Source organism: Heterocephalus glaber, unplaced genomic scaffold (assembly GCF_053883595.1).
Source record: "Heterocephalus glaber isolate CG9 unplaced genomic scaffold, H.glaber_assembly_v1.0 deba00001504, whole genome shotgun sequence".
NCBI lineage: Eukaryota > Metazoa > Chordata > Mammalia > Rodentia > Bathyergidae > Heterocephalus > Heterocephalus glaber.
The window spans coordinates 73,591,364-73,652,311 of record NW_028258324.1 but is presented as its reverse complement, the minus strand read 5'-3'; the positions used below and the strand labels follow the sequence as shown (position 1 = coordinate 73,652,311).

Here is a 60,948-nt window from a genome sequence, read left to right as displayed (position 1 = left end):
CATGAAGTCCGGGCTGACCGTGAACGTGAGGTGATCCTCCTGCCTCAGCCTGCCCAGTGCTGGGATTACAGGTGTGCGGCACCACACCGGGCTTTGTTCTTAGCTGTCGAGGCCTGAAGGACAAGCATTGTCTCAGGAGAGCTTGAAGAGACCCAGAACCCCAAGCCCTGCTCAGCGGGTGGGGAAAAAGGGAAAACTCAGCCAGACGGGTGGGCGGCTCTGGTGGGCCCACCTGGGCCTCTGGTGACCACAGCCTTTGTGACCCACAGACTCTTGTGGACACGTTGTACCTTGGGGTTAACCCTCACAATGTGACAAAAGACCCAAACGTCAGCATCACCCTGGACACGGGGTCTTTTTATGGCGGGTAAAGCACCCTGTTTATACAACACGGTGGCCCTCATCTGAAGCCTGCCAGAAGCAGATTCAAGTCTGAAAAAATTTAAATACCAAACAACACTATGTATATTTACCTTTTCCAGTACCAGAGCGTCCCGTCCAGATCCCCATGCTCACCACTGACGTACATCCCCGGCCCTTTAAAAAACTGTTTTTGAGACAGTGTCTCACTCAGTCACGCCGCTGGGGTTGAACTCTTCTGCCTCAGCCTCCGAGGTAGTTCGCATGGCAAGCATGTGCTTGCATGTCCAGCTCGCTTAGTATTTTTAAACGGAGACATTTCACCACGATGCAGTCGGGGCCAAACTCTACACGCAGTGACGGCTGGAGCGCTCTCTCCTCGGCTCAGCGGAGTGGTGGGACAGGACAGCGTCCACACACGGAAGCTGCCGGGGCCGGCGAGGAGTCAGGTGGTGGCATGTTGGACCAAAGAGCTCTGCCCCATCTGATCACGGCAGCGGCTGCGGGATGCTGGACAGAGGCTGAGGTGTGGAGGACTGACGCGGGATCAGCCTACCCAGAACGAACGGGCCACGCTGCCAGTCAGAACTAGCAGGAGTGGGGACCACAGACGCTCAAGTGGAACCCCCAAGAAAGTGTTTTGGTGTTTGTTGTTTTTGAAGGTCTGGAGGACCGAAGGGCCCACCTGGACCCTGAGCTACACTACCTAGCACTTGAATTCTTTTTTAGACAGGGTCTTAAATTGCTTGTTAAATTGTTCAGCCTGGGTGTGAACTTGAGATCCTCCTTCCTCAGCCTCCCAAGTGCTGGGATTGAGGGCGTGGGCATCACGCTGGGTTATGACAGAGTTTGGGGTGGCTGGCTAGGTGGCCACCTGTGCAGTCCTCCTTGCATCCGACACCACGTTCCTGGGCCCCTGTCCGCGTGCCCAGTGCCCAGTGGGTGCATCTGCGCTCCGGGTCCCGCCCTTCACCTCCATCCTGGTGGCTGGGAGTGACGCGCGTGGGGCCTTCTACCAGGTGAGGTCACACTGGGGCCACGAGGCCTCGACAGGAAGCCAACAGAACAGGCTGCGGCCACTGAGCCACCGCTGGCGAGTTTCTCACGTGATTCGGGCACGGGCACTTTCACCTGGCACAGAACCGCTGCTGCCCAGGCCATGTGGTTGGCCAGAGCACGGCAGGGTCACAGCCTCAGGAGCGGCCCAGGACGCTGGGGACAAAGGCCTGCTCCCTCCCACCACCACACACGCAGCTCTGTTGTGTATTTATTTTAAAAAAGCATAGGAAACAAATAAAATGCTACTTAAGTCTCTACATAAATAAATAATTTCCAGTGGCATTGCAGCATGGCCCTGCCTGTGTCCGAGGCCCTTCCTGGGCAGCTTCCCCTCCGGACCAGGGGAGGTGGACAGGATCCACGCATGGCCCCTGAAGACCCGAGTTACCCACAGAGAGGAGCTGGGACTGCTCTGGTGCTCAGGGTGCCAGTGCTTGGCCCAGAGTGCAGAGTCACCAGTTAGAAGAGCCACCAGGTCCCTGCAAGAGCTGGCGATGTGTCTCAGCCAGGGAGACAGCAGGAAGCCACATGGCAACCGCCACTGGGCTCCTCCGCCCAGGGTGCCACCGCGGGTCACGGGGCCTCGGTACCTGGACAGGAGCCGCCCTTCAGCAGGGCAGGGGCCAGGACCCACGTCGGGGGTCATCACAAACAGATCCTCTCCCTCTGGAGGCCTTGGAGGATACGCGGCTGGGCTGTCACACTCCTCCCTTTCCCCCCACAGGGACACGCGAGGCGGTGCTTTTCCAGGTGGACCCTGAACATGCGGGCGGGGGGGGGGGCAGGAGGAGGAGGAGGGGAGGGCGTCTCCACTGCAGTGCTGCTGAGCTGCATGTGGCCCTCCCTCCTCCAGACAGCAGCCACACCAGTGCAAGCTGGGCTGGAAGAGAACCGTCTGCAGGGCACACATACATCCATCTCAGGAAGAGCCCGTCTTTCCTTATCTTCCCAGGAAAAGCAGTTGGCAGGACACTGATCCAAAGCACTGACATGCGGCCTCATGGCGGGCGGCGACGGCAGCAGCAGGACTGGGTGATCTGCCCTGGCTGGTTGCCCTGGAGGGTGCGTGAGCCCAGCCTGGCCAGCAATTCTCACTGGGATTTTTCTATATTATTTTGTGGATTCTGAATGGTGGTAACTTAAAAAAAAAAGATTCCAGGGTAACCAGACACCCCACAGGCTGGACGGTTCTCAGTGGCTCTGAGGGTGTCTGTGGCGGAAAGAGGGGGTAGGCAGAGGGCGCCCCAAGGATGACTGCGCCATGTCCCGTCCTGGGGTGCGGGGCCCTGCATGGAGGAAGGGGCTTTCCCGGTGTGCTGGAGTTCAGCGCCAAGATGGGAGACAGGACTGGAGGGGAGGAGGGAGGAGGTGTCAGTGACAGAGTGACAGCCACCCCAGGGAGAGACTCAGTAGCCCCTGGGCCAGGGCTGGCGCCAAGCTGGGGAGAAGCCAAGGGAGCAGCAGACTGATCCCCAGAACGGTGAGAAAGTAATCCCTGTTGATTTCAAGCCACCGAACAGCGTGTAGTAGCAGCCAGCCCCGGGGCGAGCCCAGCCTACGCTGGAACATTTCCAGAGGACGCAGGTGTCCTCTGAGTTTCCATGCAGGGTCCAAGTTTAGCTCAGCTGGGGAAGCCTGCATGGCAATTCCGGAAATGTCTCTCATTTCTGGGAGCAAAGGGCAGGGGACCAGGATAAAATCTGTGGTGGGGCCCCGCACGTGTACATGCTCCTCCAGCTGGACAGGTGGTGAATTAGGCCCACCTCACAGGGGCCTGTGACCAGTGGAAGTCAAAGCCCAGCCATCTGAGCCATGAGTGAGTGGCTGCTCCGTTGGGTCGAAGAGCTTCGTAGTTGGGCAGTCCACCTCTTCAGGATGCAGGACCACCCAATAAATAATAATAAACAGGCACACTGTCATTGCCGTCCCGATGGGAGCGAGGACCTCACTGGGGCTCCTGGACCGCCAGTGTCTCCAGAAGTGGGTCTGTGTGTCTCTCCAAAGCCAGGGATCCCGGTGCTGCACCCCTCGTCCCTCTCCTGTCATGGAGATGGTGACCTGGATCGGGTCAGAATCAACTTGTGAGGGGTAGGCTCCGGGGTGGAGTCCAGGAGCCCACTGTCCCCTGTTCCCTCTTCTGGAGGACCCTGGGAGGGAGCCCCAGGGTGCCTCTTGCCGAGTGCACAAAGCCTCTTGGCAGGGGTCCTGCTACTCTGCCGGCAGCCCCGGCTCCTGTGGGTCCAGCAGGGGCACGTGTGTGGCCCGGTTGCTCCCAGCCGCCTGGCTGGGGTGGGAGAAGGTGTAGGGCTCGGTCTCAGGCTCCAGCGAGGTGCGAGGGGGCGGCTTCTCCTCGGCCAGCTTGGCAGTGGGCACCCTGGAGCAGGTGGGCGGTGGGCTGGGCGGGCGGTCGCCCATGGCACCCTGGAAGGGCCGGTAGGCATCCACCTCCGGCTGCAGGAAGGACCCACCGGAGCCCTGCAGCAGGTGCCCGTACACCATGGTGTCTTCGATGACCGCATACACGTGGGAGTCGTTGTCCTTTCGTCCTTTCTGGAACTTCTTGGGCTGCAGTGGCATCTGGGTGTTGATATTGCCATTGTAGATGCCCACGGCGGGGCCCTTGTTCACCTTCTTCTTCCTGCCGTGGAAAGGGAGCGAGAGCCGGGTCAGAGACAGCGCCATCCTGGACGCGGGCTCTGTGGGTGCCGACCTCCCCCCAAGTCCCTGGAGTTGCAAGAGAACTGGAACTGTCCCCAGGGAACATTGGGGGTGACCAGCTTTCATCACCAGTTTTCAAGATGGGAAGTGAGGGGCAGGTGTAAAGAGAGGTGTAGACTTTGAACGCCATCCGTGCCCCAGTTGTCCTTTATTTTTTGGGCTGGGGAGTGAACCCAGGGCCTTGTGCATGCTAAGCACACGCTCTACATGCAGCTATGCCCCAATCCCTCAAATTATCTTTCTTTCTTTCTTTTTTTTTTTTGAGACAAGGTCTCACTCGTAATTCAGGCTGGCCTTGAACTCACGGTGTACCCCAGGCTGGCCTCGAACTCAAGGCGATTTTCCCACTTAGCCTCCCGAGTGCTGGGAAGGCAGGTGTGCGCCATTATACCTGGCTCCTCAAATCATTTTTTTTTTTTTGGTACTGGGAATCGAACTCGGGTCCTTGCGCTTGTGAGGCAGGTGGCGGAACCACTGAGCTAAATCCCCGGACCTTCAAATCATCTTTGATAGATCACACAGCATCTGATGGTGGGACCCCCGATGAGCGATCCCTTCCCCTCTTTCTTACTAGGAGTGGTGGCATCCCAGCACACAGCTCTCAGTGCTGTCCTTTCTGTCCTTTGGCTACTGCCCCCACCCCCCATGGGTCAGAGCTCTGACCACCTGGTGGATGCCATGGCACGGGAGGCTGGGGAGGGAAGGGTGTGGCCGACTTGCTCGCACTGGGACAGCGTAGCCTGTTCCAGCTGAGGGATGCAGGCTCCAAGGCAGCCACCGCCACAGAGCACAGAGCTACAGCAGCGACCAAATTCTGGCGGCGGTACCACTCAGGGCTGGTGGCGATGCCCTCTGGTACCTGGAGGGTGTCAGGTATCCTCCAGCCTCGCCTTGGCTCCCTCTCTGAGCCTGGGACCCCCCCCAAGCCTTTAGTTCACATCTGGCGATGTTATTCAACATCTTTAGGGGGACACGGAACGAAGACGTAAAGTCAATAATGAACAAAACAGCCGGGCTACGCGAGCCCAGGCGGTGCCATATTGGCCGGAGCGCTTCCACCTACTTCTTCACACAGCAAATGATGAGGCCGAGGGCGAAGAGCAGTGAGACTCCGCCTCCCACCACAGCAGTGATGACGGTCACATCTGTGGGCAGAGACACAGGAGAGAGATGAGGAGACAGGGCCCAGCTGGAGTCGTCTCCACGCATGCGGCTCATCCTGAGTTGGCCTCCTTTCTCCTAAGCCTGCCAGGGCCAACAGGAGGCAGTGGGGACTGCTCTGGGCCTGATTTTTAAGAGCACCGTCAGCCTGGCTCTCTCCACAAGAGGAAGCCGGCTGCTGTGTGACACGCTGATGTTGAGGCCACCATGCTGTGAGGAAGCCCGAGGCAGTCTGTGGAGACACTGGGGGAAACCAGCCTGGCCCAGAGTTGAGGAGCAAGGTGCCAGGCAAGGGTGCCACCCAAATACAGTGGCTGTCAAGAAAAAGGAAATTATTACAGTGAAAAACACATTGGCGCGAATCTTCCCTCCCAGGACTCTTCCTCATGTCAAACACTCATCCCATCATCCTCGACACTTTTTGCAGTGGCTCTGGAGTCCTCTTTCCTGAGTGTCTGTACCAGGTGTGATTGAAAATACGCTGACTGCTGGCGGGCGCCGTCCAACAGAAAGGCAGCTTGTAAAAACACAAGGCTGTGCCCTCGTCCACCTTATTTACCGTATCTGGCACTGTGCAACTCCTGGCTCTTCCTCAAAGTCAAAATGACCTCGAACAGTCAACATTTTGAATACACTCAGGACATTGAGCAGCCAGGACAGCGCAGCTAAAGACTCTCAGGAAAGAGGACTCCAGAGCTGCTGCAGAAAGTGGTGAGGGAGATGTGATGAATGTGTTGGAAGCAAGGAGGAGGATTTTGAGGAGAATTCATAGCAATGTGTCTTTAGATGGTCACTATATCTTATTTGTTTTGTTTTGTTTTAATGGTAGCAGAGTTTTATTAAAGATAGGAAAAGAAGTGCAGCCTACAGCACGAGGGCGGGCACCGTGCAAGGGAGAGCACCATGGCCTGGTTAAGTCTTTGGAGACAGGGTCTCAATATGTAGTTCATGCTTGCCTCAAACTCAAGGCAATCCTCCTGCCTCAGCCTCCCGAGCACTGGGATTACAGGTGTGCAGCGGCATCCTTCTCTGTGTCTCACACCGTGTGGCTCCAGCTGAACCATCCCAGCCATCCTACAACCTTCAAGGCATCGGGGGGCCAGGCCCCAGGTCCCTGAGCACAGAGGACTAACCCGCCACGCCCTCCCTGGCCAAACTGTCATCTGGATGTGGCGCTGACGGAGGAGCAGACTGGGAGACCTACCGGCTCCGCTACTCTCAGCCTACACCATGCCCGTCACCTGCACGAGGCGGGGAGGGGGAGCAGAAGCAGAGGACAGAGCAGGAGCCAGACACAGAGGGAGGGGCTGAGTCACTGAGGTCCTTCCCCTGTAGCTGCAGGAAGGAAAAGAAAACAGATCTGGAGGGGCCCTGCACCACAGGGACCGGGAGTTCTTCCTGTTCCTGGAGAAGACGAGAGGCGGGCGTCAGAGACGACAGGAGCAGGCACAGGGGACAGGGAGGAGGAAAAGCCAGGCGGCCGGAGGGAGGGCATGGGAGCCGTGCTCGGCCCGGTTCCTGCCAGGCACCTGTGCTCACAGCCTGTGTCCAGGCCAGCGCTCGGCCACGGTGACCTCCACACAGGCAGGGGCAGAGACGCGGCTCCCGGTCCCGCCTACCCCACGTGACAGTCTGTGGGGCAGACACGGTCCCCACGCAAGACCCGGCTGCAGGTTTCCCTGCCTTTCACTGGGTCCTGTTCCAACTCAGTGGGTTGAAAGCAAACTCCTCCCCTTCCTGGCCTGAGGCTGCCACTGAGCACATTCGTGGGTTCCACGGCTTCCCCGGGACCCAACAAAGACACCAACGCCCCGTTTCCCTGCCACACTCTCCAGTCTCCCAGCCTTAATCACCGCTATAGAATCCCAGGGTGCTTCTGGGACATGGTTATCACCATCTCCTCTACGGGAACCGAGATTTGTCTGCGTCTGAGAGAGACTGACAGTAAGGAATGGCGGGAGACCGACTGAAAAAGTCTAGGTGCGCCGAGAGAGTGGCAGAAAGAAAGGCGTGCACATTCCGAAACCCACATCCAGCACCTTGCACATCTGCTCATCTCACAGATCTCTGCTCCTCTGTCAGGAGAACGGGCCTAGGGAGAGGACAGGAGGAGGGGAGCTGAGCAACCCCAGCTGTCTCAGATGAACTAGCCAGGGCCTGTGTGTGAGAGCCCCTAGCAGATCAGCAAAGTCCTCCAGACAACCTGCAGCGGCACTGTGGAGGGACTCACAGACTCCACTTAGACCAGAACTGCCTGGCCAATGTGTGTGCAGAGTAAGTGGCTGTTTTAACCCATTAACTCCTAGGGTGCTTTGTTACATGGCATTACTCAGGTAATAGCTGACTGATACATGGAGAGCCAGGACCCAATCTGTCTTCGGACGTGACTCCAGTCTTCTTCCTTGCCCCTCAGTGCCAATTTTCTGTCTACCACAACCTCTGAAAGACCCCAAAGGCCTTACCCAAGGTCCTTGGGGTCAGAGTCACCCAGAAGAGCAGGTCCAGCTGCTTGCCACTGGTGGGGCTGCAGTTGGAGATGTTGACCCAGAAGCTGTGGCGGTGGAAGCTGGGCTTGGGGAGCGTGTCGTCCTCCAGGCTGAAGATCTCCTCCATCTGTGTGCGCTGCTCCTGGATGATCATGAACGCGCGCCCGGACTGGCAGACCACTCCAGTGCGCTCCTTGGAGAAGGTCAAGCAGGCCTCCTGGCCGCTGGGCACGGTGATGTTCCAGGACACGGAGGAGAGGGCCGGCAGGCCGCGGTCCCAGTTCGGGGTCCTCAGGTAGAGCTTGCTCTTCGTGTCTGGGGTCACCGTGAAGATGGCTTCCTCTGCGGGAAAGGGAAGGGGATCCAGACAGGTACTGTTTCACTCATCACAAGGCAGAGAGAAAAAACAAAAACCAAAAAACAAAAAAGAGGCAGAGAAAAGGGAGAAGCAGAGAAGGTGCTGCAGAACCTTCTAGAACAGTGTGTGTGTCCACTGGAACCTTCTAGAACAGCGTGTCCACCAGAACCCACTTCAGTGACAGGAATGCTCTAGATCTGCACTGCCCCGGAGCGGATGCCAGCCACGGGGAATGTGCCCCGTGTGATGGAGTCAGGGCCTGAAGGGTCCCCCAGAGGCCACAGTAAAGACACGGCCCCCAGCCTGGGCAGCAGTAAAGCCTTAACAGATGGGCCCAGTAGGAGGACGTGAGGTCACTGGGGCCGTGGCCTCGGGAGATGTGGGGCATCTGCCTCTTCCTGTCTCTGCTTCCTGAAAGCCAGGAGGTAGCAGCTTCTTCAGTCATGGCCACTGGCATGGCTCTGGCCACTTCAGGCCGCAACACAGCAGGGTGAACCTACTGTGGGCTGGAACCTTTGAAACTGAGTCAAAGAAACCTTTCCTTCTCGTGAGTTCCTTCCCCCAGGTGTTTTGTCACAGCGACGGGAAGCTGACCAACACCCCGAGGACGGCATTTTTTGTGTTTAATTACATAATTGGTCACGTGGGGCTGTTATGTCCTGGTGGGTATAGGATGGGCCTCAGTCAGACAGGGACTCTGGTCTTTTGATAAAAACAAAATAAATGAGGGCCAGGGATTTAGCTCAGTGGTTTCGCCGCCTGCTGTGCAAGCACAAGGACCTGAGTTCGATCCCTGGTACCAAAAAAATAAAAAAATAAAAAAAAGAAATGAGAAGCAGGCCCATTTTCCACGTGAGTGTTGCCTCAGCCCCTTTCGGAAATGTCTACACAGCGCTGTACCTGTCCCGTGTGGGACTGCTGGACCCCGACTTCCGTTTCACAGAACCACAGAACTCAGGGAAGAACTGAGGAACTGCGAAGCGGAAAGTTTCTGACGTGCCCATGACCCACTCCCACCTGTGGGAGAGAGATGACCCGGGCCCCATGCTGGGGACACTGTGTCTGATCCTCAGCAACCCCGATCCCGGGCAGCCTGGACTGACCTCATCTGGGGACAAAAAGTGGCCTCTGGCCACTCAGGCCGGCCCGGTCCATTTCCACACTGCCTTGAGGTAACGAGTGTTCTCTGCGCAGCTTGTCACAGTGAGCGGGACTCAGGCAGCCACACGGCAGGGGCCACGGGGAGCCGCTTGGACCCTGTGGCCGCCTCACAGTGAGCGTCCCCTCCCGCCATTCCTGCTCTGTGCTTGCTGGGTTCTGAGTGTAAAGGCAGAGCCATAAAACTGTCCGCGTGAGGGCTTTTGTCACTTCTACAATCCAGGACTAGGGATATTTAGTTACTTCTCATTTACGGCCCCCTGCTTCCATAAAAGACTAGAATCTGATGATTGGTTCTGCTGTCCACCAAACCCCACACCCCCCAGTCAGAAACCCTTTCTGTATTTCTTTTTCCTTTTTTTGAGATAGGATCTTGCTATGTAGTCCAGGCTGGCCTTGAACCCCCAGAGATCTTCCTGCCTCAGCCTCTTGAGTGCAGGGATTATAGACGTGAGCCGCCACACTCGGCTACATATTCCTAACCTCCGGGATGGGAAGTCAGCATCAGGATGAGCCTTGCAAAGTCGAGGAAATGGGAACATGAAAGCCCAAACAGGAAATGGAGGTGGAGAAGGGCAGAGCACCGGCTCCTACCTTTGAAGTAGGGCACGAAGGACACGGTGAGGCCCTGGCCCGGGACCTCGCTGTGGAAGCCGGGCGCGTAGGTGCGGAGTGTCACAGAACTGTTCTGCCGCAACAGCACCTGCTTGATGGAGCCGCCGGTGCAGAAGGAGCCGAAGTACAGGTCTGGGGCAGCGCTGGCCACCACGTAGCTGAAGCTGGCGTTGCAGGGCCGCTCGTGCGTGTGCTGCTGCAGCTTCCGCGCCGGCGTCAGCACCAGGCTGAGCCTGTCCCTGGGCACCAGCAGCTTCCAGGAGAAGTCGCGCAGCTGCACGGGCAGCTGCAGCACGTCGTCGGGCACCTGCAGCGGGAAGGCCTTCCTTTGGCAGTAGCGGTGGTCGCTGCAGCCTGCAAGACAGGATCGTGGCAGCTGCGTAGGAGCCCCGCCTGGCTCCCGCACGCAGGCACCCAAAGGGCGCTGGGCCCCCGCCCCGTGTGCCGCAGGGGGGTTCATGCTGCACTGCGGAGGCCCAGGATCCCTGCAGGCCAGCAGACCCGGATGTGGGCTGGGGGCGCTCTGTCCTCTGGGGTGGCACCCCCAGGGCTCCGTCACCCTCGCTCCCAGCACTCCGGTGAGCACTTTATGAGTTTTTTTGCAGCACTGGGGATCGAACCCAGGGCTTTGCATGGAGCGACATCCCCAGCCCTCTTTATATTTTATTTTGAGACAGGCTCTCACTAAGTTACGGCGTCACCCAGGCTGGGCTCCAACCTTCGATCCTCCAGCCTCAGCCTCCCAGAGCGCTGGGATGAGGGTGTGCACTGCCACATGGGGATGGAGGGTAGGAGGGACGCCGGGCTGGGCGCGTACTTAGGGTCTTCTCAGCAATGGCCCACAGGCGCGTGAGGTCGTCGCAGAGGAAGGAGACCTTGTATTTGGAGCCAGGCGCCAGTGTGACCTTGGGGCTGCAGGTCCGGGACTCCAGACACACGAAGCAGCCGGCCTTGAACCTGGGGCTCGGCTTGGGCCGCGGCTCGATGCTCAGCGACAGGGTTCGCTCCTGGCTCAAGTCGACCACGTAGGTTTTATCTGAAACCAGAGAGGTGGTGTGACTCAAAGTCTGAGGAGAGCTGTCCCAGCAGGGACCCACACAGGGGTTCTGGGAACGAGGGTCGGCGGAGGGCTCCACCCTGTGAAGGAAGAGGACGCCGCTGTCAGCGTGGAGGAGACAAGAGGAGAAAAGCAAAAGCCCCTTAACACGCCTGTCTGACAGCGCCCTAAATAGCACACTCGGGGACAAGGGACAGGCGGGGGACACCTTTATGGCGATGGTCGGGCCGTTCTCGGAAAAGAAGACAGAAGCCTGAAAATACCCACAATACAGAGAGTTCTTAGTGTCACTTCCAATCGGAGAGAAGCAAATTAAAACCAAGTGTTCTGTCTGCCCTGTCAGAGGGGGGAACGTGAGACTTTGGAGTGGCCAGCAGTGCCCTCTCACACAGCCAGGGGCAATGGGGACAGCCTGTTACAGCCCTCTGAGACCCCTGCACCCGGGAAACCTGGCAGTGTGATGTGAACTAGAGACCACTCAATACTGGGATCATTCAATAAACCACAGGGCACTGGTGAATGGAATATCATGCAGCAGATAAAAAGAACGAAGGAGTTCTAAATGCACTGATCTGAAACCTCCTGCATATATCACCGAGCAAATGGCAAGAGTCCAGAGAGGTATGCACACTTCCACTTCTCAGTCTCCACCTTCCCAACAGTTATGCCACAGTTTAGCAAAGTCCCCATGCTGTGTGTGCACAGCCACAACTGAACACCGTTCATTCAGTCAGGCGGTGTGCAGACTGCAGCTACTTTCCTTACTGCAAGGGCCTTCCTGTTCCCAAAGGTCATCATTGCCATTTTAATAATTTCCTGTTTTCTCTTCTTTCTTCCTGGTTTTCTTTTCCTTTTTTTTGGCAGGGTTACTGGGTAGTGACACGTATCTGATACAGGGCCTTCACATGCAGCTGTACCCCCAGCCTGCCTGCCTGCCTGTCTTTTTGAGACAGGGTCTCACTATGTAGTCCAGGCTGGCCTGGAACTCTTGGTGATCCTCCTGCTTCAGCCTCCTGGGTGCTGGGATCACAGGTGTGCACTCCCATGCCTGGTTATTTTTTGTTTTGAGACGGTCTCACTAAATTGCCAGGGCTGCCGTGAACTTGTGACCCTCCTGCCTCAGCCTTCTAAGTAGCTGTGCACCATGTCTGGCCCCTAATCATTTTTGTGGCACTTAAAGGGGGACATTTTTTTCCTTTAAAATGAAAACAGGGCCCAGGGGAGAAGTCGAGGCCACAGTACAGAGAAGCTCTGGCAGGCCAAACCCTAGACTCACAGCACAGGGCCACACGGCAACAGCAACTGAGAACCAAAACCACAAGCAGTGATTGGCTAAGGGCTCTGCAAGGCTATAAAAGCGGACAAAGAAGCATGACCGGCCAGTGTCTCTCGGAGCAGAGAAGGGCACCGCCATGTAATACGCTGCAAACAGATGCCTACCCACCCGAGTGACTCCCATCACCCAGAGAGAACCCCGGTTTGGGAGACAGAACTGCTGTGCCTGGTGTTGTCGGAGAAAGTGAATTTCTCTTCCTTTTCTTATTGTTTTGAGACAGGGTCTCAGTATGTAGCCCAGGCTGGCCCTCCTGCCTCAGCCTCTTGAGTGCTGGGATTATAGGCATGCGTCGCCGTGCCTGGGATATTTTCTAGAAGCTAGAGGAGGATGCACACATAGGAGGCTCCCTGAAGGGATAACACAGATAAGAGGAACACCAGAAACTGACAGAATCATGGTCAGCAGGGCCACCATACCTTTTAGAAATTATACAAAGGGAAGCTGGGCGTGGTAGCGCATGCCTTTAGTCCCAGTACTCAAGAGGCTGAGGTAGAAAGATCACTGTGAGTTCGAGCCCAGCCTGAACTAGTGAGATCCTGTCTCAAAAAACAACAAAGTAAAAACCAAAACAAGAAAGAAAAAAAAAACCCCAAAAAGCCAAAGTGGCATCCAAATGCAAGATCACGTCTGCTTCTCTCTGCATGGAGAGGAAGCTGCAGGTCGGCACCCACAGACCACTCACACCGCCCCACAACCACTTCCGGAGACTCGAGGGCCCTCGGCCAGCCCCCAGGGCCACGCGGCACCTCACTCACTGCTCTCGGTCTGGGGGTGCTGCACCAGCACCTGGAAGCGCAGCCGCAGGGCGCCTGGGCTCTGGGGATCCTGGTCGCAGCCCTGCAGGGACAGGTTGAAGTTCCCGGCCATGTTGCCCGGCTGCGGGTCGTCCAGCCGGAACACCTCGGGGTTGGTGGCCGAGCCGGGGATGTGGTACTCCACACGCTCCTCCTTGCGCTCACAGTTGGACGTGCTGAAGTCCAGGAAGGACACGCTGGCCCGCAGGTGTGCGGGCACCATGAACTGCCACGTCATGAGCTCATCCTCGGGGAAGCCAGCCGGGTAGTTGGCCGACAGCAGGGTCGCCGAGCCCTCATCCTCAAACACAGACTCCACGATGCACAGGCCTGTGGACAGAGCAGGGAGGGAAGGGGCTGTCAGACCACGTGCTGGGGTCAGGCCACTCGCACTCAGAGAGACTGGGGTGAGGGGACCTCCAGGGCGAGTGAGTAAACGCTTTGGCCCACAGGGACAAAAGCTATGTGTATTTTTTGAGACAGGGTCTCTCATGTAGCCCAGGCTGGCCTTCACCTTGTGGCAATCCTCCTGCCTCAGCCTCTGAGTGCTAGGATTACAGATAAGCAGCACCACACCCAGCACTGTTAATTCTGTTTCTAAAATGATTTGCTTCATTGTGGTTTATATAATTTTATTCTTTATAATGGCTCTGTTTTATCATCAGCTTACAAAGTCCCAGAACACTTAACTACCAACTCCCCAGATCTGGTGGGGCATGCTTGTCGTCCAGCACTCCGGAGGCTGAGGCAGGAGGGTCACCAGGAGTTCCAGGCCATCCTGGGCTGCGTATCAAGACCCCGTCTCAACAAACAAAACCAAAACAAAACAACCGAGGCCCTGAGCCAGTGGGCCTGAGCCCAGGGGCGCTGCCCTTGCAGGGAGGGGCGCTCACGTTTTATGGCCGTGTGGTTGGTGATGCCGAAGCCGGACTCGTTTCTGGCCTGGAACCAGGGGAGGTGCAGGGCCACCTTCAGCCCCTCCTGCAGCTTGATGCGCGACACCGTGCCCTTGCCACAGAAGGTGCCAATCTTGACCACGGCGGCATCCACGCGGCTGCTGATGGTGTAGGTGACGCCGTCTGGACAGCTGTCCCCCGGGCCGACCTGCCTGAGGCGGGGCCCGGAGAAGCGCAGCTCCAGGCCGGTGCTCTTGCGGGTGCGCACGTCCCACACGAAGGTCCTGTTGAGGGCGGGCAGCGCGGCGGCGGGCGGCTGCAGCGGGACCTCACCCAGCGGACATGGGCTGGCCGTGCAGTCTGCAAGAAGCCAGGTGTCCCTGTCTGTCCCCAGCTGCCTGAGCTGGGCGGCCATGGCTGTCGGGTCCCCTCTGGGGGTCAGGAGCCTACGAGGCCATGCGGTCCTCTCACTGCAGTCTCCGCCCCAAGTGACCCGAGCCCTGCCCCCACCCCAGGCTCTGCTTCCAGGGTGTCAGACCCATGCCACCCCCAACTGCTGTGTTTCTAGGGCAACTTCTGGTCCAGCTGGTGCCTCTGCCTGGGCCTGGCAATCAGGGAGCCTCCTGTGGCTTCTGTACCCTGGGATTTCCTACTTCCCCTATGGGGAGAGTTAGTTTCACAATGTTTAGGGCACAGCACCAAGATCTGCTTTTTATTGTATTTTTAGACTTTTGAGACAGGTCTCACTAATTCAGGCTGGCCTCGAACTCACAGCAACCCTCCTGCCTCAGCCTCCCGAGTGCTGGGATCACAGGTGTGCATCTCCATACCTGGCTCACAGAGCTCTTGAGGATGAAACAAGCCCCATAAGAGCTAAGTTACAGGGTGTAGAGCCAGAGCCCCTCCCCTGCCTAGCACAGCGTGAACTCATGTGAGTGTGAACTCACCGATGTTCTTCTGGATCTCCAGGACGAAGTGCTTCTCTGGGTCCTGGCAGGTGAAGCTGAAGCTTGTCCTCTCCCCAGGCTTGACAGTCAGCATGGTCACATGCCGCTTGGCGGTGAAGAGGTGGCAGGGTCTCAGGGATGGGGCCCCCTGCTTTACGAGGATGGTGATGTCACTGTCCCGGGGCACAGTGATCTCCACAGCCCCTGGGGAGGGAGCAGGGTGGAGCTGTGGGCTGAGGGCCTTGGCTGGACCAGCCCCGACTCTCACTTTCATTACTAATTCTTCTAAAGATTAAAGCACAACACCCCATCCTAGTTGTCTTGAGCAGACACCTGCTTTGTGCAGAAGTAAATAATAACCAGACACGGCTGTAGGAGAAAGCCCAGTGGGCGTGGTGGTGCCTCTAATCCCAGCACTCAGGAGGCTGAGGCAGGAGGATCACCATGATTTGAGGCCAGGCTGAACTACGCAGCAAGACCTTGTTTAAAAAAAAAGAAAAGGGGCCGGGGATTTAGCTCAGTGGTTCTGCCGCCTGCCTCACAAGCTCAAGGACCCGAGTTCAATCCCCGGTACCACTCCCCCCCCCGCCCAAAAAAGAAAAGTCTGGACACAGAACCACCCAGCTGCAGAGAGATGTTTGGTCATCGGCTGGCAGCGCTGTTCCCTGGCCTGGGTGCTTCACGCACCCCCAACACACACGTGTGGACAGCAGCAGGGGCTGGAAGTTAGAAATAAACACTGGAGCTGATGAATCTGGAAAGTTAGAGCAGAACAGTGTGACTGCGTTAAACAGGGTTCAGCAGAAGCCCAGAGCAGACTCCACCAAGGCGACAGAGTGGGGCCCTTCCTCCGGCTCCACCCTGACCACGGGGGCCGGCACTGCCCATGGTCAGGGAGATGAGGGCCGGGGAGTCTGTTGGGGGTCTTGGCCCTGGGAGCCGGGTGCTGCCCGCGTCACCGTGTGTTTGGCACGAAGAGGCGGGTGGTGCATGTGTGATGCTCCTGTCTACACGTGTGTTTGTCCACTGCCACTGCAATCATGATGCACAGCGGGGCCCACAAGCTCTCCCACTCCTTCATGGTCGCCCTGCTGTGCCCCACACCAGCGCCCGGGAATGGAGTCCACACCCACGCTCTTTGGAGTCGGGCTGCTTCTGCTCAGCACATTCTGGCAGGAGCTGGGGCTCTGAGTGTTTAATTAAAGCCGAGGGAGGGCAGCGACTCCAGTGAGGACTCATCTTCAACACAGGCTGGCTGCTCAGCCTTCCGAGACAGCTGCAGGCAGAGGGTCCCGGGATGGCAGACTAGAGACGAAGCCAGACCCATGTATACCCTAACAGTTTTCTGTTTAGGGTTAGGGTTGTTTTTGTGACACAAGGTCTTGCTCTGATGCCCAGGCTGGCCTTGAACTCCTGGCAATTCTCCTGCCTCAGCCTCCGAGTGCTGGGACTACACACCCAGTGCCGTGCTCCTTCACACCCAGCCTTTAACACATTATTCACAAAACGGGGACAAATGTGGGGCACTGTGCAGGATAAGGGGGCCGCTCTGGTCCCGACTCTGGGACCCGTGTTGCATACAGGACCCCTGCCCTCACCCGGCCACTGCTCACTTGGCATAGGAGAGGTTTACGTTATGCATTATTTTAAATTTACCTTAATGATTTACATAAATTATTTAAACATTGAAAATAATTTCAAGAAAAGCATTTATTTCTGAAATAGACACTTAATAAATGCATAACAGAATAATCACAAACAGTTAAAATACGGTTTAATAATATTTGGGGGTGGGCCTGGCTTTGCTCACAGGATGTGTAATATTTTCAAATCTTTTAAAACTAGATTGAGAGGGGCCGGGGATTTAGCTCAGTGGTTCTGTCGCCTGCCTTGCAAGTGCAAGGACCCGAGTTCGATCCCCGGTACCAAAAAACAAAACAAAACAAAACTAGATTCAGAGAAGACTGAAGAGAGCTGATCAGGATCTCTCCATTTGGTTCTCTGTCCCATTCAGCCCATTCTATTATTAATAATAGCACAGAAAAACATATACACGTCTACAGAAATTCATCTTAAAACAATCTCTGAAGTCGTGTATCCACTCAACAAACTTTTCCTGAGTTCATAATAGATTGCAGGGAGTGTATTTGGTGCAAATGATTAAAGACAAGCAGCCAGAGTCCCCGGCCTTGGGAAATCAGGAGTCTAACTCCTGATTATTATTATTCCATTGGAATAATGCTACAGTTCCGAGACCCAGCCAGCCCCCCTCGGGTCCTGGTGAGTGGTACAGGAACCCTTCTTACGTTCTCTGGGGGGAGACTGGGATTCACTGTTATTTTGGGTCTAATAACCTAGATTTTCAAGCCAACTCTTTTTGCAAACAAGGACAGGAGGAACCGCCGGAAGGGCTAACTGGCTCTTTGGCAGGACTCCTGCCTTCCACGGTTCTCTGCTCTTACTTCCGTGTGACCGACCAGGGCTTCTCCTCCCCAATGTTTGAGAGAAACAATGTATAAATTAGAAGAATTATTACAGTGAAAGACACACAGCCATGAGTCCCCCTCGAAATCCTCTCTTGGCTTTAATACACTCATCCCATCAGCCTCGCCACTTCCTGCAGCAGCTCTGGAGCCCTCTTTCCTCAGTGTTTTTAGCTGTGCTGTCCTGGCTGCTTCCATGTTCTGAATGGATTCAAAATGCTTCCCTTCCATGGTCATTTTGACTTTGGGAAGAGCCAGAGTCACGCGGTGCCAGATCCGGTGAATGAGGTGGAAGAGGACACAGCATCGTGTTTTCACCCATCCTGCCTTTCTGTTGCCCGGTGCTTGGCAGCAGCATTCAGCCTATTTTTTGATCATGTGTTGTAAAGACACTCAGGAAAGGGGACTCCTGAGGTGCTGCAGGAAGTGGCGAGGGTGATGGGATGAGCGAGTTAAAGCCAGGGGAGGATTTTGAGGGGATTAATGGTGAGATGTTTGTTGAGGCACGGTGGGTGCCCTGGAGGAGCCCCAGGACTCTGAGGGCATAGGCGGGAGCCACGAAGCGCAGCACGACTCGGTGTGGCCGGCCAGGGGCCCTGGTGCGGGAAGCCAGTTCTCCAGCGCACGCACAAAGGCGAGGAAGATCACCCATGGCCACTGGGGGCCGGAAGTGCCCTGCCTCCTCTCAGCAAGAGAGCCTTCTGGCGCTGAGCTGTGAGCCTCTTGTTCCGTGGGTGGAGGTTGGGGAGGCCCCATAAGCCCTGCCAACCCCCCAATTCCTGGGGCAGACCCAGGGGAAGGCAGCAATTGGGCCAGCCGGGCGCATCCTAAGGGCAGGGGTGTGGGCCGGTGCCTGCCTACCAGGAGCTGCAGAAGAAGCGGGCCGAGGCTGCACTTGAGCGAGGTGGAGGGGACCCTGCGGCTCCGGTGGAGGAAGAGCAGCGGGCAGGGGGGACCCCATTCCTTGGCCCCGGCCCCAAAGCCATGTGCTGCAGGGCTATAAGAACTTGCTGCCCTGTCACCATGGCTCCTCACCGATCCCCAGGGGAAAGGGGGGACACTGCAGTGGTCCACGACAGCCCAGGAAGCACTGGACAGGGACCAGGTGACAGGCGTGGGGGCTGGGGAGTGACCACACAAAGCCTGTCCCCAGCCAAGGGGCTGGGACCCAGGACTGCACCAGCAGGAGGCCCAGGACAGCCTGGAGCAGAGATGACAGAGGCTGCTTCTGGCCACGTCCCTCACGGCGATTTTGGCTGAGCCTGGACTTCCAGAGTCACATCAGGGGGCATCCAGCTCCCTCCTCTGGTGACAGAGCCACGGCTCCCTGGTAAATAGCCTTTCACTTCCGTAACTCTTGGTGCCATCGAGCAGGCGGGAGAATAAAGCTCATGCAGCATTGAAGACTCTTGTGCTCCTAGACAAGCCATCGCTTGACACAGTTAACCAAGCGGGCAGGTGCTCAGCAGTCCACTCCTCACACCTACACGCTGACCTGCACATTACTTCCTCTGAAGCAACAGGAGCATCTCCCAGGGGCAATGCTTGGGATCAGCGGTCCGGGCTACACTTTGGTCGCTTCCCACAGATGCGAGGGGACAGCGGGGAACCTCTGATCCCTTTGAAGCAGCTCCCTTTCCGTGGTCAGAGGTACACGCCAGATTAGGGACACACATGGCAGGCCCAGGCTGTGGGTTGGCTGCACCATGGCCTGCAGGACACGGACACATCTGTGACCACACGTCCCTGAGACTGTGCTGGGGACGGCTCCTTGCCAACCCAGGGAGAGGACTACAGCGAGAAAGTCCAGAGTGAAGCGGGGAGACATTTCAGAGGACCATCCAGTGAGCAAGCTGCATATAGCAGGGTGGGAACATGGAATGGCAGGGGAAGCCACAGGCGCTAATGAATGTGGACCACCTCGAGGAGTTCACAGCCATGTGTAAAACACATCCGAGCTCCATGAGATGCTGAGAAGATCCACTCTGTCATGCCTCAGAGCAGGAGTCATGGAAGCCACTGAGGGTCACAAGGACGGAGGGAAGAATCGGAGGGTAGGGCCAAACAGCCCATCCATATGTGAGAAAAATTCAGTGAAGGTTTAAATTTTAAAAAATGGCCAGGTGCGGTGGCACACACCTGTGATCCCAGCACTCTGGAAGCTGAGGCAGGCAGATCACTGCATGTTCCAGGGCAGCCTGGCTACACAATGAGTTCAAGGCCAGCCTGAACTACAAAGTGAGACCCTGTCTTGAAAAACAAACAATAAACAGTGGTACAGTAAAAGGCAGGAAGATCACAAATTTGTGCCCCACCCGGGCAACTCAGCAATTTAGCAAGACCCTGTCTCAAAATAAAAAACCAAAAGAGCCAGGGTGGGGCTCAGGATGGAGAGGAGGTGGGCTCACCTCCCACAGCCACCTGCTGTCAGATCAGCTCAGCCTATAGCATGGAAGAGGCTCTCGCCGGATGGGGAGGGGCAGAGAAGGTTCCCCCACCTGAGACGGGTTCTTGGCCACACTGCCCAGCCCATGCTGGTCACTGCAGTCCTCTGGCAGGCCACCTCCCTCTTGGGCCATGCAGCTCCAGTCTGTAGCACCAGCTGACTGTGGGGCTTCTGCAGAACAAGGTTTCTTTGGAAACTACTAAATGAACAGGGCCAGGATGGAGCAGGTCTCCCCGTGAGGGCCACAGTGGCCATCCCCATGGAGGAGGCAAAGCCCCATGCCACCCACCAGGGTGAGCAGGCTCTGCCAGGACCTGCAGGGTCCCCGAGCTGTGGGATCTCTTCCCGCTGGGCAAGGGAGGGACTCGGAGACGGTGGGTGGCACACCCTCGTCTGCGTGTGGCACAGTGGCCTTGCAGTAAGCAGGGCCCCTGAGGGGTGGGTCTGGCCTCAGCTGGAGGAGAGTGGATGCAGGAAAGGATCCAACAGGAGGGACAGACAGTGGCCAGGTGTGGTGGTGCACCTGCAGCACTTGGATGGCTGAGGCAGGAGGACCGTGAATTGGAGACCAGCCCAGGCTCACAGTGAAAGATTCTTTGCAGCTAGTTTTGAAGATGGAGGGGCCATGCTGCAAGGGCTGGCTGGCAGGAAGGACACGGGGTCCTCAGACCCACAGCCACCAGAACTGTGTGCTGCTGTCTTCACATGCAGGAAGGCGGGAGCCGGGGCTCACCGCCACCTGGACTTCAGCCTCGGAGGCCCTGGGTGGACGGAGAATTGTGCATGCCAGGCGTCCTTTGAGCTTGTACCTGCAGAGCTGTGAGCTATTTTAAGTCACCAGCTCTGTGACACCTTGTCACATGTGCACAGGGTGCCAGGCAGGACAGACGGGTGGTTTTCATAGGAGCCACTGAGCTGCTGCAGGAGAGTGGCCTGGACCAGGATGGTGCTGTTGGGGTCGCGCAGCCGGAGCTGCCAGGATGGAGGGCACTGTCCGGGGACACCACGTGTATCCAGATGCTGGACTGCGACGGGTGGGTCCCAGAGAAGGTAACGCTGGGGTCAAACAAGCTCCAGGACCTGCAGGCTGAACTAGAGCAGGAGAAAAACCAGAAACCAGGAGGCTGCCAATCGAGGAGCTGGGCTTTAAAACACAGAGCCTGGGAGAGGCAGGCTGCGTGGGTGGCCAGGACATCTGGGACCAGCAGCTGCCTGACCCGCATCCGTGCCCTGCCAGCTGCTTTCTCACATTTCCTTTAGGTAAACTTCTGTTCGCAGTAGGCCGGACACACACCTGGGATTCCAGCTTGGTCTGCCTGGCTCAAAGACCACACACACCTTCCGCCTACGCATGTCCAGGCACCATGGCGCCGGGTCCTGGGTTCGTCTTCCCTCCATCCTCTGTGACTATGGAGGTGAGCATCCATCTGTCGCCTCTACTTAACTCATTTTATTTTGGCAAAAGGGGGGCAGGGGATTTAGCTCAGTGCTTCCACTGCCTGCCCTGCAAGCGCAAGGAATACGAGTTTGAGTTCAATCCCCGGTACCCAAAACAAAACATTGAAACAATATTTTGGCAAAAGGTTGTATGCCACAACCACTGTTCCGAACCGTGAGCTTTTCTCTCCACCATCTACCTTGGATGTTTTCCACACCGTGTGCAGAGCGCTGCCTCATTATTAATTTTAATTTTTATTAACACAGGTGTGCAGCACATCATGACCACACTCCTTGTGGGGAGTTGGCACGTGGACATAACATGTCTCGGTTCTCTTGTTTGTTTTTTTTTGGTACCGGGGATCAAACTCCGGTCCTCGAGCTTGCGAGGCAGGCGGCAGAACCACTGAGCTAAATCCCGGCATCGGTTCTCTTCACTCCCCTTCCCCTCCCTCCTCTCGGTCCCCTTCCCCTTTGGGTCCCATATAGGAGGGACACGTGACGCTCAGGCCTGTGTGTCTGCTTCATGTCACTCAGCGTTTGGTCTCGGAGGTGCAACTTGCTTCCTCATCTTTTCCATGGCTGCCTGGCATCCACCGGGTGTGGCATCGTTTCTCCACCTGGCTTCTAACGCCGGGCACGTGGGCTGTCTCGAGTCTCCCGGTACCAGGGCAAAGAGGAGAGGACACTGACCTCCATGCGGAGGTGCAGACGGGACACACTTTGTCCAGTTTCCGGTCCTGGCTGGAGCCTTTGTTGCTCCCCACAGGCCAGAGGAAGCGACTGCAGGATCTGAGGGCCTTCTGCAGGGTGACCCAATTTGGAGAACGTCTTCTAAGTTCTGACAAAGTATGAACGTCCCCACAGAGGTGACCTGAGGTGACGTGGCCCCCCGAGTGCCAGCTACTTCCAGGCCAGCTCTGGAGTGATCGCCCGCTCAGCCCCTGCTCCGGTTCTGGTGCCCTTCACGGCAAAGCTGCAGGCCCCAGAGGCCTCCGGTCCCAGGTGAGGGACTCTGAGCCGCAGAGAACCCTTCCGGTCAGTTCCCTGCTAAAAGCGCTGGCAGGCGAACAGTTTTGGAAACTCGTTCTCGTGTTGCTGGGAACAGCTTCCAGTGGCTTCAAGCCAACAGCCCCACTTCCTCCTCACGCCAGGTATCCTTGGGGATGCCCAGCGTGGATGAGCGAGGGGCATGGCGGGGACACAGACGCTGGCAGTTCACCAGCGTGGGAATCCCGAAGGTCCTCAAATCACATGCGCAGCACTCCAGGTGCAAGTGTGGGTTTGTTCAAGGCCAGAGGCCAAGCGATTACGCACCCCCGTGCAACCTGCAGTCCCTATGTTGTAACTAAGGACAAAGACTCGGGGAGGGCAAGGAACTCACCCGCCCACCCAGGTCACAGAGGAGTCAGGATTTGAACAGGCTTTGTCGCGGAGTGAGATGGTTCTGAAAAGCCCAAAAGCCGCTCAGAGCCGGTGAGGCCGAGGGCTGGGTCCTTGTTTCTGGCTCCATCCAGGATCTGAGTCCCTGGGGATTTGGGGTTGGAGGAAGGGGACACAGAATGACCAGCAAACACCCAGAGGCAAGGGTGGCAGGGACAAGAGGGCTGGCGTATGAGTCCTCAGAGATCCCGGACAGACTTCCGGCGAGAGCAAAGGCGCTGGCCCAGGAGACCCCCACACCTCGCAAACACAGGAGCTCCGCCTCACGTCTGTGCGCCCTGTGACGCCCGGGACCCGCTGATGCGTGTGCGTGTGCGTGTGCGTGCTCTCCGGCTTCCACATCGCCCGGTCACACCTCCTCGAGTGCAGCAGCCTGGCACTTCCGCCTCCAGGTCAGCGAAGGAAGAAGAGCAGGCATCTGCTCGGGTGAGGACGCTGCGGCCCTGGACGGACCCCATGGGGTCACGGCTCCCCGTGTCTGGGGACACGGTCGAGGGTCAACCAAGTGGGCAGACCCAGAAACAAGGACAGCAGCCTGACCGCAACTCGGGGTCCGCGTCAGACTCGGGCAGTTGACGCAGCGATTCCTGGCAGCTGTCCTTAGTGTCCTGGCGACAGCAGCAGGCGGTCACCATGTACGTTCCCGCAGAAATGTCACACGTTGCCCAAACGCTTTGATCTTGTCACAGAGGGGTGTGGTGCTTGGACGTCATTTTAAGACGTGGAGGAAGCCACACCTTCGGTGCCCATGGAGACCGTTAGTTTCTCTTCTGGGATGACCCCAAGCTCACCGTTTGTGGGCCCTGCAGTTGTAGCGACAGGCGGTCCCCTCCTAGAGTCCCCATGCGTGCACGGGCCAGGAGCAACTGCAGTGTACACGTCACTGTTTCAAGTGCAGCAAAGGAAGAAGGAACCTTCAACTTCATAAAAGTCTGTCAACTATGCCTGCCAAGCAAATCCTGATTCCCTGCCACATTTGAGCACCAAGTCAGTAGTGCATTGTGGAGAACGCCAACCCCCTGGGCTGGGACAGGACAGAGCCATGGAGTTAAAACGAGGAGCCCAGGGAGGACTTGCAACAGATGTCCTGTTGCTATGGTAACAGCTGCCAGTGGCCTGTCCTTCTCCAAGAGGAGCCTCCACCAGAACCTTCCCGTCTTTTCCTGAGTTCCCCGAGATGCAGACGGAAAGACAGCCAGACCTGACCATGGCCACTTTGCGGTGCACATGGCACACTCCGCCCCCTCTTGCACCATTGGCGGCTCCCCGGTATTCTCAGGGTGCTTCTCTTGAAGGTCTGGGGCAGGCTTGCATTCTCAGCAGGGCCCAGAGGTGACAGGTGCACTGGGGAACATGGGGCAGTCCATGCCCCTCTGCAGGGACAGCAAGCTCAGCCCCACCGGGCAACCCCCCCTTTTCTCTCCTTTGGTTCCCCAGGATCTGAGCCCATGCATGCAACCTCTGGACTGTTGCGGGATGGCCGAGCTGGCCCACCAGACGGGGCCCACAGTGCATGCATCTAGACCAACTCGTAGGATCTGTGTGTGGAGGGCCCTGAACGTGGGCCAAGCCTCTGCATTAGTGACTGGAAAACTCAGGCCCAGCAGGGAGGTGATGTTCCCCAGCCCAGAGCGGCCTGTTGGCAGGACTGGTGGTTACAGCCGGGGCCTGACTCCTAGGCTGGGGCCCTGGCTGCCTGCTGTCCCTTGCTAGCGCTCTGGGAAATGCATGGAGCAGCACACGAGGGCATTCCTCACCCATGAGACAAATGCACGGGAGCAGAAGGTTCCCGGAGGTCCGAGAGGCCGGAGACGGGGTGATTTGCATTGGGAAAGGGGAGACATCAGCCCTAGACCACGCGGGGAGAGATTTGGAGCAGAGGGAAGACTAGGGCTGACTGAAAGGCACAGTGAATATTTAAACAAACAAACAATTAGAAAAAAAAGACACATTGCCAAGAACGAAGTGTGTCTGAAGTGAGGAAAGCATTTTGATGGGGAGTGACGGCAATGTGTCTTTTACCATAATAAATTTTACAACTTAAACATTCTTCTAATTTTATGATCACCCTGTATTGATCAAGTGTATACAGCCATTCCTGTCAAATAAAAACATTACCGTGCATCCCCATCCACCTTATTCAGAGGATTTGGCACCTTTCGACTTCTGGCTCCTCCCAAAGTCAAGATGACCATGAAGATGAAAAGTTTTGAATCCATTCAGGACACAGAGGCAGCCAGGACAGGGAAGCTAAAGACCGTCAGGAAAGAGGACTCTAGAGCTGCTGCAGGAAGTGCCAAGGACAATGGGAAGAGTGTGTTTGAATCGAGGGGGAGGATTTTAAGGGGGATTCATGACAAGGTATGTTTTACTGTTAAGACATTTAAAAACAATTTTTAAGCATTCACCATATTTTTGATCATGAGTTGTATTAACCAAAAGCAAAAAATTTTTTTTTGGTACCAGGGATTGAACTCAGGACCTTGCACTTGTGAGGCAGGCGCCAGCACCACTGAGCTAAATCCTCGGTCCCCAAAACCAAATATTTGAAAGGAAATTGGAAACATTTCCCCCACCTGGGGTTTGCGAGTGCCTCCCGGGGGAGGTGACCGCTCGGGTGCACGACAGCAGCACCAACATGTGCAGGCCAGCCTCCCTGCCTCTCTCTTACCACTTTTCCTTGTTCTCTGAGACTTTCTCCACAAACCCTCTCCCTACAGGAAATCTGCCCAAAGATAAACTTGTCCATACACCCAACATTGTGAACTGCAGGGATGAGCACCCAGGTTCTGTCTATAGCAGCAAAAGACTAGAAACAGTGCACACCTAAGGGGCCGGCTAACTGTAACACTGTGTTCCCATGGTTTGGAATATTATGCAGCTGTAAAAAGGCATGAGGCAGTCCTGTGCATTCTGATGTGGAGTGACCATCAGTGGATTGCCATGTAAAAATAAAACAAGAGGCATGGGGTGGGGCAAATCCTGTACTAGTGCCTATAGCCTGCTTCTGTTTGTGTGCAAAAGGGAGGTGCACATAGTTATAAATGTGCGAAGTGTAAAAACAGCTCGAGTGACACAGGAGCCAGGTGGCCTCCAGGAGGAGGACTGGAGCCAGCCACCCCCGTGTGGCACTCACAAGGCACTTCACAATGGGGCTGTGCCCTGCACACCTCCTCGGGGCTGCCGTCGGGGTGCAGGTGTCCCGGTAGGGCCTGGACAGGGCGCGCACCACAGTGGGACCCGAGCTTCACTGACAGGAAGCGGATTTGCCCCTGGAAACCCGGCATCGCCCACGCCAAGCTCCACGAGCTCCATTCCCACGCCAGTGCGCTAATTTCTTGAATGAGTGGGAGGAATGCGGTGTAAAGTAACAACAGGTGCAAGGCGTGGTTACAGACACGACAGGAGGCTATGGCTCTCTCATCGTCCGCGCACGCGCGTGCGCACATATATATATATACACACACACACACACACACAAGGAACACCCGTGCACAGTGACCACAGCCTGATCACCGGGCAACGCGTGCGCGCACCGTGACCTTTGGAACCACCGCTGTGCACGTGGCTAGTCCCCAGTCCTGAACCCAAACACACACGCAGCCCTTTTTCCAGGCGCTCTTTCTAAAGGGTTTGAGTGTTAAAAACACACACATTCCTAGGACACAAGCACACAACTGAGTGTTGATCTTTTAAAGGAAGGACACTTTCTGGGGTGCAGGGGGTGTGGCTGAGTTATTTCCAGAGCCTCCCCCAGTCTCCAGCTGCTCCCCCTACCCTGGGCCCTCCCTTCCCGCTCTGGCTTCTGGAAGTCACTCAGCACTTCCTGCAGGGCCAGAGCACCCACAGGCGCCTGCCAGAATCCGCCTTACCTCAGATCTCAGGCAGAAACAGCTCCACTTCTATGACTCAAACATTGGGGGACTCAGGTCTCAGCCCCCTAAGTCACTTTGGCCTCGGTCTACTTTGGAAGCATTCACAGCTTCTAGCACTGCATCTGAATCAGAATGACTGCGGGAGTCTCAGCTGGCATTCCACAGGACTGAGACTGTCAGGGGCAGGCGGGGACACCTGCGTGTCACCAAAGGGAAGTGCGCACAGAGCAGCTGCACTTGAGCAGCCACACACATGGCCAGGCAGTCTCCAAATAGCGTCTTATGCAGTTTGCACTGAACAGGATTTTCCAGGCATGGTGGCACACGCCTGCAATCCCAGCACTCCAGAGGCTGAGGCAGGAGGATCACTGCAAGTCTGAGGCCAGCCTGGGGTACACAGGGAGTCTCAGGTCAGCCTGAACTATATAGCGAGACCCTGTCACAAAAAACCAGACCAAAACAAAACAAAAAACATTGAACAGGATTGGGTGTGAATCGTATCTGGGTATCTTCCTGTGTTTCTGCTTTCAGAAACTGCTGGGGCCTCTGTACCACAGGGGAAAAGGTTGTTCTTCCATTTCTGAGTGAAATGTGGGCCTGCAGGGATGGTTCACTGGTGTCCAGCAAGAGAAGCTTGTGAGTCAAACTGCCGCCGAGAGAACAAGGGAGACCGACCTGTGTCAGCTGTCATGGGCGCGGCACTGGGGAGCTTTAGGAACTGAGGAACAGAGTCAAGGTGATGGCAGAGGCAGTGGGGGACGTGGCTACTGATGCCTGGGAGAGGGTCCTGGGGTAATTACAAGGCTGCGGTAAGAGGTTTGATATAATTTGATTGCATGATAATTTTTATAGTTTAGAATGATAATTAAAGGGTACGGATTCTCTTAACCTCGGAGGACGAGAGCCCTAGCCACAGGTCCCCACAGCAGGGGCCTTGTGCCCCACTCCCCCATCGGGTCCTTCTGACCAGCAGACCCCATTTCCTGTTCTCCACTTCCCGCCTCCACCCCACTGGCCAAGCGGGGCAGCAGCGCAGGGCTGCATGCAAGAGCAGCTCCACTCCCCAAAATTCAGTGGAGAACACAGCCACAAAACACACTCTCAGATCTGTCCAAACGGGGCAATCCAGTGTCCACCACCGTATGACCGTGGTACCACAAAGATCACACTGGCTCGTGTCACTGTGTCATCTGTGCCGCGCCATTTTCCATGGCTTTTTACCCTGCAGGCCCATGAAAATTAATGTAAGTCTGACCCTCATGTCGGACATGTTCTATATTTAATAGGGAAAACTGGAAGCAACCTAAGTGCTAAATATGGCACTCGTTAAAGCCATTTAACAGGATTTCCCCATGTGTGGCTCACACACATCCGTGTGCACCTGCACACACACACTCATGGTTGATGAGATGGCTGTGAGATGAACAAGGTTGTTTGTGCAGATGATTTCTTCTTCCATTTTGGTATTTACTGCCAATTTTTCTACAACTCCATGCTACTGAGAACAGTTTCCTTATTACTGTTAGCTTCCTCCCCCTGTGCTGTGGCAGGGACAACCCGCAGAAGAGCCGTGGAGGGCGTGCAGACGGCTGTTTCCGCTGACTCAGCCCATACAAATCTGCGGGGGGCGCAGGGCGCCTCCCTCCTCCAGTTCCACATTCCTGACACCAGCCAGCAGCTCCTCCATTGACTCTCAAGAATGACGAACGCGCACACTCACCGCGGTGAACAAACACGTTCTTGATCTGCCTGCTCACATCTGGGAAGAGACAACGGCAGCAAGAATTGGGTGACTGACCCAGAGTCTGGGATCTGAGTGGCTCTTGGAAACCAGCCAAGCAGAGGTCAAACAAGGTTAAGATTTCAACCTAAGCAGTGCTTTACTTGGCAAACGGGGGAGCTGGTGGGAAAAGTCTCACAAACACACCCCACCGAGATGACGGAGCTCAGCAGTGACCCCAAGTTGCTTCCATTCTGCCCAGTGTTGGTTAAGAGTTCAGGGATTTATCTGACCAACCTACTGCGTACTCTCTGGCTTCCGATATCCTTTGGGGACAGCCTGGAGTAACTTCTGCAAGGCCCCCAGAGTTAGATCCACTCCAGGGCAAACCTGGTGCACCGGGGAGTTCTATTCCAACCGAAACAGCCCCCAGTCCGGCCCACTGTGCGCCCTCACAGGACCAGAGCCTGAGGGCGAAAGCCGAGGCGGAGGGTTCCTGGCTTCATACACTGAACCATGACGCAGAGCTCACCAGCCAAGCACTTCCCAGAAGGAAGCAACTCTTGAGCCAGCGGACACCAAGATGGCAGACTCGCTGGGAACAGGGAGATAAGGCAAGCAGCGGAGGCCAGGCCAGGGCAGGGCAGACTGGCATTCCAGTAACCAGTACGCCTCACTGGAGAAGTCTTCTGAGGCAGAAAACCAGAAACATCGCAAACAATTCCCAGAGAAGGAAGACAGCTCCCAGCGAGGCGGCACACACTTTTCCGCACGCCTTCACGCCTAGACCACTTCTTAGTTTTACACTGATTTTTTTTCCCAAAGGGAATCTTGAAAATTCAGCCCTAACACAGAGCAGGAAACGCACACACGTCACCTGGTGGTGGAGAGAAGAACCGGGAAGCTTTCTCTCACCTCAACCCCAGTGCAACTTAACCCGCTTCCCTTTTATCCTTCATTTCATTCAACCGGTTCAATCTCCTGTGCAAACACAAACACTTCCTTGGGCGGCAAATGGTATCAGAGACCCAAATCATTTCCTGGATAGCACTATTTAGAAAAAACAACAACCAGAAAATACAAAATCTGCGCTGATCTCGGAAGAAGCGTCTTCTCGGGTTCTTACAAGAAACCAACTACTGTGACTCCCGGGTCCGGGACGCCGCTCCTGTCGGATCCGCCCTCTCGGGGGCAGAGTCCGCTGGCCCGGCAGCTGCCCGCTTTCCTTCCAGTCGCTCAGGAACCAGAGGCGCGTGTAGCGGCGGCCGAGGAGGATGTCGGGGCGTCGGCCTCCGTTTTCTTGCCCCTTTGGGGCCCGGGCGGAGATGGAGCGGTGGCCCCGCCGGCCTCCGGGGCGCGCTCGTCCCCAGGGCGCCGGCAGGAGCTCCGGGCGGCTCGGGCGCCCTCCTCCTCCCCCTCGGCGCGCGCGGGGTCCCTACGCGAGACCCCAGTGCGCCAGCACCGCGCCAGGCCAGAGGGCGGGGGCCGCGCCGTCAGGGGCCCCGGGCGACCAGGGCCCTCCGTGCCCGAGCCTCGGCGCCTGCCCCGACCGGAGCCCGCGCTCACCCGCCCGGCGCTCACCCGTCCCGCGCTCACCTGCCCCGCGTGCCGCGCCCAGCACCAGCGCGCCCAGCAGCGCCACGGCCACGCTGCAGTCCAGGCCGCCCATGGCTGAGCGCGCGGCCTCCGTGCAAGGCGAGGCCCGGATCGGAGCTGCTAGGCGGGTGCAGCCGGCCCCGCCCCGCCCCGCTCACCTGCTCTCTTGCCAGCCCCGCCCCGCTCACCTGCGCTCTCCCCTGCCCCGCCCGCCCGCCCGCCCAGCTCCGCCTCCGCCCAGCTCCGCCTCCGCCCCCCCAGCTCCGCCTCCGCCCCGCCTCCGCCCCATCCCGCGCGGCCGGGTGGCTCGGTTCCCTCCGGGCCGCTGCGTGGGCAAGGGCTTGTCCCCACCTCCCCGGACTTCGTCCTCTTTCTCAAGGGGTGCAGGGGTCCCCCTTAGGGGAAGCCAACTCGACTTCCCTTGGGCGCCCCGTTTTGGAGGGAACGCGTACTTGTGGATTATGGAGCCTTGAGCTTCCTCCTCCGCTCTCTCTGCTGCCTGACTTGGGCCAGGGCTTACCGGACTTTACAGCTGGGGCTAGGGCGGCTCTTTGCTTTGCTTTTCTTTCTCTTTTCTTTTCTTTCTCTCTCTCTCTTTCGTTTTTTCTTTCTCTTTTCTTTCCTCTCTCTCTCCTCCCTCTCTTTCCTTCTCTCTCTTCCTCTCTGTTTTTGGACGGGGACATGCTGAGGATGGAACCCAGGGCCTCCACACCGAGCCTCCCACTCCCCCATTAATTCTTTTGGAAGCAGGTCTCACTCAATTGCTAAATTACCCCGGCTGAACTCAAACTTTACATCCTCCTGCCTCAGCCTCCCAGAGTGCTGGGATTACAGACAGCGCCACCACACCTGGCCCTAGGGCCCCTCTTTGGGGCTGCAGCTTGCTCCAGGCATTGTACCTGCTCTATTGTGGGTGCTCACAGCAATCCTCCCAGTAGTTGGACAGACTTGCTGACCAGGTGCCTGGTCAGGGTCCCAGGCAGTGACGACACAGGCGGCTTTGGGGCAGCTGAGCTCCAGTGGACACAATGGAGCTGCTGTATTGACTCCTAGGCGGCAGGATGGACCCAGGGCCTCACTCACCCAGGGAAGTGCTCTACCACTGAGCCACACCGCCAGCCATGTTCAATGTTTAGAGCTTGGACAGGGCCAAGAGAAGAAACCGAGTCAGGCCCAGACAGTGCCCTAGTTCAGCTTCAAGGAGCCCTGTGTGTGTCCCCCGCCAGCCGTGAATGAGACATCGTGCCTCGTGACAAGCGCTGGCCTCCTGGTCGTGGTGCTAGGCTCCGCTCCCCGCAGGCGTGACCGTGTGGCCTTTTTCCTGGTGTTGAGCTGCCTCGAGGTCTCCTTCCACCTGCCAAGCCTGGATCCCAGGGCAGGTGACGATGGCTCAGGAGTTCTCGGCTGGCAGACCAGGATCCCTCCGAGATGACTGTACCTTGGGCTACCTGTGCCCGTGAGTAGCCAGGGCCCGGCCAGGGTCACCAGAACAACCTGGAGGCCCGGATTGGGAAGGAGGGTCACTTCACAGCATGGGCCTCCGGCCTCGCCACAACTTTTCTTCCATTCCTGGGGAAACTGAGCCTCTCCCGCTGCCCCAACCCTGCCCTTACTGTCAACAGAGGCGAGAAACCAGGAGCTCCGCCCTTCCCTCCTGTGTGCTGCAGTCCTGCCATGGAGGGCCGGAAACCAGGGGGCCACAGTCCCTCAGTCCCAGTCCACTTCTCTCTCTGGGCAGATCTGTGGGGAAACTGAGGCCCAAACAGGAGCAAGAAGATGAGAAAAGCAGGGAAGGTCTTGGTTTTTCTCCCCAGAGTTGAGGACAAATTGATGAGGAGAAAATCTTGGGACAAACCTAAATACCCTTTAAGAATGCTTAGCCTCACAGGAGGGTAAAGGCAGGTTCAAGGTTTAATTTCCCCCTAATTCTGAGATATCCCAGCATGTTTTCCTACATCCACAACACTGAGCATGTTTCCAGCACATATGGCAATTGCCACCACGACCATAGCAGAAAGGCAGTGTGTTGAAATCAAAGTGTCAGAGATATTGTTTGACAACGAAGCCTAAAGAACATGTGATCTCACAAGCACCCAATGATAAATGTAAACATATTGTATACCTAAAATGTACCAATAAAATAATTTAAGCCAAAAAAAGAGAATACGTTATCTCACCACGGTCTCATTTCTCCAAAGCTGGCTTCCTGCGGTGAAGACAGCAGAGTTAAGAATCTGCAGATGGGAAAGACGAGCTATGGTCCAGACAATAGCAGCACAGAGATGGAAAAGTAGGGCACGTGTCAGCTCCCGTGAAGTCACCCTAACCTGTCCTGGAAGCATCCTGAGGCCCTGCCTCTTGGCTCTTGGGGTGCAGTGCAGAGGTTTCGTCTGGGCAGACGTGGGTGAATGGAAGGACTCATTTTTATACGTTTATTTCTGAATGGGGACGGAATGCAGACCGCTACACTCTGCTGCCAGAAAAAGAGGATGATGGAGAGGTGAGTTGTAAAATAGATCCTTCCGTCTAATTTTGACTTTTCCTGGAACTCTACAAAGGCCACGACGCATGCATAAAAAGGACAAACAACATAATCCCACCACAGTGAGACGAGAGGACAGGGACAGAATCCTCGAGGGAGCCAGACGCAGATGGAGGTGGTGATGCTTGGAGCCTGGAGCCAGCAGGGCCCTTCCCTGGCCGGGGGAAGTTGAGAATGACAGGGCTTATGCTGTAGAGTCCCCAGGAAGTGGCAGCTGTGGTGTGGAGCTGGAGGGTAAAGGAGAAGCTAAGACGAGGAAGCGTGGGAGCGGCTGTCACAGCGCTGAGGAGAGGTCCCGGAGGTCCCAAGTGTTTTCCTGGAGCCCAGGGCTCTGGGCTGCAGGTGTGGCCAGAGGGGAACACCCTGCAAATTAGACAGAACCAGAAGGGCTTTGTCATCCCGACCGGAAATGGGAGATTTGGGGCATCCAGAGCAGCCCACGAAGCAAGACCCAGGATGCATCCAAATCAGGCTGCTGGGCTCCAGACCACCGGCTCCTGGTTGGTAAACCCACGCCCCAAGCTGCTTAATTGCTCACTTTTGGGGGGAGGGAGGGATAGGGCCTCTATGTGGCCCAGGCCGGCTGACGTGCAAGGAAAACTTCTAACATGACAGAACCACAAACAAACAAAACAAGAAAAAAGTAACATGAAAGAAAAAATGACTAGGAAAACAAAACAAAGACAAACAAAACTAACTACTAACTTCCTCAGTGAGACAGTAGGTAACATCATATATGTGAAGAAGGAGCTGGGTGTAATAAAATATTCAGGGGTCTACAAAAAAGTTTTTGGAAATTTACAAAACTGATAGTAGATATAAAAAAAAGATGGCCGAGGTGTAGCTCAGTGCCTGCTTAGCATGAGGGAAGCCCTTCAATCCCCCACACCCAAAAAGGAAATACATAAATACTTAAATAAATAGGGGCTGGGGATTTAGCTCAGTGGTTCTGCCGCCTGCCTTGTGAGTGCAAGGTCCTGAGTTTGATCCCTGGCACCAAAAAATCCCTTAATAAATAGAAATGTTGGAAGAGCTTTCAGTGTTGTGGCTGTGTCTAGCTGTTCCCCAAAGCCTCCTGCGGTCAAAGGTGGGGATTTTCAGAGGTGGCTGGGTCTAGCGTGTGTGATGCTGGGATCAAGGCTGTGATTGCTGTTAGCCCAGTGATTGGTTATGCATAGTTTTGGGTGTGGATGATGGGTTCTGTCGTGCTGGAAGTTTTTCTTGGGGACCCCATCTTCACTGCTCGGGTGGGAACTCCTCTCTGCCCTGCCCATCTGGTTCCTGGTGTTGAAAACAGTGCTTGGTGCCCGTCAGCTCTGTGGAGAGCAGAGGGGGTGAGCTCAGCCAGCCAAGGGACTCATGGATTGCCCTGCTTTGTCCCTCCAAGGATGAGTGCAGGATTTGTTTTACAAAAGGAGAGGGGCTGGGGGTGCAGCTCAGTGGGAGAGGCAGAGTGCCTGCCTAGCACACGCAGCCCTGGCCTTCATCCCCTGCACAACAGCAAGATAAATTGAAAGAAAAAAACAAGAGAGACAGAGACAGACAGACAGGCAGGCAGGCTGACACAGACCCCTGGCTTCCAGAACAAGGCCACTGAGACCCACGCTGCGTGCCTGGCACTGACCCAGCCTGGTGGGGTTGGGGAGCCTGGTGGGCCAAGGCTTTATCTGGTGGGAAGACAGAGGTTGGGGAACATTGCTCTGGATTGGGAAGCTTTTCTGAGCTGCTAGGGCTCTGGGTGTCACCACAAATGCTGCCTGGGGCCATTTGAAGGTGTGGACTGCTGGGTGTAGGTTTGGGCTGGAGATGGAGGAATCGCCCCGGTGCAGGGGGGCTGACCTACAGAATGACTAGCTTTGCCCAGTCATTTGCCTGAGGGCAACCAGATGGTGTCACCTCAAGTTTAGGATGAGTTAAGATGTAGAAGGAAAACCCTCAAGGAGCAGCTCGACCCGGTGCCACAGCCGATCAGCTCTCCTCTGGATGACTCACCAGGAGGCTGAGCCCCTCTGGGGTCACCCCAGGGCGCCCTGAAGCCAGGGGTCCCGGCCTATCAGTTCCCCAAACCGCACCATCCAACAGGTAGGCGTAAAATGCCAGCGGGCAAAGAGGAGAACTCCAGCGGAGACGGCGCTCACTCTGCCCCTTTTAACCTTGCGCAACCGGCTTCCTGTAAGTCACCTGCCCACCGGCCAGAGCCCTGCCGGGCTTCCTAGGGCACGCACGCCCCGGCAGGCCCCTGCCTGCCAGCCTGGCTCCTTTCTCTCCACTTTTCCCTGGGGTTTGGGAAGGGACCAGAGTTGGGGGTGACTCCGGGGATTTTCTTCCGGGGAGAGGAGGAGCCCAGTCTGGCGCCTGTAGGGTGGGGACCACCTTCCGGATGGGCCCAGGTCAGGAGGGGTGGGCGGGCACCAGCAGGTCACGTAGCAGTGGCTCCAGGTCAGAGGCTTGGTGCCCGTCCAGCGGTCGCTGAGATCTCGTCCTAGACGCCCCGCTCCCGGGCTCCAGAACCGCCAGCCCCGCTGCCCCCGCCTTGCAGCTCGGCCGGCCGCGTCTTTTCTCCCCAGAATGGCCCCGGACCTGCCCCTCGGCCGCCCAGGTGTGCATTCAGGTGACCGGAAGCTGGCTTCAAACTTCCTGCCTCCTGCCGCAGCCGGGAGTGGCTCCGGCCCATTGGATGGGGATGAGGCTGGCAGGGATGGCAAAGTCTGGGCTCACCAAGCACTTCCGGGGTCAAGGGTCACCCCATCTCCCACCACCAGCAACGCTGCTGTTTATGGACGTTTGGATTGTCTCTCCTTTACGGTTATTGTGAAAAATGCTCTATGTACGAGGGTGGGCAGGTATCTCCTTGCAATCCTGTTTGCAGTCTTTTGTCCACGCGCAGAGTGGAACTGTTGGATTCTGATTCCGCGTCTAGTTTTTTGAGGACCCTGGTAGTGCTCACATTCAAAAGCAAAGCTACAGAGCCTTCCTGCCCTTCCAGAGGAAGAACGCAGGCTCTAACAGCAGCAAGGCGGTGTCACACTTTCCAGTGGCCACATCAGTGTTGTTTTAAAAACAGTTCTGTTCATGACCGGGGGTTTAGCTCAATGGTTCTGCTGCCTGCCTTGCAACCACAATGTCCCGAGTTCGATCCTTGGTACCAAAAAAGAAAAACAAAACAGCTCTGTTCAAATGAGGATCAAAAAATGTTTACGTATTGTTTTTGTTTTGTGCCACTGGGGATTGAACCCAAGGCCTCACTCATGCTATGTAAATGCTCTACCCCCACCTCTGGTTCCTACATTGCTATTGCTTGATGTATGTTTTTTAAAAAAATAAAGTGAATTTTGGAATAATTCCATATTCACCGAACAATACTCATGACAGGTATTTGCTCCTCTGCTATTAAATGTGTGCCCCCTGCCCTATTCCAGGCACCTTCCTGTACCCATAGCATGTTTCTTTCCATGGCGAGTCACCTTCGAGTCTTTTAGAGGCTGTTTTAAGTGGTAACTAAGTTCCACACCTGGAGCACCAACCCTCTACGTGTCCCCTGATGGGATGGCTGGGTGAGCACACACAGCTGCGACCCTGTGCCCCAGCTCCACCTGCAGGGCTTCGAAGGTTTTAGAGGTTCACCTAAGAGTCAGTGCAATACAGCGTCTGATTATGTGGCCAGCAAAAAAAAAATTCCATTTATTTATATGGTGACCTCCCCGCAGCACTTAGCTAATGCTCACAGTGCGTCTGTCTTCCTCATCGGCAGGGTCTACATCTATGGATCCATCGAAACTCGGATGGGAAATATTCAAATGACAAAATCCAGAAAATTCCAAAACCAAACCCTGAATCTGCTGTGTGCTGAGCTGCAGCTGGCTCCTCTTGCGTGAGTGCAGCTACTGCTGTCCCCTCCTGCTGGGTCCCAGGTCCCCGGTGAGCGCTGTGCTCCTCTGGTTTCTGCCGGGGACTGTGCCACAGGCTGGTGATGGTCACCTCTGTCCTGAGCACGCACAGTTTCCTTGTCATTACTCCCCAACACCAGAGTCTACCAAGGACTCACACAGTGTTTACACTGCAGCGGGTGTCAGAGTCGTCCTGGGGTAATCTGGAGTTCACCAGAGTGCACGTGGTTACACTCAGACTCGACGTGGCTCGTATCAGGCAGGGACCTGAGGAGGGCTGGCTTTGGTACCGGCATGGGCCCTGGAGCCAGCCCCCTCCAGTACTGAGGAAGACTGTTGCAGAAACATCGCAGGAATGAAGCCAACAGTTGATCAATGGTATTTCTTCAGCATTTGCCAGCAACAAGGCCTGACTGGAATAAATATTTGAGGATGCAAACCACTCTTCCTTTCCTAAAATCTCTCCTTGCTTTCCTTCTGCATCACGTTTCTACAGCAGGCCCCAGCAAGTGGAAGTCTTGACTGTCCACCCCACCTTTTTTACTTTTTGGTACCGGGGATCGAACTCGGGACCTTGTGCTTGTGAGGCAGGCGGCGGAACCACTGAGCTAAATCCCCGGCCCCTTGGCAAATGTTTTTAAAAGCAAAAATTTGGAATCAGCTTAAGTGTTCCCAAACAGGATGATGGCCATAAACAGGGAGACATCTGTTCATTGGAGAATTAGGCATTTCTCAAATTTGGTATTTATGAAGTTTGCAATAAAGTGGAAAATGTTTAGCTGTTCAGCCATTAAGCTTGAGGAAAATTATAATCTCTAATTTATTTACAGTGTCATCATAATTAAGTTATTTCACACAAGTACTAAACAAACAAACAAACCCCTAATGCTATGTAAAAAAAAAAAAAAGGCTTGAAAGAACTATACCAACCTGTACCTGATAACAAGCACCATTTGGAAGGTGAAGGGTGATTTTTAGACAGGATCTTGTTATGTAGTTCAGGCTGTGCTTGAACTCACCATGTGTCCAGGTTGGGTTCAAAGTGGAGGTGATCGTCCTGCCTCAGCCTCCCAAATGCTGAGATCACAGGCGTGTGCCACCACGTAATATAGGTTTTGGTCACAACTTTTTTTTTGTACTGGGGATCGAACTCAGGACCTTGCGCTTGCAAGGCAGGTGCAGTGCCACTGAGCTAAATCCCCAGCCCCAACGTGATATAGGTTTTGAAAAAATACCCAAAGACGCATAGAATGGTTATCACTGACAGGGTGAGGTGGTAGGATTGTATGTTATTTTTTCCTTGGCTTTCTAATATTTCTGTGTGTGTTGTTTTTTTTGGTACCAGGGATCGAACTCGGGACCTTGCACTTTCGAGGCAGGCGCTGGAACCACTGAGCTAAATCCCCGGCCCTTTCTAATATTTCTGTAAGAAAGCTATCTTGAGTTTGTAAATTTTTTTTTTTTTTGAGACAAGGTTTTGTTGTGTAGCCCAAGCTGATTTCAAACTTGCAGTGGTCGTCCTGCCTCAGCCTCCTCAGGTGTGGACCCCCACCCTGGGAATTTATAATTTTAAAAGCATAAAAAGTGAGTGCCCGCCTGGGGAAGTTGCTTCTTCCCCACAGCCCATCAGGGAAGGTGGGGAACAGAGGGAGCCTCCTTTCCTTGCCTGCCTGGACAGCAGCCATTCACCTGGTGTCTCTGCTCGGGGCCACTCCACAGCTGCCTCTGTCCTGGCTCAAACAACACAGGAAGCACCAGCAGCTTGACAGAGCTGGGCGTCCCAGACGGCGGCCGGGTGTCTGTCCCAAGGAGAAGCCTGGGTGCCGGGGTCCACAGAACCTTCCAGAATGTGGAGATGGAGCAGCCAGGCTGTAGCTCCCCTGGCTCAGGGCCGGGGCCAGCAAGACCTTCGAGGGGACCCTTAGAACTTTTGGGGGGGACCGAGCGGCCTGGTTCGAGTGTGAGCCCCCAAACAGGAGCCCCACTCCAAGGGAAGGAAGCATCCACACCTCCGCAGAGGGGGCTTCCATGGGAGTGGGGCTGAGTTGTAGAAAAACAAAGTCCTAGGGAGGCGCAGTGGGGCACGGCCATGTCGGGGGAGAGGAACGTGCTGCTCAGAGCTGGGGAGAGTTATTTCCGCAAGGTCCCTGCGGGTTTCCTGCGGCTGGGACCTCCAGTCGTGGGTGACAAGTGCCACTCATGGGAGAGGGGGCATCTTTTACCTGGAGTTCTGCTTTTTGCTTCTAGGGGGCAGAGGGAAGATCAGGGTGACTGTCTCGCACCTACTCTTTCTGTGCGCTTTTTCAGGTGTCTTTAACTCAAAACGCTCAGGATGCCAGAGCGGCATGTTTTGGGGTGATGTGCCCTTCACCCCTTCAGCTGTGTCCCCATGGCCAGGACTCCACCTGTCCCTGGGCCCAGGACCTTGCCAAAGACCCAGTGTTCTAGAAGAACCTAGTTCCCCAGCACGGGGTCGGCCGCATGCCGGACCTGGCGTCCATACCTTGATCTCCTTTGGAGCTCGACCCAGACTCCAGCTGCGTCTTCCCACCTGGTTCTTCCCCTGCCCTCAGATCTGCTGGGGCGGAAACCCTGGTGGCCGGGGCCCTGCACTGCAGCCTGGCCCTGCCGCGGGGCCCTGCGAAGCTGGACCGGTGCCCGGGTGAGTCGCCGACCCTGGGAGCAGGGGGGGCCTCTGGGCCTGGGAATCTAGCAGGCAGCGCGGTTCCCCTTGTACTTGAGAGAAGCTCCCAGCCACTGGGCCCCTGAACTCTGGTCCCACCTGGGGGGCCCCAAGTCCTCCCGGAGCCATCTCTGCCCCCAGAAGGCGCACATCTTCATGCCACTGACTCCCCAGTGCCCGCCACTTCTCCATCCTCTTCTTCAACAACGCGATCACCTCAGTGCGGCAGACCATGGGCGCACAGAAGGGGTCAGTGCAGGTGGGTGAAGCCCCCACGTCATGGCAGCAGGTGGGAGACTGAACACAGCCCCTCAGGCTCATCCCAAGGGACAGCAGACTGCTTCCGGCCCCGTTTCTCATAATGCTGCAGAAAGGAGCCTGCACGTGCCCGCTGTGGCTGCTTCCCAAGTGCGCGAGGCCTCGTTGAACTGCTCCGGCAAAGGCAGCACGTTTGCAGCATCAATGGAGGCAGTGGCATGGCCTCAGTGTTGCCTCAGAGCTTGTTATCAAGTCAATGAGGTGAAGTCATGTAGGAGAGGAAGATTTTTAATTTTCAGCAAGTGACCCTGGTTATTTTTCACTTTTTCATCCAGCACTCCTTGGTTGGGTACCTACTCTGTGGCTAGGCCCGTGACTCCTGTGGGGTGACACTTCATGACCAGCAGCTGGGGGTGACACCTCCACACGCCCCCACAGGACAGTGAAGACTGCGCCTCGACGGGGGAGGACAAGCCAGCAGCACACCGGTCACCTTTGGGCTAGGCACCAAGATCTTGCTGACAATTCCTCCGGCTCCCACTTCCCAGAAGCTGCCCAGGGCCTGTGCAGGACAAGACAGTGCTGTAGGGGAGGCCTGGCTTGGCGTTCCTGGGCACTGTGTGCCCCTGAGCTCCTGCTGTTGTGACCTGCTCTGTGAAGCGGCCCCAAGGTCAATAAATAGGCGTCACGTGCAGGTGCCTGGCATCGCTCCAGACACTTTTCCCTGAATGGAAGCTTTATCTCACACACAACTCTTCACTTTGTCCCTCCATGGGTTCCTTCTCTTTGGGACAGATTGGGCTCTGGCCACCCTCAGATTTGGCTTCCTGTCCAAGTTGGATCCTCCAGGACTGGACTTTCCAGCTCGCCTGGAGGTCCTCCTTCCAAACTTGGCTCTTTCTCGGGCCTCCGTATGACACTGTAGCATTACAAAGCCACCCTTTGCATCCTTTTCATCTCCAGGAAGCCCCTCTTGCTCATTAACACCTCCCACTTGTATGGCACTTGTCACTAGTATCTCCTGTTTAATGGCATCTGCTGTATTTCTCCTATCTGTTATGATTGGATCTAAACTGTCTCCAAAAGTCTCACATGTGTGGAAGGTGATTGCATTATGGGGTGCTGTGCTCATCAGTGGGCTCATCCAGGGATGAGTTCAGGGCTGAATGTGCTGTTAGAAGATGGGGCCTGGCTGGAGGTGGTCACTGAGGTGTGGCCTGGAAGGATGTATCCTTGTCCTAAGCTCTTCCCCTCTTTGCTTCCTTGCTGCCATGAGGTGAGCAGCTTTCTGCCACCAGGCCCTTTGGCCATGTTGTTTCTCCCTTGCAGCCAGTGACCATGGACTGAATCCTCTGAAATCATGAGCCAAAAAAAAAATCCTCTGCTTTAAATACAGGGTTATTTTGCCACAGTGACAGAGAAATGACTGATACTCCAACCAAAGCCCTCTGGTCTTCCCACCAGCCGTGGGGAAGTCAGTCGGTGGAAAGACAGGCTGGGATTTGGACCCACTGTACCCTGTGCAGAAGTTCTCAGCTATAAGTAGTTGGAGCCCCTAACTCCAGACTCCAGTTTGGGTTGTCTTGCAACCCAAATTCTACCACTCCAGATGAGGCGTGAGTAAGTCGATCGTCATGAATGAGAAACTGACTGTGCAGAGTCTGCCTGCATCCCCAGGGCCCTGTCTGTCCATAGCTATCCTGGAACGCCAGACCCCGAGCAGTGGTCAGCCCAGATCAACTTGACCTGAGAGCTCAGATAGTGGGGGGGTCCGGCCTGACAGGGTCACAGCCGTCCTGAGTCCCAGTGCCCTCTGGTAACCCTGGCTGCTTCCCTGCAGCTTCCCAGCACGCTATGCATAAGGGTGGACTCTACAACCCAATGTGGGTGCCACTGGTTCCGGGAACACGCCCTGATGATCAGCGTAAGATAATCCAGGACCATTCCAGGTCGCAGTCACTTGTCCTGACCTCCTTCCAAGCCCCACTTCCTGTCCCAGATTGCAGGGACCCGCTGGCCTCACTGCCACCCAGGACCGCGCTTCCGTTGATAAAGTCGCCAGTGGCCTGCACTGCGCAGTCGCGGGTCTGTCTGCTCTCTCTGGTCTCACAGCACCTGGGACGGGCTCCTACACCAGAACCTGGGTGTTCTCAGATGGACAGATAGCGGGGTCCTGTTCATCCTTCCTGGGCCTTGCTAAGGCTTGACCTGTAATTTAGCTCCTTTGATCCTCAGACAGCCTTCCAAGGTGCCTCTGGCTCCGTTGTGCAGATAACGACATCAAGGAGCTGAAAAACTTGTCCACATTCTCAATTGCTCAGCAGCAGGGTGGGGATGGAGCCCAGGGCCCAGGACTTGAGAGCCGGGTTCCCCAGCCCTGAAACAACACTTCCACTGGCGTCCACTGGGGCAGGGCTGAGGGAAAGTTCCCACAGGGAAGTGCAGGGAGGGCTGGAGGCTGCAGAGCAGCAGGGCAAAGTCCTGGGAGCAGAGCTGGAAGTGGAGAGGACAGCAGGGTGTGGCAGGGAGCCTGTGGCCTGGGCGAGGCGAGGGTGTGTCCTGCCGCCAGGGACAGTGCTCACAGAGACCCCTTCCCAGAGCCAGCGCCTGTCTTCGGGCTCTGATTGAAATTGCGCCTTTGTGCCCTGCAGGCCCTGGAGGCAAAGTGTCACAGGCTCCCCTGGGCTGTGTGGTGGGCTGGCACCAGGCCTGCCTTGTGCTGGGGATGTTTGGGGTCACCGTGGTGACTGGATCAGTTCCTGTATGTTCCTGGATTAAAGAAAACCAAACAACTAGAGAGGCCCCCACAACCCACCCCAGCCAGCGAGGAGTGCAGGCCACCAGGGTTGCAGTTCTGGGGAGCAGGGCCCGAGCTCTCTGCCGCCGTGGCTTGGCTGGCGTGGGACCCCAGTCCTGCAGGGGAGACCTGGCCGCTCTTTCTGCATCTCCACTCGGCCCCTTCCCCAGGCGGGACTTGGTCACTCAGGGTTTCACGCCCGGGGAAGGGGGCCGCGGGGCCACATGGCACGGCATGCTGGGGGTGTCCCTGCAGGGTGGAGGCAGAGTGCCCCACGGAGCCCCCAGCCACACAAAGGCCGACCACTCAGCCCACTCGCAACCTTCACCCTGACGAGGAAGCACTCAGTTCAGCACCCCCTGGCCTTCCCAGGGGATCTGCCAGGTAGCTAGGGACTCTTTCCAAGGTTAGTGTGCAGCTGCCCAGGGCAGCTACTGCTGAGTCTTCTGCCACACCTGGTGAGGTCCTGGGGTGGGCTGCACTGTGCAGATCTCAGGCCGGGAAAGACACTGAGGCCTGCCCGTCCTGGGCGTCCCCTAACCTTTGGCTCTAGGGTCCGTCTGGACAGCATATTGGTCTAGGATGCTCCTACTCCCCGACTCTTGCCTGCATCCAGACGCAGGGTGGCCAGGTGACACACAGGACGCTGAGGCAGTGTGACCCGAAAACCTTTTGCTCCAGGGGAGAGGGCCAGTCTTGGCAGTAGTCAGCCTTCAGACAGCTCTGGAGCCAGGGACGAGGCAGTCCCAGTCCCTCCCTGGGGGATTCCAATGCCACAGGTCTGGAGATGACATCAGCAACTGGCATTTTTCTAGGCTCCTCTGTTGAAACTGCCACCAGGGAAATAACTGCGTGTCTTGTCACAGCTTGCCATGAGCGCCACGCCCGACCTGTTTGCACTGTCCCAGTGGAAGAGCTAGCAGTCTGAGCTTCACACCTGGATGTGAGTCTGCTTCCCTCTTTTCCCTTCACACTTGTGTTTTGGAAGTCTCTTTCAGGGTCAGAAACAACTCCGAAGAGTTTGGGTCTCTAAAAACATACGGTTTGCTGTCTTTCAATCAGTGATGAGAACAGCAAAAGTCACTTTCCCCTTGCCTGCTAGGAGGCTCAGAGCGAGATTTTTGTGTGAATTGCAGGACTTTTCCTAAATCAGGATTTCTGCTACAAGAAATTCCTGCCCCTTGCCAGGCAAACCCAGGGGGATTTCATTATGTTGTGGCTGTTCTTCTGTTGGGTCTTGGTGTACACAGCTGCCTCCAGCCTTCCCGGTGGAATGCAGAGTACAGACCCATCCTTAGACTCCAGCAGAGAGTCGGAGGATCCTGATCCCAGGCGGGTGAGTGGCTGGCAGGAATGTGCTGACTCACCCATGACTCAGTTTCTCTCAGGGTGGAGGAAAGGAAGGGCAAACAGTGTGGCTTAGGAAGAAGCCTGTGAGGGCCGGGGTCCCTGTCCTGCTGAGGGCTGAGGGCCGGGAGGTGCCGGCCTCGCCCTGGGGACCGGTTGGCGGCCACCTGGATAAGGGACACTTGGCACCTACATGGTTTTGGACATGCCTCAGAGGACACCCGGCCCCGGGGTGGAGGGACAGCGCAGGTTCTGGCCACAGCTCCAGGAACAGTGGACAGGGCACTGGCTGTCCTGGAGGCTTCTGGTCCCTGGAATTCGGAGAGGGTTCTATCTCTGTCCAGCTGTGCCGAGGGCTCGGGGTGGCGTGGATGCAACTACGCTGGGTCCCAGGCCCCACGGCTTTCACCGCCGTTAGCTGTCCTCTGCCCCTGGGAAAATCAAGGTCAGGATCTTGGAGCTGCGCTCCAGAGGGAGAAAGAGCCACTGGGGCTCCTTCTAGGAGGAGCTGCCAACTCTGCTTTCCTGATGGCAACTGGCCTCCAACTCGGGGTGATCCTCCTGCCTCAGCCTTCTGAGTGCTGGGATTACAGGTGTGAGCCACCATGGAGCGCTTACTTTTAACTTCTTATACTCAGATAATGGCCAAAGGGATGAACTCAATGTTGAATTCATAATTATGTATTTAAGGGGAGCAGAGTGTACAAATTTGGAAAATTCACAGCCTGGCCACTACGGAGTGAGAAAGGGTGTCTGCCAGGGAAGGATGAAGTCTTTCAGAGGACTTCTAGGCAGCCTGTCCCACCGTAGACCCAGAGTCCTGGGGGGCACGATGGCTTCAGGGGCCCGGCCTGGGGTGTCCTTCATGGCTCCCATGGGGCCTCTGCTGCCCAAATTCTTGCACAGGGCTGCTGGGCTGCCCCAGCAGGGCCCAAGGGCTCCAGGTGTGGCTGAAGCCATGACTCCTGAGGATGTGAGCATAGGCCTGGGTCTGCCTCTCGTGGAAGGGAAGCTTGTTCTCCAAACAGGAAGTAGCCCTTCAGAGAGGGAACTACAATGTCTGCCGCACTGTTCTCCCCTACCCTCTGCCCTATCCCTTTCTTTGGGATGAGAATGCCCCCCGTACCTGTCCTGTCACCCGTGCTGGAAGATGATACCTGTTCTGATGTTAGGGGCTCACAGGTGCAGGGAGTTTGCCTTCAGCCCCAAGTGACACTTGGGACTTTGGACTTTTGAATGGATGCTGGAATCAGTTGTGACTTTGGACCTCAGAGACTCATGGCTCACAGGTGGGCTTTGGGGAGGTGACTGCATTAAGGGGCTTGGAGTTGAATGCGGTTAGGAGGCGGGGCCTGGTTGGAAGAGGCGGTCACTGGGGGCGTGGCCAGTGATCTCCCTCCCTGGCTCCTCCTCTCTGCTTCCTGTCCGTCATGCCCTGAGCAGCCCTCCTCCACTAGGCCAGCCGACTTAACTGGCTCGTGAGCCAAAATAAACCTCTCCTCCCTTAAATTGTGGGTCTTAGGGATTTTGTCCCAGCGATGAGGGAAGTGACTAAATCTTGAGACCCTAAGAAAAATTCTGTTTGGGTGGCAATAAACCGTGTGATTTGTGAACTCATGCAACTTGGGTCATCCTTATTTCCCCCACAGGCAGAAGTGGTGTGTGTGTGTGTGTGTGTGTGTGTAGACTAGTGACAGCCACGCGTGTGCACTCATTGGTGTGACCTGGCCAGGCCGAGCCAGGACAGAGGCCTGTGGTAAAGAAGACAGGCTGGTGACTTGGCCATGGTGCCCAGCACAGGCTGCCTTTGGGGCTTTGAGCTGGGCTTGGCCGAGACACATGGGTTGATTATGTCTTGTCCTTGGAAGGGGAGAAAGCGCCCTCCCGGGCCTCCCCACAGCCCTGGGTTTGTGTTCTGAGGGTCAGGCTGGGGTTGTCAGGCAAGTCTGGGGACAGGCAGGGGGCTGTGCGTGACAGCCGGGAAGGAGGGGAGCTGGTGGAACAGGCTGGGAGAGTGGAGGCCCAAGCCCTAACCAAAGGGCCTCTCCGCAGGCCTTGGTATTGTCCTGGGCAGCAGCTGGGCCCCAGGGAGAGAGATGTGATTTCTCAGGTGTGACAACATCTAAATAGAATCCCAGATCTCAAATGTTGGTGGCTTGTTTAAACATTTGTGGAACCAGTGTTGTTGTTTTGAGACAGGGTCTTGCTATGTAGTTTAGGCTGGCCTTGAACTCTCAGTGATCCTCCTGCCTCAGCCTCCTGAGTGTAGGGATGACAGGCGTGTGCCACCGTGGAAACAGTTTTGTGTCAATCAAAACCCCATCTGTGTTTGTGCATGGGTGAATACATGCTAACGTGATCTGTCCACACAGGAGACTGTTTCTCTGACGGGAAAAGGAGTGAAGTTCTGACACACGCTGGATGTACACCAAGTTCAGAAACATCGTGCTAAGCCAAGGAAGCCACCCACAAAAGCCACCTGCTGTACAGTTCTATTTCAACAGAACACCCAGACAGGTGAATCTATCTCAGGGGCTAGGGAAAGAGGGGCAGAAGGTGACCACTCCATGTGCACCGGGGTCTCTGGGACTGAGGGACAAGGTGCTGTCAGGCCTGACCAAAGTGAGTCCTTCACACACAAACAGGACCGAGAGACAGGCCGCTCTCAGCAGACCACAGGCTGTTTCTCAGGAAACAGAAGACAACCTCCCTGCGCTGAGATGTCCAGTGAGTGTCTACACACATGTGCTGACCGTCCTTGGACTCAGTCTAAACAGTTCACCCCGATTGCTGACCTCCTTCATACTATGTAAGCCTGATTCCTTTCCCAGGTAGCTGCTAATATCTCTCTCCTGGTGTCAGCCATCCACTCATGGAGGAAATAAACTCAGCTTTCCCCAGCTAGCTGCTAGAATCTCTCCTGACTTTAGGCCCTGATTTGAACCCATGTTCACCAGAATGAACCTTTCTGAGAGTGGACTGATGTGTGCCGTCCACAGCAGGTGCGGGAGCAGAAGAGGGCCTGGCTGAGTCTGTGGGCAGCGGGCGGCTCATCATCACTGAATTGTGAGTCGTTCATTTTAAAATGCATAATTTTATCTTATGTGATTTTCACCCAAGCAAACACAACCCGAGCCCCTGTCTCCATCATACGTACACACGGGGTGCTCGAAGCATATGACCAAGGCTTAAATTAAAGAAAACCTCATTACCCAGAACACACATTTCTGAGAACAGTGGGACTCGTGTCTTTGAAGTGAGGGGAGAGTTTTGAGGGGATTTCGTGGCAATGTGTCTTTTACTCTAATAAATTTAGAAAAGTTTAAATATTCACTGTATTTTGGGTTCCCTCAGGTTGATCACACGTTTATGAGAAGTTTTGTCAATAAGAATATCTTGGTGTGTCCTCACTGACCTCGGTCAGCGGATCCAGCACCGTGTGACTCTGGCCCTTCCCCAGGTCAAAATGACCACGGAAGGTCATCGTTCTGAATCCATTCAGGACTTGAGGCAGCCAGGTTAGGACAGCTAAACACATTGAGGAAAGAGGGCTCCAGAGCTGCTGCGGGAAGTGGCCAGGACATGGGATGTGTGTGTCCAGGTGAGGGGGAGGATTTGGAGGGGAATCCATGGAGTGCATCTTTTAGTGTGGTAAAGTTTTTTTAAAAAAAAAAATGTAAACATTCACTGTATATTTTGATCATACATCTCCCACTCCCGGCAGCTTCTTTCCACCTCAGGGTCCTGCTGGAGAGAGGCCTGGCTCGGCCCTGTTCCTGGGGGAACCCAGTGATGTCCCTAGGCGAGGTGGAGGGGCATGGCTGGGCTGGGACGAGGAGCAGGCTGCAGGAGGCTGCAGGAGGCTGCAGTGTAGGGGACTCCCCTGAGGACAGAGCCTGTGCTGAGTGGTGGCATCCAGTGTCCCTGCTCACCAGGCGCAGTAGAGCGAGGTTGGGGACCAGCAATACCTGGAAGGAACCGCAGTAACGTTGCTGACCTGCTATGGCTCTTCTCTCATTTCCTGCCCCTCAGAATTTTGGTACGATCCAAAGGAATCTGGCCACAGGGGTGCAGGCCTGAAGTCCTGGAAAGGCTGAAGCAGGAGGATTTCTTAAGCCCAGGAGTTCAGCCTGGACACAGTGAGACCCTGTCCCAAACAAGCGGACATAGAGGATGTGTTAAATGAGTGCGATGACACACCCCATAGGTAAAGGGGCCTCGAATCACATTTACTTTGATTTGGGAAACAAAGACGTGTGGGTCCCCTGGGGACCCAGAGTCTGTGGGGGAGTCTCGAGGGCAGCCACACCTCCCCTATCCAAATGCTGGGTGGCTCCCAGCAGAAACCCCGGCCTGGAACAGAAGGTGGGTGTGGGAATTGGGGGCCAGGGAGCTGGGCTCACCTGGCTTCCATAGCAACCCTGGGGCTTCCCCTGGAGGGAGGGAACAGATGCCCGGGAGGATATCGGCAGCCTCAGAGAGCTAGCTGGGGAGGCTTCCTGCAGGAGGTAGTGTCCAGGCTGAAGCATGAAAGGAGAAGACAGTCAGCGACAGGGACTGGGTGGGTGGTCACAGCACGCGTGAGTCTCGGAGGGGAGCGGGGGGCACCATCTCCAGGGAACAAGGGGTGAGTGCAGTGGTGACAGGTGACTTTCCCAAGGTCAGGGGCCACCAACTAGGATGGCAGTGGCCAGGCCAAAGGGGTGTCAGGGGGAGCCAGGAGGTCTCCACCTAGGGAATGAATGAGGTCATGGAAGAAAGGCAGGGCTGGGTGCTGTGGGCAAACCCTCGACATCTGTAGGTGAGGAAAGCTATCCTCAGTCAGGGGCTTACTAAACCCGGCTGCTTGGTACTGAGAACCCCTGAAACATTACCGGAAACCTCTGCAGGAGGCTCCAGTCTCCTGCCCAGTGTACGAAATGGGCCTGAGGAAAAAAACCTAAAAGACAGAACTAAGAGAGACAGAAAGCAGGGGGCCAGGATGACCAATGCCAGTGCAACCGACAAAGCCCTGGCCAGTCCAAGCCACTGATTTTTACTGGTAATCAATTGGGGTAAAGGCAAGCTACATGCGAGGGTGAAACTATGGCGAGAAAATGCAGTCATGGGGTTTCTATGGAAACTAACGTAAGCAAGGCTCATAAAGAAAAAAAGACAAAGCATTCTCCAATTAGGAACAGAATAGACAAAATATATGGTTGTAATTGGAACATTGTCCTTCTAGTCTGAAGGTTTTAGTTGTGGGAACGGGATTTGGGTGCGAGTTACTCTGACCTGGGCACGTAGGCTTCGGCCAGGCTCACTCCTATAAACAACCGGTCGTGGGCTTAGCTCCTCACAGCCTGCACTGCTTTGGGCATAATCCGTATTGCAGTTTCCCAAACAGACTCTTTTAATCCCACAGTTTTAGGTATTTTGCATAAGAACTGATTTTTTTTTGATACTAGGAATTGAATCCAGGGCCTTTGCACTAAGACACATCCCCAGCCCTTTTCTTTTTTTTTTTCTTATTGTTTTTATTTCGAGATGGGTCTCGCTAAGTCACTAAATTGTCCAGGCTGAACTCAGTCTTGCTATCCTCCAGGCTCAGCCTCCCAGAGTGCTGGAATAATGTGCCTGGCTGATTTTTAAAGTCCTAAAATATTTCAATCATATAGAAAATTATGTACCAATTAGATTTAACAGAAGTTAGAATGTTGGTGCAGTTGCTGCAGATATTTTACTTTGGAAAAAAGAAGTAACATAAGCCTGGCGTGGTGACGCACACCTGTGATCCCAGCACTCGGGAGGCAGAGGCAGGAGGATCTCTAGGAGTTCGAGGCCAGCTTGGGCTACAAAGTGAACTCAGGGCCAGCCTGAACACAAAACGAGACCTTGTCTCAAAAAATAAAAAAATAAAAAATATTAAAAAAAAGGACCGGGGATTTAGCTCAGTGGTTTCACTGCCTGCTGCGCAGGTGCAAGGACCCGAGTTTGATCCCCGGTACCAAAAAAAAAAAGAAGTAACACATATAGACACATTTCTCTCCCTGCCTGCTAGGAGGTGAGCACTATACGCAAAGTTCAGTCCTTCCCACTTATGTCTTGACACTGTTACTACACACACCACGTATATGTGCACATAGTGTGAACTGAGCGCCTTTTTCTGCATCTCCACGAAATATATCTACAAATTCTTTTTCCTAACTGCTTGCTACACACAGCTGGAGAGACGGGAGTTGGGGAGGAGTCACTCTGTGGACGCCAGCAACGAAAGGGGGTGGGCGAATGTCTCAGGTTCCCCTTCCCTCCGGTCTGTGGGATGAGGGAATATTTCTGGGAGGGTCAGGCTAGGGGCTGCGTGCAGAAATCAGCGCTGCCCAGGAGTGGGGTTGGACAGACAGGTGTTTGCCTCTGACCGGAGGATATAACCTCCAGCCCACAGCCTGTTCTCGCCTGCGGGGCACTTGCTCCTCTGTAAACTGACCTGTACGGGAAGGGGACACCTTTACTGAGTCAGCAGCCACACAGGCTTTGCAGCGGCTGACAGGGGCACCACATCTGGCACAGCGGCTGCAAGGGGCTGCCGTTCAGTTGCGTCTTCTGTCTCCTGCCAGGGTCTGAGTTTTGCAGGGAGCAGGCTGCTGAGCCATCTGTGTCCTTCTAGTCTTTGAGGGTGGCCAGGTCTGTCACTCCCCTGAGGTATGACCCTGTTCGTGGCTTGCCGTTTCACTAGGAGCTCCCATTTAGCCTTTCCCAGAACATAGCTCTTGCCCTACTGGTCAAGGAACCAAAGTGAGGATTTTGCCAACTACCAAGAATGTCCACTGCAATCGAACAGTTGCAGGTGGAAGAGGAAGGTGTTCCTTGCGGAAGGCTTTGGTCTCACCGGCAGCTTCCCAAAGGTCATCAGGCGAAGGGTGAGGCGTGCCAAGCCTCCCTGCAGGCCCAGGGCTTTCAGGGGACTCAGGGGACTCAGGGGACAAGGTCTTTAAGGTCACCCCAATCTCACAGTCCCACTGCCCCTTCTCAGAGCCTTGACTGGGCTGCGAGCTCAGAGCCAGAGTCCGTCCTGGACCTAGTGGAAATAGGTTTGTGTGGTCCGAGCCAGGTGGAAACACCTGCGGGACCTCAGCAGGGGGAGCTGAGCCCCCACTCTGGACCTGGGCACTGACAAGGAACCTTCTGTCCTTTCTTCCTCCATGCACTGGCCCTGACTGTCCACACTCAAGAGCCAGGAAATCCAACTGGCCCAGCTAATGACGTGTCTTCCGGGAGGAGGTTTTTCCATCAGACACCATCCTGGCCAGTTGCCCGGGTGGTGCATGGACTCGTGGGACCTGGATGAAGCGGCAGTTGGGTGTTGGGTCCCCCCTCCCCCGCCAAGGCTGTGGTCCCCGGCCAAGTCGCTGAGCCTTCCCATGCCCCGTTCTCATTTACAAAGCCAGGATGATGGTAGTTCCTACTTCCTGGGGCACAGGAAGCTTACAGGGGTTAATAGAACAGTGACCTGTGTTTGCTAAAAATAGTCACAATGACACCCCACAGTCTGCAGCAGAGTGGGAGCCATGGGAAGAAACTCACAGGGGAGGTCAGGCCCTGAGCCAGGAAGTCTTCCCAGATAGCCCAGGTCGAGGCTGTAGCACCTGCTGCAATGTACGGCCACGGGTACAATGCACCCGGGGGATCCTGGTACACAGAGACATGTACCCTGGGGTTTGGGAGACACCCTCGTATGATCCTCAGGCTGCGACCCTTCTAGCCCCTTCTAATCCCCGAGGAAGACTTGGTGAAGGGTGAGGCCCTGTCCCGAGACTGATTGGCCACACCTTGCTAGGAAGCTGCATGCTGGCAGTGCGTGGTTTCTGCCACTCCCCACCGGGTGTGGGAGGTGTGCTGGGCATGCCTGAGTTCTCAGGGTGGGCTGCCGTGAGCTCCCGTTTCCCTGTCTGTCCCAGGCGGGCACAGGCCTGGCTGTCCTCTCCACACCGCAGGCTGGAGGCTCCTTCGAGGAGCAGGCGTGCCCTGGCTTTCCAGTCCCAGCTGCCTTCTCCTCTCTCTGCATGCTCATCACCCCCAACTGGCCACGTGGGTGGGAATGGGAGGCAGCCGCACAGAACCTGGGAATGGGGCAAACTGGGCAGGACCAGGTGCACCCCGATGCCATCCTCCACATCTGTGCAGTAGATTTGCTCCCCCTTGGTTCTGTTCCTTGTGAGAACTGCTGAAAACCAAAGCCCAGACTTGAAAACCAGATTTTCAAAGGCCTTGGAGATGTCTGGAAATCAGAGCCATGGCTTCAGAAGTTTTGCTTTAAAATGTGAGGGTCCGCGTCCCTAAGGTGGAAGATAGAAGAAAAAGGTCGACTGTTAGAGCTGCCTTTGGTCTCACAAAAGAATAAAAAAGGAAAGGAAAAAGGAGACAGAGGACCCCCAACTCCCTCTCCCTACCTGGGCCAGCAGCAACTGAAAATGGGGGAAGCAATGGAAACACCCACGCTCTGGGGTCTCCCGTGGTGGCAGTTCAGGGCTCAGCACTGTTACCAGGTCCCTTCTGTCCTGGACCCAGTAATGTCTAATGATAACAAGGAGAGACATCAGCTTCTCTGTCTGTTTTTATCAGTAAAAAACGATGGTTCTGTTGCATCCAGGAGACTGTGAGGACACCACCTGCCCCCTCAGGCACACCGGCTGCCAGTTTGGCCTTGGGGTCAAACACCGGTAGCTGTGCCCTGCTCCTTCCGGCTTGCCGTGCCCACTTGCATCCAGGAGACTGTGAGGACCCCCCACCCCCACCCCTGCCGGCCTCTTGGCTGTGCAGCTAGCCGGTTCCACACTACAGAGGCACAGGGGGACATAAAGACCATTGTCCTGAGTTGCAGAGGTGAACAGCAGAGAGAGGGCCTCTCTCAGGCTCCCTGATAAAAACTGAAACCCACTGAAAAAGTGAAGATAATCTCTGTAATATAGGCATACCAGACCACCGTGCTTGGGAAGTTGGAGGGATCATCACCTCCCATTTGATCCTGGACTATTTTCAGGGGAAAGCCAGCTGGAACTTGTAGCAGAGACTTGCAGAGTTCGGCCCTGCGGGAGAGAAGAGAGCTCAATTTGGGACTTGCAGCCGGAAGTCTGTCTGAATCTCACAGGTCTATGACTGGCTCACTGAGACTCACTGACTTATAACTGACAGTACCAAAAACAAAAATGAGAAGACATTTAATCAAGGCACAAACTCAGGCTTCCACCCCACAAAAGGCAATTTCTGGGGAAAACGAGGTGGAAAAGTCTGATAATCAACCACCTGGACACCCTGAACTGATAGCAGAGGAAGGAACAAAACAGATGAATGAGGCTCTAGAAAAATTCAAAGCAGAAATAATCTTCCAGATAACTACAGAGATGGTGAGCAGAGTGAAAGACATAATTAGAGACGTTAGAACAGAAACAGATAAAAAAATAGATGAGCTCAGAAATATGCTGGAAGCCATGAATGGCCAGCATAAGAAATAGAAACCATGATCGCCCAACATAAGAAAGAAATGGAATCCATGAAACAGATTCAAACAGATATTCCAGAAGAGTAAAAACTCCATTGAAAGCATTCATAGCAGATTGAGGGAATCTGAAGATAGAATATCAGATATAGAAGACAGGATTGCGGTTAAGGACCATGAAAACAGAGATTTCTTAAAAATAGTAAGGGACCACAAGAAATCAATCCAGCAGCTGCTAGATGATGCAAGGAAGAATAACATAAAACTGAGAGGAGTCCACGAAAAAACAGGAGAAAATACAACTGACATAAAAAAACTGTTCACAGAAGTAATAGCAGAGAACTTCCCAGACAGAGGTGGAGAATTGGACATACAGACAAGTGAGGCATATAGAACTCCAACTAGCCATGATCAAATAAAATCTATGCCATGGGGCCAGGGATTTAGCTCAGTGGTTCCACCACCTGCCTCACAAGCAGAAGGACCTGAGTTTGATCCCCGGTACCAAAAAAAAAAAAAAAAAAAAAAATCTACGCCTAGACACATAATCATCAAGATCCCAAAAACCCAACAGAAGAACAAAATCCTACAGGCAGTTAGAGAAATGAAACAAATCACCTATAAAGGAAAGCCTATCAGAATCACGGCAGGTTTTTCAACACAAACCCTCAAGTCAAGGACAGCCTGGAGTCAAGTATTTCAAGCCCTAAAAGAAAATAACTTCCAACCTAGACTGTTATATCCTGCAAAATTATCTTTCAAAATCGATGGGGGAAATTAGATACTTTCATGACAAAGAAGACCTGAGAAATTTCATGAATACCAGACCAGCACTCCAAACAATCCTAAGCAATATCCTAGAAAAAGACAGTGAAGATCACAACTCCATGAGGCCCAACAGAGAGAAGCCACCAGGCAAGGTAAGAAACTAAAGTGAAAGGAAAAAAAAACAACAAACAAGAAATAAAAGAACCACCAACAGTAAAACATCATGACAAGAATGAGTCAATACCTGTCAGTTATAACTCTCAATGTTAATGGTCTCCATTCACCAATCAAAAGAAATAGACTGACAGAATGGATTAAGAAGCAAAATCCAACAATATGCTGTATAAAAGAAACACACCTAACTCAAAAAGAAATACACAGACTGAAAGTAAAAGGATGGAAAATAGTTCTCCATGCCACAGGAACCCAGAAAAAAGCAGGGGTAGCAATTCTATTTGCAGACAAACTAGATTTCAAACCAAAACTAATTAAGAGAGACAAAGATGGTCACTACATCCTTGTGAAGGGAACAATCCAAGAGGAAGAGATGACAATCCTAAATATATATGCACCAAATACGAATGTCCCCAACTATACAAAACAAATATTAATGGACATGAAAAACCAAATAAGCACTAATACAATTGTAGTGGGGGACCTCAATACCCCATTATCACAAATAGACAGATCATATAGACAAAAAATTAACAATGACATTCTAGAACTGAACCAAGCTACTGAACAAATGAACTTAATAGATATTTACAGAGTGTTCCACCCCACAAAATCAGAATACATATTCATTTCAGCTGCACATGGGTCATTCTCCAAAATAGATCACATGCTAGCTCATAGAACATGGTTAAGTAAGTGTAAAAGAACTGAAGTTACCCCGTGTATATTATCAGATCATAGAGCAATAAAATTGGAGATAAATGACATAAGAAACTGCAAAACTCCCACTAACACATGGAAATTAAATAACACCCTCCTGAACAACCAATTTGTCACAGAGGAAATTAAAGAAGAAATTAGACAGTTTCTACAAGTAAATGATAATGCCAGTACAACATACAGGAATCTATGGGACCCAATGAAAGCAGTTCTACAAGGGAAATTCATAGCAGTCAATGTCCATATTAGGAAAACAGAGAGAACTCAAATAAATAACCTAATCCAGAACCTCAAGCTCCTAGAAAAAGAAGAGCATAACAAACCCAAAGCTCATACAAGAGAGGAAATTATAAAGATCAGAGCAGAAATCAGTGCAATGGAGACTGAGAGAATGATACAAAAAATTAATGAATCAAAGAGTTGGTTTTTTTTGTTTTTTGTTTTTTGTTTTTTGGTACTGGGGATTGAACTCAGGACCTTGCGCTTGCGAGGCAGGTGCCGGAACCACTGAGCTAAATCCCCAGCAAGAGTTGGATTTTTGAAAGAATAAATAAAATTGATAAACCCTTAGCCAACCTTATCAAAAAAAGGAAAGAAAAAGCTCAAATCCATGCAGTTAAGAATGAAAAAGGTGAAGTCACAACAGATCCAGGAGAAATCCAAAGCATCATCAATACCTACTTTGAGAACCTGTACTCTAATAAAATGGAAAACACAGAAGAAATGGACAGATTCCTAGATACATATGAATTACCAAAGTTAAATGAAGAAGATATAGAAATTCTAAACACCCCAATTACAATGAGTGAAATTGAAATGTAATAAAAAATTTACCAACAAAGAAAAGCCCAGGTCCTGATGGGTTCACTGCTGAATTCTACAAAACATTTAAAGAAGAACTAATGCCATTACTCTTTAAATTCATCAAGGAAATTGAAAGGGAAGCAAAGCTTCCAAACTCATTCCTGGAAGCAAGTATTACTTTGATTCCAAACCAGGGAAAGACACAACCCAAAAAGAGAACTACAGACCAATCTCCCTAATGAACATAGATGCAAAAATCCTCAACAAGATACTGGCAAACAGAGTACAAAGGGTCATCAAGAAGATCATACACCCTGACCAAGTTGGATTTATCCCAGGGATCCAAGGATGGTTCAACATTTGTGAATCAATAAAAGTAATACACTGTATTAACAGAGTCAAGGACAAAAACCATATGATCATCTCAATAGATGCAGAAAAAGCATTTGACAAAATCCAACACCCATTCATGATAAAAACCCTACAGAAAATTGGAATAGAAGGTCTTTATCTTAACTTGATTAAGGCTATCTATGAAAAACCAACAGCCAACATCATACTAAATGGTCAAAAACTGAAAAATTTCACACTAAAATCAGGAACAAGACAAGGATGCCCACTATCACCACTCCTGTTTAATATTGTTCTGGAAACATTAGCCACAGCAATTAGACAAGAGAAAGAAATAAAAGGAATAAAATTAGGAAAGGAAGAAGTGAAACTGTCATTATTTGCTGATAATATGATACTTTACATAGAAGACCCAAAATACTTTGCCAAAAGACTTCTAGACTTAATTGACAGATTCAGTAGAGTAGCTTGATATAAGGTCAACACTAAAAAAAAAAATAGCCTTTTTATATACAAATAATAGACTCACTGAGAGAGAAATTTGGGAAACAATTCCTTTTACAATAGCCCCCCCAAAATGAAATATCTAGGAGTCAATCTAACAAAGGAAGCAAAAGAGCTCTACACTGAAAACTATAGCACTTTGAAAAAGGAGATTGAGGAGGATATAAGAAAATGGAAAGACATCCCTTGTTCCTGGATAGGAAGAACCAATATAGTGTAAATGGCCATACTTCCAAATCTATTATATAGGTTTAATGCAATGCTGAAAGAAATTCCAACCATATATTTCACAGAACTAGAGAAAATAATCCAAAAATTCATTTGGAACCAGAAGAGACCTAGAATAGCAAAAGAAATTTTAGGCAACAGAGATATGGCTGGGGGTATCACAATCCCCAATTTGAAACTATACTACAAAGCTACTGTGATAAAAACAGCATGGTATTGGCAAAGAAACAGACCTGAGGATCAGTGGAATAGATTAGAAGATGCAGAAACAACTGCAGATATGCTCAGCCACATCATCTTTGACAAAGGAGCCAACCCTCCTCATTGGACGAAAGATAGCCTTTTTTTTTTGGTACTGGAGATCAAACTCAGGACCTTGCACTTGTGAGGCAGGCGGCAGAACCACTGAGCTAAATCCCTGCCAAGATAGCCTATTTAATAAATGGTGTTGGAAAAACTGGATTTCAATCTGCCAAAGATTAAAACTAGACCCATACCTATCACCATGCACTAAATTAAGATAAAAGTGGATTAAAGATTTAAATATTAGGACAGAAACACTAAATTTGCTGGAAGATAGGTAGAACTCTTGAAAATATTGGTATAGGAAAAGACTTTATGAACAAAACCTCAGTGGCACGGGAACTTGCACAAAGAATCAACAACTGGGATCTTATCTTTTTAAAAAGCTTCTGCGCTGCAAGAGAAACCACCAACAGAGCTAAGAGACAACCTACAATGTGGGAAAAAATTTTCAGCAGCTGCACCTTAGACAAAGGACTACTATCTAGAATATATACAGAACTGAAAAAAATCAGACCCTCCAAATTCAAAGACCCAATTCAAAAATGGGCATCTGAAATGAACAGACATTTCTCAGACAAAGAAGTAAAAGAAGCAAATAAATATATAAAAAAATGTTCAACATCACTGGTCATTTGAGAGATGCAGATGAAAACAACACTGAGATTCCACCTCACCCCAGAAAGAGTGGCTGCTATTAAGAAATCATCTAATAACAAATGCTGGTGGGGGTGTGTGGGGAGAAAGGAACCCTTCTCCATTGTTGGTGGGAGTGCAGACTGGTGCACCCACTGTGGAAATCAGTATGGAGATTCCTCAAAGAACCCGGCTTAGAGGTCCCATTTGACCCAGCTATTCTCCTCCTGGGTATCTTCCCAAAAGAATTAAAAGAATCTTACCACAGCTATATATGTGCACCCATGTTTATAGCGGCACAGTTTGTAATACCAAAAGCTTGGAAACAGCCCAAGTATCCATCAACTGGAGATTGGATAAAGAAGATGTGGTTTTTTTTTAATAAAATGGAGTACTACTCAGCCAAAAAGAACCAGAAATTAGACATTTATAGCTAAATGGATGCATATTGAGGCCATCCTCTTAAGTGAAGTAAATAGGACACACGTGTAAATACTGAATAGTTTCTCTAGTGTGAGAAACGGAAGGTGTAGTTAAGGATACACACGGATGAAATGGCCTAATAACATATTTGTCAGATTGTGTTTCCATTGCATGTCATGTGACTGTATCGAAATTTAAATTAGGGAGAAGTTTGGCTTACGTAGAGTCTGCTAACTAACTGGAGTGTTTTTCCAGATTATTATTTGTTCAGTGTTGGTTTTGGGGACCTTTCTGAAACAAATCACATCCTCCGGTGTCTTGTTGGTGCTTGAGATGCTTTTTGAAGTTATATAGAAAAATATTTAGGTGCTTTTCAGTTTTGTTTTGGTTGAGTTCTACTGTATTTGAATATTACTGTAGTTTTTTTCCCCTTGCATTGTTCTTCTTTGAATGGTTTTAATTTTTTGTATGTGTTTGATAATAAAGTTATTTTAAAAATTGAAAAAACAAAACATAACAATGGTTCCTATCAGTCTCCACTTCTATCTCATTGGCCAGGGTTGTGTCAATATACTTGCCTCAACCAATCAGTCAAAGGCACTGGTATCACCAACAGTGTTTTACACCAATCAGGACTGGCTCTTTGGGGATGAAGCCAGGCTTAATGCCATGCACAGCAGTGTAGATTCAGACCACAACTGGGCCTCTGTTGGGCAAGCTACAGTGGAAGGTGGAGGAGAGGGAGCTCACGGGCAGAGGACAGCACCTCTTCCCCATGTGGGAGGAAAGAACGGTGGGTGAGGACTCTGTACTGAGGGTGAAGTGCTGCTGTTGGGTGGGGAATTTGGGGTCATTTCTTGAAAAGCCGTAGGGCAGGTAGGAGCCGGGGAAAGTCTTATCCAAGGTGCCATGAACACACACTGTTTGAGCGCAAGGCGTGGTCATAATATATGGTGAATGGTTTTTTTTTAAATTTTTGAGACAGGGTCTCACTGTATAGTTCAGGGTCGCCTTGAACTCACTATGTAGCCCAGGCTGGCCTCTAACTCGCAGTGATCCTCCTGCCTCAGCTTCCTGAGTGCTGGGATTACAGGTATGAGCTACCACACCTGGCTTCATTCTTGGCACTTTCTAAAACAGTTCTAGAAGTCTTTTGTGAGCGATTTTATGAGGTGTGATTAAAAAAAAATACGGTGAATACTGGGGTCGAGCACCATCCAACGGAAAGGCAGACTTGTAAAAACGAGACAGGGTGTCCGCATCCACCATTTTCACTGGATCTGGCACCGTGTGACACCTGATTCCTCCCCAAAGTCAAATTGACCATGAAAGGTCAATGGTTTGAATCAGCCCAAGCCATGGAGGTGGCCAGGCCAGAGCAACTGGAGACTCTCAGGAAAGAGGCCAGAGGGAGGGGTGAGTGTGTGCAACTGGAAGGGAGGATTCTGAGGCATTTGTGGCCGTGTGGCTTTAACTGTAGTGAATGTGCAGATTGTAGACCCCGCCCCGCGCTCCCCGTGGCATCTGGGCACCAGGGCTACTCCTCACCGTTTGCCGACTGCTACCACGGCTACATCTCTGCCCCAGTTCCCTCTGCAGGGACTTTCTCTGAACACCAACGCGTCCTTCCCTGTCCCAGACTCTCTACAGCTACCCCTTTGCTTTTCATTTCTTCCCATGTTTAACTTTCTCTCTTTTTTCCCCCCACATTTGATTTTCATAAGGCGTCAAGAAATCACTTCCTTCCCTTGGCGCCTTGTCCAGACACTCGCGTGGGGACCCAGCCGAGGGCTCAGCTCGATTCTGTGCCGTGCGGCTGTGGGAATGTCTCGGGGCCGCGGCTGTCCTTCCAGACGGAAAGCCTGCCAGTGCCTCACGCGGACCGGACACGGGGCTGACCTGCTCCTGGCCGACTGTAGGTCGATGCGGAGAAGCCATCTCCACTTAGCATAACCGAGACGCATTTTAAAAAGCAGAGCGTCACCAACAGCCCTGCCCTGTGATGGTCCCGTCATGGCCCTGGGGTCTGCTCAAGCCTACAGTGGAGCTCGCAGCCTCCCTCCCCCATCTCCCACCAGGAGGGTTCCCATACCTGGAGGATTTTTATTTTTCAGAAATTTTGTATCTCTATTCTCTTATCTCCTTTTCTCTGAAATTTAAGCTGTCCTTTTCTTAATTTCCAATTCCTGAAAGGTTGAATGTACAATGTGGTGGTTAGGCTGAGTTCTATTAGGACAGCGTTTTGGGTTTTGTTTTGTTTTTTGGTGAGCTGAGCAGGGCCCTGAGTGTAAGACACTCCCTTCCCACCCTACATCTCTTTGTCTACATGGAGCTTTGGATTTGTAATGAGGGCATGAATAGGTAGGGGGTCTCCTGCAGGTCCCCAACCCCCTACACAGACTTGAGCAAGACACCAGGAGTGGCCACAGGGCCAGTGATTTATCTGAGGAGAAAAGACAAGACCCACTGCACAGGTGGGAGCCGCCGGGGAGAAGAGCTCCGGCCAAGGGGCTGGAGCTGAGGGGCTGGGATGGGGCTGGGGTTTGCTCTGAGGTGTGGCTCCTGCCCAAGAGCGCTTGACTCAGCTCCTCCGTAGGGCGGTGGAGGCGTTGACCTTCTGTGGCCCTGGGAGGAACTGTCATGGCGCCCACGGCCCACGGGGGTCAAATTTGCGTGGCCAGGGACCTGGTGATCAGAGCCGGGTGGGCGAGGGTGGCAGGCACAGGCCCAGGACTCGCTGTGTGTAAGCTGAGTCACCGGTCACCTGTCCCGCTGTGTTTAGACCTGGTGTCCCCGTGGGGCTAATGTTCAACCCAGAGGGTGGGTCCAGGGCAGAAAGGCTCCCAGGCGGGGCCTCCCGTCTTTCCCAGTTGCTTCCTTGGTTACCTGAGGCTTCAGATCTAGCCCAGAAAGGCTGCCAGGCAGTGGACCCTCCTCAGCCTTTGGCTTAGCCACTTCCTGCCTCCAGGGGAGAAGGGGAGTTGTATGTGGAGGAGGCCGGGCACAGGTCTTCTGGTCCAGGAGGCGGCGGGGACCCTGGCCCCTTCCCTCAACCCCAGAGCTCTGGATGGTGTCGCAGTGGGCAAGCGGGGTCTCGGAGGCC

General features: G+C 54.0%; 1 protein-coding gene across 2 annotated transcripts; it reads right to left on the bottom strand.

Moving 5' to 3' along the window:
• Positions 1-441: 441 nt before the first annotated feature.
• On the bottom strand, positions 442-30,092 carry Cdcp1 (CUB domain containing protein 1). 2 transcript variants are annotated; one of them, XM_004835048.3, is made up of 9 exons: positions 29,946-30,092; positions 14,946-15,149; positions 13,996-14,358; positions 13,064-13,432; positions 10,733-10,951; positions 9,895-10,269; positions 7,761-8,126; positions 5,201-5,282; positions 442-4,057 (listed from the first exon to the last, which is right to left on the bottom strand). In XM_004835048.3, exons 1-9 carry the CDS (start codon positions 30,016-30,018, stop codon positions 3,628-3,630), a joined length of 2,481 nt encoding a protein of 826 aa, XP_004835105.2. In that variant the 5' UTR covers positions 30,019-30,092; the 3' UTR covers positions 442-3,627. The 2 variants fall into 2 exon arrangements, with proteins under 2 accessions (XP_004835105.2, XP_087043005.1); XM_087186879.1 differs by lacking the exon at positions 29,946-30,092 and adding an exon at positions 26,627-29,937.
• Between the last annotated feature and the right edge of the window lie 30,856 nt (positions 30,093-60,948).

Bases quoted from the DNA above. Each gene is read 5' to 3' on its own strand.
- Cdcp1 (XM_004835048.3), bottom strand. From the start codon at position 30,018: ATGGGCGGCCTGGACTGCAGCGTGGCCGTGGCGCTGCTGGGCGCGCTG. The intron at 8,127-9,894 runs GTAGGAGCCGGT...CCTTTCCCGCAG, and splicing joins CTTCGTGCCCTACTTCAAAG to AGGAAGCCATCTTCACGGTG. The intron at 5,283-7,760 runs GTAAGGCCTTTG...CTCTGCCCACAG, and splicing joins TCTGACCCCAAGGACCTTGG to ATGTGACCGTCATCACTGCT.